The sequence below is a fragment of the Cavia porcellus genome, unplaced genomic scaffold, assembly GCF_034190915.1.
Source record: "Cavia porcellus strain 051 isolate PalLab524CR breed Dunkin Hartley unplaced genomic scaffold, mCavPor4.1 scaffold_8, whole genome shotgun sequence".
In the NCBI taxonomy this organism is placed as follows: Eukaryota; Metazoa; Chordata; class Mammalia; order Rodentia; family Caviidae; genus Cavia; species Cavia porcellus.
The window spans coordinates 47,769,127-47,841,215 of NW_026947491.1; the positions used below are offsets into that span (position 1 = coordinate 47,769,127).

General features: G+C 35.4%; 1 protein-coding gene and 2 pseudogenes across 1 annotated transcript; 1 reads left to right on the forward strand and 2 right to left on the reverse strand.

The window, feature by feature from the left end:
• The first annotated feature begins 18,830 nt into the window (after nucleotides 1-18,830).
• On the forward strand, nucleotides 18,831-21,037 carry LOC100731592 (heat shock protein HSP 90-alpha-like; annotated as a pseudogene).
• A 1,954-nt stretch (nucleotides 21,038-22,991) lies between these two features.
• On the reverse strand, nucleotides 22,992-30,845 carry LOC134477469 (serine/threonine-protein kinase MRCK beta-like; annotated as a pseudogene).
• Nucleotides 30,846-57,687: 26,842 nt separating this feature from the next.
• On the reverse strand, nucleotides 57,688-62,982 carry LOC100731316 (olfactory receptor 6C4-like). Its single transcript, XM_003475993.2, has 2 exons — nucleotides 62,069-62,982; nucleotides 57,688-57,697 (listed from the first exon to the last, which is right to left on the reverse strand). Exons 1-2 carry the CDS (start codon nucleotides 62,980-62,982, stop codon nucleotides 57,688-57,690), a joined length of 924 nt encoding a protein of 307 aa, XP_003476041.2.
• Between the last annotated feature and the right edge of the window lie 9,107 nt (nucleotides 62,983-72,089).

The window sequence follows — 72,089 nt, forward strand, 5'->3', positions numbered from 1 at the left end:
AATTGTTAGAACATAGCAATAAAAATACCACAATATAAATAATACCACAATACCACAATATAAAAATCACAATATAAAATAGCACAATATAATAATACCACAATATAGAACCAACTTAGAAGAAAAAAGTAGCTTTCCCAGCACAAATGATGGGACTTGTTGAAAAAGAAACCAGGAGAGAAATTTAAAAATAAACCAAACTGTGGCATCCATAGATCTTTGGAATATACCTATGAAACATTAACGAAAGATATTTTAGAGGACATAAATTTGGAAAACTATTTAATGTTCACGGATGGGAAGAAACACCATTGATATAACGAATACACTGCCTAATTTACAGATTCAAGGCACTTCCCATCAAAATTGTAATAACTTTCTTCACAGATATAGAAATATGAGTTTTAAAATTCACATAAAAGTAGAAAAGGCTAGAATACCAAAGCAATTCTGAGCAAAATAAGGCTGGGTGAATCAAAGTTGTTGACTTGATAATGTATATCAAAGAAAAGATAAACTGTTCAAAAGCAATGCTGCTGGCAAATTTACATATGTACATACGTACAAGGGTGAAAGCAGGTCCACTTGTTTCACTGCATGCAAAAGTTGGCTCACACTGGATAAAAGTCTACATTTAGAACTTGAAACAAAACCATTAATTCAAATGTAAGCCTGAAACTTAAAGAAGAAAATATTGCAAAAATAGTTTAAAACATTAATATATGCAATGATTTTTTAAACATGAAAATTACTGCTAAAAATTAAAAATACACAAAAAGATTACATCAAGATAAGAAGGTTCTCATAAACAAAGGAAATCATAAAAAAGATAAAGACACACCAAAAGGATAAAAGGAAATGCTTTCAAATGGTACTTCTAAGAAGCAAACAAGCAAAGCAAAAAGAACTCATAAGAATCAATATGAAAGTAACAATTCAATTTTTAAATGACCTAAACAAATAAAAATTCTTCTCAAAATAATTCTTAAAAATAACCAGCCCTGAAAAACTGCCAAATTTCATTGCTCATCAGACAAATGCAAATCAAAATTATGAGATGTCATTCACCGTAGTCACAATGGCTATCAAAAAAAGACAAGAAAATATAATTGCCTGAAAAGATAAGGAGAAATAAAAACTTGTATCCTTTTTCTGGTGGGAATGTACATTAGAACAGCCAATGTGGAAAGCAATATAGACTGCCATTTTTTAAAAAATGAACATACAACTTACTGTACTTTCCAGCAGGTCCACTGCTGGATCTATTTCTCAGGGAGGAAACAGCTCTCTAGCAGAAATATAGCTTTCATTACAGAATTCTTCACAAAAGCTGAAATGTGTACTCAACTGAGATGTTTTTCAGGAAATTAATGATAAATCATAGTGTCATATTCAACCATCAAAAAAGAAATTCTATCATTCGCAATATCACAATTAAAATGTAAAACATTACACTGAATGAAACAAGGTACATGCAGGAAGTAAAAAAACATGTTCTAATTCATTTATAGATAAATCAATACTTTAGAAGGACATAAGTCAATATTGGTCACTAGAACTTAGGAAAATATCAAGGGAGAAAAGAAGAAAGAAATTATAAGAGATTTTAAATACTAGAAAATGTGCTGGGGGAGTGAGAGGAAAGTGTGAATGGCAGAAACAAGACAGACTTAATGTGTGATGCATGCATGATAGAAATATAAAAATACATGTCAGTATTCAGCATCACTGCTAACTATGTGATCATAGAATTATCTTTAACTGTAAAATAGGTAATAATATATGAGAGCATTATAAAAGTGATTACTAGGCACTAATCTAGGTGCTCTACACATGCTCTTGATTAATATTCACCACAGGTATGAGGAAAAGTATATTTTACAGTGAGAATTGAAACACGGGGAGCTTCAGCAGCTTCAAAGATTACTTAGTGTTGAAACTTGGATTTAAACCCTGGTAGAACCTTGTGCTCCCAGGTGCTACACTGTGATGCCTTTTGTAGGTTCATAAGATAGCAATGGCATACAGATTTCCTAAAAGAGAAAGAATCATGACTACTCAGTGCTTGCTGATTAAAGCTTGCTGATAGGGTGGTTGAGACTGTTCTAGGAATGCTTTAAAAATATTTAATGACCAGTGGGTTTAAGGGTGTGTGCTAGCTACTCATATGTGCAAGTTGGCTTCCACTAAATGTTCTTGTGAAGGAGGCTGAGCCAGGGATAGATGGAATGATAATCTTGAATAAATTTGAAAGAAGAAAATTTTCTGAGTGGTGAGGAAGGAAAGAAAAATTAAATTTGAGGCAATATTTGGGGTTAGCAAATGTCAGGAGTGGATGAAATAAGGCTGACAGACCTAGGATCCAGGTCACTAGTAAAGAAAAAATTACCACAAAAGAAAGAGGTCTGCTGCAGCACAGCAGGTGGATTTGGCAAAGTCTTCCCACAGAAAGATAATAAAGTAGAAGGTATGCTCATCACAGGTATGCACAGTTAGAGGTCTTTAAGGTCATTTGAGGAGCTGGATATAACTAGCTTAGCTTGACAGTCTCAACATCCGACGTCACTATCATTCAGGAATAAGATTTTTTTTAAGGAATACTGGTATGCGGTAGAGGATTATTTTCATCCTACAAATATTTGAGCATGGACATCCATTTCCCATATATATTCAATGCTCTTAGACATCCTAATAGAAAAGGAGTATAGGAGAGCATCCGCTAATTTGGAGGGACAGAACTAAAGTGAGTCAAAGCACCTTGGTTTGGGGCTGTGCATATAGATGACATATTGGGTAAAGCTGAAAATGTGCAAGAAATGCGCACACTAAAGCACTTAAACTGTTTCAGTATCTCAGGTAGCCATCACTCAGTGCTTGGTAGTTACTCTCCTTGTCCTGATAAAGACCAGTGTAAATGAAACAATTCGAGGGAAAGAATGTCTACCAGGAAACTCCATTTAATGTCTACCATTATGTAACAGGAAACGCCATTTCCTCTGCTTTAGGAATAGTAGTGGATTGTTTATTAAGTGGAATAAAATAGCAGAAACACTTAAAAAATAAATGAGCTAATATTTAAGGAATGGCTTACTTAGAAAATTTGGTCAGCACAAAAGAAATAAACAAGGTGAGCTGCCAAGAGAGGAACAACTGTAGAAACCTAAAATATTTTTATAGCATAAGGTACAAGTGAAAATGCACACTGTAAAGATGAACAGGGACATTTGGAAGAATGGAAGCTGGACCATCTAGTTAAACTACAGATAATGCAATGGCAAGGAGGACTGCAGGTGGAATGAGAGGAAGAATATTCTCCCATCTATTTGAGCTCTAATCAACTGATAGAACCTTCAGTAAGTCGATTCAAGTCACAAGCACTGGAAGTGGAGGCTTGAGGTGTGGTGATACACACTTGTTATCTCAGCACTCAGGAGACTGAGACAGGAGGCTCACTCTGAATGCAAGTCCCCTAAAGCACACACTGAGACCTTGTCTCAAAAAAAGGCAAAAATGGAGTGTAATGATCCACAAGAGTCAGACCGATAAGAAAAATGATCAGGCAGAAAGAGCAAAATATGATTTATGCAGATAGAACATGACTAGTAGAAATTATTGGAGTTTTTGCATAATTAATTATTTTTTGGCTGGGGATATAGCACATTGGCACATTCTGGCCAATGCAAGGTCCTGTTTTCAATTTCTGGTACCTAAAAAAATCTAAGTGTTTATATATATATATATATATATATATATATATATATATATATGAAGAAATTTCTATTAAAATGTAATAAAATAAACATCTTTCAAGGAAAAACATGTATGTTATATCATTTTATTTATTTCTAATTTACTAAAATTCAAAACTATAGGAAAATAAGAAACATAACACTATATTCTATCTCAAGAAAATTGTGCAAAAATTTATGGAAAAAAGGAAAAATCAGCAAAGAAAGCTAGAGAGGTTTTTTTGCTTACAGACTGATGCCAGAACAGTAATATACATATACATATATTGCATATGTTCTCAATGAAGACATTTTAGAAAAGGTCTAAAATTTAATAATATAAAGAAAAATGTTCCATGTTACATATATTAAGATAGTCTTCCTCCACATGGACTTTAAAACAGTATAAAACATGTGAGAAGAATGAAATACCTCATAAGTCTTGATACGTTAAGCAACATTATTATAACTGATAAAGATTGAAAGAATCTTCATCAAATGTGAGGTTGTGAGTTCAATCCCTGATACCAAACAAATACTAAATCAATTTTAAAAACTCACTGTAATGTAATATATGCAAATTCACAATTAATTCAAAACCTTCAGTTTGAATTTTTATCCTAAATAATAACACACTTTGCCTCAGTCTGGATGAATGGCAAAGGGGAACCAGAAAAGCAGATGAAGAGCTGATGTGTGAGCCTGTATTTGGTGACCATTTGTAGTGCTTGTCAATGTTTGGTTTTTCCTTTTATTAATTAGGGTTCAGGAAGGAAAAGGGAATTGTGAGGGGAAATTTCAAAAAAGGGATTTTCTGTTCAAGACCATTTGAAAGAGCAAAAAAGGTCATCCTGAAATAATAGCTGTCCCTGAGGGTCTAGTTTTGGGGAAAAGAAAGTACAGGTGCATGGCTTCTGAGGATAAATCACAAAGCACATTGATGCTTTTGCTTTGCTCTCTTGAATTGTCTATTCAGAGGAAATAGATGGATTTTTAGAATGCAGTTCAGAATAGTTGCCAGAGGTTTCTGCGTTTACTCAGAAGTGTGATAAATCTATCAGACTTTCAGTACCTGGGAACTTTGTGGTATGTCACCTCACTCCGCACCCCAGTTAGTATTCTTATATCTGAAGAGAAAGCACTTTTTGTTGCAGTTCACAAATCTGAGAGCCAGTATATAGTCAACTGTGAGAAATGTAAAGAAACAAATTGAGACTGAAGGGCAGTTTATAAAGTCCAGTGCTGATTCTAGGACCATCAGTCACACATATGCTCAGACAGAAAAATAATAATAAAAAACACAATGTCTATAATTTCCTCCACTTGCTAATTTTGCTATAGTTCTGCTTCTCATTGTCAATGTGGACTAGGCACAGAAATGCAAAGGAGATGAGATCATGCAGTTTTTAATGTTTGATTGCCATCATCACAAAGCTAAGTAAATACTGAATTTAGTGCTAAACTATAATGTCTAAAATTTAGTGCATTTGCTTTTGTAAAATTTGGTATGATTTTCTTTCTTTACAGTGAAGACTACAGATATGTCTACTTGAACTTATGAAGCATGAAATAATGCAGTGTAATTTCTCTATTGTTTGTAGCTTTTTATTTCCCCTGAAAGTTACTGATGACATGTAAATTGCATTATTTGGGTCTCAAGTGGAACAAAATGTGCATCAGAGTTTTCACACAATAATTGTTGAGAAGGAAAAATTTATACTCTTTATTTATTTGAAATGGTGATGGTGTTTGTAAATAAGCAAATGAAAAAATCCTCAACAGTACACCAATGATAATTTCATTAAAAAAATTGCACAGAACCAGATGAGAAGTAACAATTCCAGTTTTTCTTCCACTGAAACCTTTCCGTATTTCCAAATATTTTAGACAAAAATGTGTGGGTGTTATCACCTTTATAAAATAATCACCATTTTCTCAGATATTAAAAATAACTTTTCATTGAAATGAAGAGAAAAGAATGTTAGCCAAAAAATAAGTGATGACAACAAACTGATGCCTTTGCTGGAAAGATGGAGGTTATATTTCTTTTTCTCAGAGATGGCGACTTTGTTTAAGGCAATAGTATGTTGTTTTCAAAGCTATTCATCTTAAGCTTTCACTTGGGTAAAAGGGTCTAGTTTTGACTTTTATCAGTGTTAGATGTCAAAAGAATAAACCTCTGCTCCTCATCAGATATTTGATAATTGATTTCTATAGTCATCATATTTTGTTCATAGGAAGAAGAAGGAAAAAATGCCTCCACAAGTAATATTTTGTTTAAGGAAACACAAAATACAGCTTTTTTTTATACAATTAAAAACAATTTATAGAAAAGAAGAGTAAAATAGTTTAAAAATTGAAAGAATAGTGACGTTTCCACCTACATATGCATTTTTTAGTGTTTTCTTGGTTCCCAGATTTTTTAATCTTGAATTCTATGACAAAGTTTCTCAGGTTATCTATAATTATCCAGTGAACTATATCTGACTTGATTTTTAAATCAAAATACTTCCCAAACAAGTACCAGAAATGAAAGACAGTTGTATAATCTCTTAATTGTAGTGATTGATAGGAAATGCATTATATGCTATTAATTGATTCATATATATACATATACAATTACTCTTTAGTTTTTAGTTTTCAGAATATCATCTTGTGGTATACACATAAAATTTCACTTTAAAAATTGCATCTTATAGTGCGCAGTGAAAAATATCATGTAAAATAACTACAACATTAATGTTATAATGTGTTCAAATATTTAATCAAGTATTTGACTTATAAGAAAAAATATTAAGGAAATAGTATGTTACACTTTCTTTTAAATTTATACAATATTTTTGTATTCATGTTTCACATAAAAATTCAAAATTCAAAGATGACTAAAATACTCATTGATAAAATAAATTCCTATACATTTATTTAATAATTATTCAATTTTATAGTAATGAAAGGTTAATTCATTTTCTGTGGACAAATGCTGTGTTAATGAAGGCTATAGACATTGAGTCTGAACTCAGGACTGGTATATATTTTCAAAAGAATTAAATTAAGATCAATGATTCTTCTCACATACATAATCCTATTTTGTACTATTTGTATATTTTCCTCTAATCATACAATTTATTTTAATCATTTACTAGCAAGATACTAATTAATTTTTCTTTTTTTAATAGCACATGTTTTCAATGTACTATATAATGAATTCATTTATTCGAGAGATTTGATCCATGTACATATTCCACCTTACTACTTTTTACTTACCCTTCTCTTTCTCCATCCCAAAATGCCTTTCCTATGTCCAAAAAAAGTCTTTTTTTCTATTATCTATCTCTTATTTTGATTTTTACATTATTTATACTTTAGGTTTCTCATATTTTAAACATATGTTTCTGATTTATTTCACTTAACATTATGATCATAAATACAATTTTCTTACAAATGATTCAAATGTATCCTACTTTATGACTAACACTCTACTGTGTAAATTTACCACACAACAAATAATTACTTTTAAATAGATGAAAGAACCTCTGGAAATTGAAGAATTTCACAATTGTGTAATATTAGTGTTTAAAAGGAAAAAGAACTTACTTTTGTCTTTCATTTTAATGATAATATGTGCATACCTAAAATTTATACATTCAACCTTCAGAAAGAGCAAAACGCCTACCAAAATGGTTTATCATTAAATTCATCGTCAGTGAATAGCATAATACTTTTGGCATGTCCTTGTAAATGAGGCAGTATATTAATTCCACTTGTATAATTTTACTTAAAAACAGAGACTTTACAATCTAAACACATTCAGAAATAATGTAGAGTTGGACATTTAAAGTAACACGGGTAACGAAAAAAATCCAGAAATTATATATTCTGCTTTTAAAGATAAAGCTTGCTCTTGTATATTATTATTAATTATTAAAAACATTGATCATATGTGCTTCAGAGGAGGCAAAAAATATGTATTAGAAGCTCACAACAGAAAATTTGCCACATAATTGGCAACTTAGAGTATAACTTGCATTCCACATGAGATTAAATAAAATCTCTATTAAGGAAAAAAGTTTAGAATTTTGTATTTGTGTCTTGAAAATCACAGAGGTTATTTATTCTTTCATTAAATGTAATTTGCAGGAAAATTAAGCAATAACTATTTTGCATTTGCTCTTTACTAAGAAAATTACATGAAGTCCAAAAATAGTTGAAAAATCTGTTAGAAATAGACAAAAAGCCAAGGAATTTCTTGCACAGGTTGTTATTAATAGTTGTTTAGGATAATATGCACATTATGCTAATCAACTATATTATTACATGCTATATTATTTGTGAAATATTAATTACATTTTAAGAAATGTCTAAAATGTCATGCTAAACTAACAAAAAATTCACTTCTAATGTATTAATCAGTACCCATGAATTTTGAATATGGAAGATGAGAAAATAATGAAACTTGATAAGGTTTGATAAAGGAAAAAAATCTATATGACTGGCATGAAATAATCAACATAGAGAAAATAGCCATTTTCACACAATTTTTATATAGATTGAATACAATCCCAATATACGATTCAAAGAATATTCTAAATTAATAAAGCATATAATCTAAAGACTCACGAAGATCATAGTATCCCAAGTGAAAACTATTCAGTCTATTCAATGAAGTTCACCAAAATGCAAAATAGGCTAAAGTAGTTCAAAATTTTGAATATAAGATTCTGTACTTTTGCAGCTAATAACATGCTGTGTTTAAGTTTGGGTAAAGGGTAAAAGGAAACTAGAAAGCTAATGGAAAGATGATACATAAATACTGTATATGAGAAACATTTCCTTTATTCATCAGTATTTATTGTTTTTGTGCCTTGATTAGGAAAAGGAAAATGCTACTGGGAAAATTTCATATACCATATTTTTTTATTCAGATTGGAAAAGGAGAAGGAAGAAAGAAACACAGAGATAATGATTATCCCCTCAGGATTATAGTTTGGGAAAAAGAAAGCTCAAATGCATGACCTCTGAGGGTGCATCACCAAGGGTTTGCTTTGGTCCCTTGGGGGCTCTATTAAATAAGACAAGTTCTCATAACACAGGAGATCAGAGTAGTTGCTAGATGACTTCCTGCTCTTACTTTCAGGGACCTGATGAGCCTGTGGAGACTTTCAACTCCTGGAAACCCACAGTTTCCAGAAAGGATTCCACACAGCTTAGTACTCTTCTGGGGGTCATTTCCTGCTGTGGTTTACACATCTGAGGACAAGGAGAGAGCTAGCTGTGGGAGTGGTGAAGAAATAAACCAAAGGCCAATTGCCTCTATGAACTCGGGTGATGCTTCTAGGGCTCTAAAACAGATGATTCAACAGAAGCAAAACCCCCAAATAATAGAACGTACAAATCCCCTTATTTTCTCCAAGTCTCTCACTTTTCTGTACTGCTTCTTACTATCAGGGTCTATTAGGAACGTGAAAGTAAAGGTTAGGTAATGCAGCATGCAGGGTTTGATCTCCAAGATCACAAATCTAAGTAAATGATGGGATTGGCATTAAAATATAATTACTAAAGTTTACTATAATTAGTGGTATTTTATTTCTTTATATTCATGATTATAGGTATTGATAAGGGGAATGAAACTCTCAGCTTACTAGATGTCCCAGTGTGAGTTCCTGTTCTCTAAAATTGAAGAATGAATTTTAGGAACAATGCAGGTGTTGAGCAAAATATATTTATTGAGAGAAAGAAAGCTGCTGTCTGGGAAAGAGACAGAAGGGTCCCAGAGTGGATTGCCAAAGACTCTGTCTTTTCTAGGGACTTTTATAGAGTAAAACCATGAGGTAAGACAAGTCGAAGATGGGGGAAAATGGGAACTCGCAAGATGGGCATGAGGTGGTACAGAGCTGTGGTCAACCATAAGATTAACTGTTCAGGTAAAATTGATAAAATCAGGAACAAATAGGGAAGCCAGTAACATAGCAAATGGGCATGCTTAAAGCACAGTGACTCTTTCAGTATAGGGCTGAGAGGATGACTCCTGGCTTCCTCATGGTGACAGAGAACTATTTAGAATATCAATCCTTAGGACATGGGTACATTTGCTTTGCCTTTCGTCTTGAGATCTGCCCACAGTGGGAGATGTTTGTCTCCTCCAAGGTTGCAAGTTATCTGTTCTTCTACACTGGCTCCTTTGAGGACCCAGGCCTCTTCTGACTGACTACAATATTTCTCACTCAGCTGCCTGTAACAGTATTTCCACCTAACTCTGGGCCATGAAATAGGGTAGGAAGACATAGTAACAATGAAAGAATTAATAGTATCTACATTATTCTCTACCATATTTTCTCTTGACAATTATTGGTGGTACTCTAATTATATTAACCTGGATCCCAGATAAACAAGGTATGGAGCAAAATCACCCAATACGATTTTATATATGTTGAGAAGGAGATATGTTGCTCCTAAAATTGTTCTTCTGAGAGTTTTATATGTGTAAAGATTCTGATTTTGATTTGGTGTATACTCTTCACTGTACATTGGATAATTGAATTCTTTTCTACCTTTTTGATAGTTAATGATATAGAGGACAAAAGAATGTCTTCTAAGTGCTGTTTATTGTATGGTCCCCTAAGAGCAAATTTGTCCACACAGCTAAAAGCAATTTATTTGATAGAAGAGTAAATAAGTTTATCAATAGTTAAAGATGTCAACATAAGTAGATTCTTAGAAGAGCTATTTCCAAATATATACCACAACAAGGAGTAATGTGGGATTTTTTTTTTGTTGTTGAGTGGAGAAATATTCTTCAGAGACTTAGGGGCTTCAGGGCCTTCTATGGATTTCTGTGAGTTCAAGATCATTGATCAGCTCACCTGTGATTCCTCTCCTATGCTCATGCTCTCCTGTGAAGACATATTATTCCTAGAGTTCTTGAGATTTTTCCAGGTAGCATTTACTCTCATGGGAACCTTAACATTCGTGTTACTTTATGTATACATCATTAAGATGGTTCACAGGGCTGGGCATTTAGCTCAGCAGTATAAACGCCTGCCTTGCAAGCAAGCAGTCATGAGTTCGATACCTGGTACCAATAAAAAAAAAAAAAAAAAAAAAAAAGGTTCTGACAGTCTCCTCTGCTGAGCTAAGGTAAAAGGCCTTTTCCATTGTTCCTTACATGGTTGTTGTCTCCATTTCTTGTGGGAGCTGAACTTTCATGTATGTGAGAACTCCAGCAAAAAAGCAATAACTTTGACCAAGGGATAGCAGTTCAGACTTTCTCCCTTGCCCCAGTGCTAAAGCCTTTCATATATTCCCTTAGAAACCAGGGGGTAAAACAGTCCTTTAAGAATTTGTCCAAGAAGTGCTTGTCAAATAAATTTTAATGATAAGGAAATTCACTATCTGAACTTTAAATGGAACCTTATATGTAATGCAGTATCAACATTGTTCCATTTCTCCATCTACTATCTTATTCTATATCCTTTCCATGAGTGTTGTGTTCTGTTTTCTGTTTTTCTCATTATGATCTCATTTGTTAAAATAACATTTCTGAGTGTATATGACCTCAAGATTTTCTAAGCATGAGTAATTTGATGTCACAAAATGAGGATATTTAACAAGAATCTCAGAGTTTAATTTTTAAACAATTATAAACAAGTTTTCCATTTTAAACTTATCTTTTTATGTTGTAGAATGTGATGGTGAGTGACTTCTGTGCACATTATGTGTAAAACTGAAAATTGGATATAGAGTGATGCATCAAATTTTATTTCAAGTATTCTTCACATTACTCTTTTTATATTTGCTCCACATTTGATCAATTATGTAATAGTTTACTAAGAAATAACTTTTGGTTTTAGTGGTTCTTTTAATCAAAAATTTGTCTTTATTGGGGTCTGGGAATTTAGCTCAGCGGCATAAGTGCCTGCCTTGCAAGCAGGCAGTCATGGGTTTGATCCCTGGTACCGATTAAAAAAAAAAAAAAAGAAAGAAAAGAAATTTGTCTTTATGTATTTATTTTCTGCCCTTAGTGCTTATTGTTCCCTCTCATCCAGTTTTTTTTTTGTTTTATTTGAATTTTCATATTATTTACAAGGATGCTTCTATCAGTGATTTTTTTTATTTCAATTTTTAAAATTTAAACAGTGAAAAAAAATCTAATGAAGACTTTGTTGCACATAGATTTGGCATGTAGTTTCGATATTATCGTTGAATACAAAACATTCTCTTTTTTGTTTGTTTCTTTATTTACAAGAGAATAAGACAAAAGAGGACAGAACAAAGCAGATCAGAATAGAACAATGTAAGATGTAAGCAACACAGTACTTCACCACAAGCCAAATTGATATGAAAAGTAGCTACCATAAAGGATAATTTCTTTGAAATAGTTGAGCATACTTTACATACAATAGTATCAAACATAAAGAAATAGTATAAAACCATTCAAGAGAAGGAAAGTATTATAGGGCATTCAGAACAAAATAACAGAAAACTAAAAATAGCTACTATATTATCTCATTTTCCGTAAAAAAATTTGTTTATACTATCACATACATTAAAATCCAATAAGATACAACATGATAGAAACAATGGAAACAGAAGAACAGAAACACGGTAGGACTTTGAAGCAAGATGATATTAAATCAGCAATGGCTTTCATATGCCGCACCACAGCCACTTACTGGGGAGGCGAGCTGGTTGCTTGGTTTCTCAGTGTCTTAAGTTCCAACATGGCACAGATCTCAGGAGACACTGGTGATTCTCCCCTGGGGCAGTCACAGCCTGTGATACCACAGCCACTTACCAGGGAGGCTAGCTGGTTGCTTGGTTTCCCAGCATCCTAAGTTAGAAGCATTCCTTTTATCCCACAGCCCAGCCAACATTTTTTCATTGGTTGAGTTCTTGACATTAGCTATTCTTTCCAGAGTGAGAAGGAATCTCAGTGTTGTTTTAATTTGCATTTCTTGAATAACCAGTGATGCTGAACATTTCTTCATGTATTTATTTGCCATTTGTGTTTCTTTATCTGAGAAGTGCATGTTTATCTCAGATGCCCATTTTTGGATTGAGTCCTTGAATTTCAAGGGCCTGATGCTGTTACATTCTTCCTACATTCTAGATATAAGTCCTTTGTCTGAGAGATAGTTGGCTAAATTGTTTTTCGCATTCCATGGGTTTTCTTTTCACTCTGCTGGTGATTTGTTTTGAAGTGCAAACACTTTTTTAGTAAGATGAGATCTCAATTCTTTGAAGTATTTCCTGTGTGGTTTAGTTTTGCTCATGAACTCTGCCTACATCTGTGTCTTCAAGCTTTTTACCTAACTTATCCTCCAGTAGATTTAGTGTCTAGTTTAATATTTAGATCTTTGATCCATTTTGACTTTAATTTAATGCATTGTGATAGACACAAGCCTAGTGTTAGTCTTTAGCAAGTAGAAAATCAAGTTCTCCAGCACCATTTTTCAAAGAGGCTTTCTTCCAGTGAACATGTCTGGCCCCTTTGTTGAAGATAAGGTGGCTGAATGTTTTTCTAATTGTGTCTGCATGTTCTAATGTGTTCCACTGATACTCAAGTTTGGATTTTTGACAGTGCCATGCTTATTTGACCACAGCAGATATGTAGTATAATTTCAAGTCAGGGATTTTAATGCCTCCTGCCTTTTCCTTGTTGCTCAGGATTGATTTGCTATTCTAGATGTCTTATGTTTCCAAATGAATTTTAGGAATTTTTCTCTAACTCTGTGAGGTGTGTTAATGGTAGCTTGATTGGTATTGTAGTAAATCTGTATAACAGTATTGGAATTATGGTCATTTTCACTATTTTGGTTCTTCCTATCCAAGACTGAGGCATACCTTTCCATTTTCTGATATTCTCTGAAATCTCCTTTTAAAGAGTATTGTAATTTTCAATGTATAGATATTTTACATCCTTTGTGAGATTGATTTCTAACAATTTCTTTTATTTGGAGGCCACTGTGAAAGGCTTTATTTCTATAATTTCTTTTTCAGTAAGTTAATGTTTATATATAGGAATGTTACTGAGTTTTGAGTGTTTACTTTGTATCAAGCTATGCTGATGAATTTGCTTATTAATTATAGAAGTCTTTTGATGGAGTTTTTGGGGTCTTCTATACAGAATATCATGTCATTTGCAAATAATGATAATTTAACTTCTCCTTTCCTGTCCTTATTTCTTTTATTTCTTTCTCTTGTCTAATTATTCTGGCTAACAATTCCAGAATATATTTAATAGGGGTAGTGGTTAAGGACATCCTTGTTTTGTTCCTGATTTTAGTGGGAAAGCATTCAGTTTTTGTTATTAAAATGATGTTGGCTGTTGGACTGCCATAGAAGGCTTTTATCAGACTGAGGTAGTAACCATCTATTCTGACTTTCTGTAGGATTTTTATCATGAATGAGTGTTGTACTTTATCAAAAGATTTTATGCATCTATTGAGGTGATCCTATGACTTTGGTCTTTGGATGTGTTGATGTGATGTAGTACATTTATTGATTTGTTGCCCTCAGCTGTTGAAGTTATCCAGGTGTGGGAGAGGGGTTGCTGAGGCTCTACTTTGTTGGTGAGGCCATCTGGTAGTGGAGAATGGGTGGCCAATGACTCATAAGCTGCTGAGGTTCTCCAGGTATGGGGGAGGTGCCTGAACATTTTTAAATATATTTATTTGCTGCTTGTATTTCTTCATCTGAGAAGTATGTATTCATCTCAGATGTTCATTTTTACATTGGTTCTTTAAATCTGGGAGGTCTGATTTTCCCATAACTGAAACAAAATATTTGACACCCAAAGTTGAAGGAGGAAAGATTTATTTAGCTCAGAGTTTGTGGAGGTTTCTGTCAGTAATCATCTGGCTCCAAGGCAGGGTGGTATGGCACAGGAGCAACAGTTCAAGGTGGCTGAAGTCAGCCAAAGCAACAGAAAGAGGGAGCAAGCCTCTTTTCTTCCCTTATATGTAAGCAGGCTACTCACCCACACCTTCTCTATGGCCTGTCCTTGTACAGTGTGTTTACAAAGTGAGGTTCCTGGCACTCTACTGAGTCACTTAGTTAAGCTCTAAACTTCTCAGTCCTTAAGTTGACACAGTGTATCAACCATTACAATCCATACCTTGTCAATGTTGCAACAAGTTATACTTCTTTAAATTGTCTCCAGATATAAAGACAAGCTTATTCTTATCATTTTGCAACTTGAATAGCACAGGTTTAACAATCCTTAAGAACCAATATTAAGTCTATTAACACTATATTACCCTAGAGCTGTAACATTTTGTCCCTGGCCCCCAAAGATGCATGCACATTCTTTTACGCAAAAGGCACTTAGTCTCTCTCTAAGAATTGCAAAAGTCCTAACAGTATCAACAATGCTAAAAAAAAGTCTGAGTCCTGAGTCACTGAGATGTAAGGCAAACTTTTAGCTCCAAGTCCCTGTACAAATGAAAAGTTAAACACTTACAACATCCAGTGCCACAAGATAAACATTTTCATTACAAAAGTCACAAACAGGTGGATATAAGGAATGAGACCAAGATCCAAAATCCAGCAGGAAAAACAATAAGTCATGAAGTTTTATATGCAGCATCTATACAAATTGTGGCAAATTGTGAGCTTCAAAGGGCTTCAGTGACTCTACTCCTATGGCACTTCTGGGAGTTCTAACTACAATGGCTTCTTTCTTGAACTGGCTTTGCTCCCTCCTTGTAGCTTTCCTTAAATATCTACATGTCTTAGTTACTTTTTACTCTTTGTTGAGACAAAATACCTGACACCCAAAATGAAGGAAGGAAAGATTTATTTCTTACAATTTTGGAAGTTTTGGTCCATATTCAGCTGGCCTCAAGGCAGAGTGGCATGGTGGCTGCAAATACCAAGCTTGGGCCAGCATAAAGATAGATAAACCTTCTTCCCACCATTACACCATATCCTGGTTCCACTCCTGAGCACGTGAAACATGAACCACCAATCTGAGCACTACACAATGAACCAAATATCTTTATTTCTGTGTTCCTGCTCAGCAATTGAGACCTCAGCTCTATCTTTACAGTCTACAATTTTAGTGGAGCTTATTTTCTAGCCAGCTTCATAATGTTTTAAATAATTCTGCTGGACTCTGCTCTTGATTCACAATGTAAATCTGGCTAAAAGCCACCATCAATGACCATGCCTCTGCTTCAACATTTGAGAGCCTTGAAATTTCTTTTACCAGATAAATCAGTGCATTGCTCTTAATCTCAGTCTTAGCAAAAGTCTTTGGCAAGAGCAAAATGCAGACAAACTTTCTGCCAAGCCATAACACACATTATATGGAGTCCAACAACCAAAGAAGTCCTTCTGTCCAGCAGAAACCTCCTGAGCCTGGTCTTTACCAGCAGACTTGCTAACACCCTTCTGGTCTCCTGAGCTCTAACCAGAACCTCCCCTACAGAACAGCCTAAGTTGTTTCAAAACCACTCTTTCAGGTTACATTTCTGAACTTTTCCAAACTTTTCTCATAATACATTTCCAAAGGCTTTTGAATCAGATGGTTAGGTATATTCCACAGCAATGACCCCACTTCTCGGGTACCAAATTTTATCTTAGTTACTTATTACTCCTTGATGAGACAAAATACCTGACACCCAAAATGAAGGAAGAAAAGATTTATTTCTTACAATTTTGGGGGTTTCAGTCCATTCTCAGCTCATTGCAAAGCAGCTGCAAACATCAAGCTCAAATCAGCAAGAGAGAGCAACACACATACAACTTCTTCCCACCATTACATCATATCCTGGTTCTTCTCCTGAGTGGACAAAACACTCACACCACCAGTCTGAGAACTACACAATGAACCAATCACAGAAGATAGATTTGGTTGCATCTATGATTGTATGGAACTTGGAGTGGGGCCCACAGAATCACAAACCACATCACATTACTGGCTTTTCCAAAATTCTGGTGTCTCCATGGCACATTTGGTTTTATCCTTATAGCTTTACACATGGCCCTCTCATGTCCACACTGCATGGCTTCTTTAGCCTTCTGTCTTAGTTACTTTTTACTTGTTGCTGAGACAAAATACCTGCAGCTCAAAGTTGGGAAAAGAAAGGTTTATTTCTTGCATTTTGGGGAGGTTTCAGTCCATACTCAGTTGGCTCCAAGTCAGGGTGGCATGGCAGGGCCACAGTTCATGGCAGCTGCAAACAACAAGGTAGAAACTGGTAAAAGAGAGAGCAAGACATGCCTTCTTCCTGCTATTACATCACATCCTGGCTCCACCCTTAGGCTGGTGTAGCACTTGCACCCCCAATCCAAGCACTAGGCAATGAACCAATCACAAATGCATAATGTAAATGCATGAGGCCTGGGGACCACCCACACAAACCATGACACCTTCTGAAATCCCTGAACCCCACAACTCTTGCATTCTGTCAGTCCATAACTTTCATGGTTCTTGCTTTTGCGCCAAACTCACATTTTAAATCATCCTTCTGGGCTCTTTGATCTTGATTCTCAACATAAATCTGCCTAAAAGCCCCCAACAATAGCCATGCCAACATCTCAACATTAGACTGTGTTGAAATTTCCTCTGCCATATTAGTTAGTCTGTTGCCCTTAACTTTAGTCTCAGGCAGTCTCTGCACATGAGCAAAATGCAGACAAATGTTTTGCCAAACCATAACAAAATACATCTGGAGCCAGCACTCAATACATTCATAGCCTGTTTTTACCAGCAGGATTTCTATCAGCATTCTGGTCACCTGAGCTTTAGCCTGAATGTTCCATACAGAACAATCTATGGTACTCCACTCGTACTCTTTAAAGTGACACCTCTGAAACTTTCCAAATTATTCCCATAAAGATTTCCAAAGGTTCTTGAATTACATAGTCAAGTTTAATCATGGCAACAACCCTGCTTTTCTGGAAACAAATACTGTCTTGGTTACTTTTCTCTCATTGCTGAGGCAAAACACCCAACTCCAAAAATTAAGGAAAGAAAGGTATATTTAGCTCAGAATTTGTGGAGATTTCAGCCTGTAATCAGCTGGCTCCAAGGCAGAGTAGTATGGCACAGAGGGAACAGTTGATGGCAGTAGAAGACAGAAAAACAAAACAAAACAATAACAACAACAAAAAAAAAAGAGCAAAATTATCCATGCTGATTTTCTCCAGAAAGTCAGCAATATCTTTATGGCATGTTAGTGGATAATTTCACTGAGTTTGCACCCTTTATTTCCCCTGCAGTTCAGGGTGGCTTCTGGCTGTGAGGGCGGAACCAGACCTGTACAGCCTCCAGTAATGAGCACACCTTGTGGACTTGATTTCACCTGGGAGCTGTCTGATGCACCCAGCAGTTGTTTTAAGTTCCAAACTCAATTGGTCCATTCCAAAATGGCTCCTATACAAAGTTGTGCCACTCACCAGCTAATGCAATCTACAGTATGCACTGCCAAGCTGCACTGCTGCACTTCTCTGTTGAAGTGTCTGGGGGTTGTCAGCAGTCAGTACGTGTCTGTAGGTTTGAATTGCTTTTCCCAAGCAGTGAGTCCTGACTCACAGGGAAAGTGCCATCCATCACCTCCTTCTTCTTCACTGAACTTTCTATTTACTCTCTCTGTGGGCTTTAATTCACACTTCAGATCCTTCCATACTTCTTCTCTTCCTTATATTGCTATATTGCGGTGTCTGGACATGAAATCTTAGAGAGGCTCTTTCTCTGCTGCTTACCACTCTGCCATCTTCCTGGAGATATGAATATTGTTTCTTTGTTCTTAATTTTTTTTATTTTAAAGAGATTAAAATTAGACAAAATGAAACAGAATAAAGCTAAATAGAATAAAGCAATGAAAGTGATACAAGCATTCAAAATAAGATAATTGCAAGTCAACAGTGGCTACCATAATGTCTCTTGTTTTCTTCAAAATAGCTGTCCATACCACCAGACATAATAAAATTAAACAAAGTAAAACAAAATAAAACCAAAAGAAGAAATCATATTTTAAAAAGAATAAAACCAACAAAATAAAACAGAATAAAGCCAATCAAAACAAAATGGTGAGAATTGCTTCAGTGTTCAGAAGCTGCTGCATTGTGGGCCATGTATATTGCTTAGTCAAGATTCTGGAGTAGACCCAGACCTAGGATCAACCCATGGAGGAGGAAGAGGTAGAGATCTTTGCCTCCCAAGCAGAGATTGTACAGTTGATGTCACTGGTCATCAACACTTTCTAATTGGACAAAGAGATCTTCCTGAGGGAGCTGATTCCCAATTCATCAGACACCCAGGACAAAATCAGGTATGAAGCCTGACAGACCACAGTTAATTTGACTCAGGTAAGGAGCTGCACATAAATATTACTCCCAACAAGCAATATCACACTCTCACCATCATGGATACTGGTTTCAGAATGACCCAGCCTGACTTGACCAATAAACTCAGCACCATAGCCAAGTTGGGGACCAAGGCCTTCATGGAGGGTTTGCAGGCTGGCACCAACATCTCCATGACTGGATAATTTGCTGTGGGCTTCTACTCTGTGTACTTGGTGGCTAAAAAAGTGACTGTGATCACTAAGCATAATGACAATGAGCAGTATGCCTGGAAATTTTCAGCTGGAGGGTCTTTCACAGTGAGGACTGACACAAGTGAATCTACAGGTTGAGGAACAAAGGTTATATTGCATCTGCAAGAAAACCAAACTGAGTACTTGGAAGAAAGATGAGTAAAAGAGATTGCAAAGAACCATTCTCAGTTTATTGGTTATCCCATTGCTCTTTTTGTGGAGAAGGAATGAGATAAAGAAGTGAATGATGATGACACTGAATAAAAGGAAGATAAAGAGGAAGACAAAGAAAAGAAAAGCAGTCTGATGACGTATCTGAAATAGAAGACAAACCTGAAATTGAAGTTCATCGATCAAGTCAGCCTTGGTTCTGATGAAGAAGTGAAAGAAAAGAAAGATGGTGATAAAAAAAGAAGAAAAAGATTAAGGAGAAGTATATTTATCAAGAAGAACTGAACAAAGTGAAGCCAATTTGGACCTGAAACCCCGATGATATTACTAACTGAGGAGTATGGGGAGTTCTACAAAAGCTTGACCAGTGGTTGGAGGAATCACTTGGCACTGAAGTATTTTTCCATTGAAGGACAGTTGTAATTCAGGACTCTTCCTTTTGTTCCATGGTAAGCTCCTTTTGACCTATTTGAAAACAGTAAGAAGAAGAAGAACATTACATTGTATGTCTACAGAGTTTTCATCATGGATAACTGTGAGAAGCTGATCCCTGAGTACCTGAATTTTATTAGAGGGGCGGTGGAATCCAAGGACCTCCCTCTAAATATTTCCCAGGAAATGTTGAAGCAAAGCAACATCATCAAAAGTCATTAGAAAAAATTTGGTAAAAAAAAATGCTTAGAATTAATTCATTGAACTGGTAGATGATAAGGAGAACTACAAAAAGTTCTATGAGCAGTTTTCTAAGAATATGAAGGTTGGAATACACAAAGACTCTCAGAATTGGAAGAAGCTCTCAGAACTATTATGCTACTACACATCTGCTTCTGGGGATGAGATGGTTTCTCTCAAGGACTAGTGCACCAGGATGAAAGAGAACCAGAAGCACATTTATTACATGACAGATGAAACCAAAGATCAGGTAGCTAACTCAGCCTTTGTGGAACATCTTTGGAATAATGCATTCGAAATGATCTGTGTGATCAAGCCCATCCACGAGTACTGCATCCAGCAGCTGGAGGGGAAAACTTTAGTGTTAGTTACCAAAGAGGGCTTGGAACTTCCAGAAAATTAAGAGGAAAAAAAAGAAACAGAAAGTGAAAAAGACAAAGTTTGAAAACCTCTGCAAACCTCATGAAAGACATTTTGAAAAGGTGATTGTGTCAAACTGATTGGTGACATCCCCATGCTGTATTGTCATGAGTACATATGACTGGAAGGTGAACATGGAGAGAATCATGAAAGCCCAAACCCCAAGAGACAACTCAGCGATGGGGTATATGGCAACCAAGAGGCACCTGGAGATAAACCCTGACCACTCTGTCATTGAAACCTTGAGGCAGATGTCTGAGGTTGACAAGAATGACAAGTCCATGAAGGATCTGATCATCTTGCTGTAAGAAACTGCTCTGCTGTCCTCTGGCTTCAGTTCTGAAAGACCCATAAGCAAGCATGATCGGGATCTACAGGATGATCAATCTGGGGCTAGGTATTGATGAAGATTATCCCACTGCTGATGAAAAGATGCCACACCTTGAAGGAGATGCTGACACATCACACATGGAAGATCTTGACCAAGCTCTGCTGGAAGAATGACTGGGATGCATGCTCAGTACTTTACTTTCATTCCCTCAAATATATATATATATATATATATATATATATATATATATATATTTGAGTATTTATTGTTAACATATCAGACTGTATGGTATGATAACTGTTTAAGGGGAAGATAAGATTCTTTCCTACTTTTAAGTGACACTATGAGACTTGAGGCACTAAAGCAGAAATAGCAATGATTTTTTTTCTAGTTTCACCTTGGCTCATTTTAACTGGTTGAGGTGTTTGTGGTAAGACATAACTTGTTAACTTTATGAAATCTAAAGTATTTAGTTATCAAGCCAGATTCCTCAGTAGATCAAATCTTTTGTCTCTGAAGGGTTGAGATATAGTGATATTTAAGGTAGTATTTGTTACAATAGCTTGAGTTTTCATCTTGTGGATTCACTTTCTTAAAAACTTTTGCCTGTAGTTTCAAATCTGTATGTCCTAAGCTTCTAGATATAAGTACGTGAAACAACGTGATGGCAGAAACTGAATGGGTCTTGTTTTCCAAAGAAAAGTATTGTTTAGAGGAACAAACCAGGTATACTGCATTGCTGTTTGAAAAATAATTCAGAACAAGGCCTGTGAATGGAAATGGAATGCCCAGGTCACATTATGCTTTAAGAGATAACGAATACAAATAAGTTAACAAAAAACAGTGAAGTTGATACAGGATTTCAAAACAAGATATTAGGATATCACAATGGCTACCATAATGTCTCTTGTTATCTTCAAAATTGCTGCCCATACCATCAAACATAATAACATTAAACAAAAAAAATCAGAATAAAACCAATAAAAATCAAACACTGAATAAAACAAACAAAACAGTAAGAACAATATTGGATTTCAAAAACAAGACAGAAGGAAATTCTCCACATTTGCTATATTGCATATTGTTATCCTCTTAAAACGTGCTCAGATTACTGGCTTTAGGCCTGGAAAGTCAATCAAAAAGTACAAGCATTAAGTTGCTTTTGTACCTCAGTTGCTATCTACTCTGCCTGTCCTCTGAATCAGCCAGTTGCTTACCAGTGTTGAGATGTTCTTGTCTTCAAGCCCACCTACCACCTGGCTCAGAAAGAGTTAATTGGCTTCTTGTTACTCCTCCCAGGCTCAACTTTGTTCTGAATTTTGATGTATTTTGGGGACATTCTTTTCTAGTCGTGTCTCTTTGAGTTTCTACATGACTCTTGTAATTGGGTATTCATCCTATTCCTGAGTTTTGGGGAATTTTCTGTTATAATAATATTGAATATATTTTTTAGCCTGTATTTCATTGCCTTCTTTTAGAAGAATGACCCTTAAATTCCTTCTTTTTTCAGGAAAATTATCTTTCTGATTTGATTTTTGAGATATTCTGCTGGTGTTTCAAAACAGCTTCCTGGCCCCTAACCTCCTTGCTTCATTTGAGAGCCTCAAGTTCACTCTCCATCTGCTTGCAGAAGCTCTTACTGTGCTTGTGCAGCCTGCACTTTGAGGTCTTAGCAAAAGCATCCTAAAGCTGAGTTTCCAGCTCTTTCCTGAGCTTCTTCGATTTGCACATGCCCTGCTGCATAGAGTCAACCTTCTGCTTGGTCATTCCCTCTGCCTCTTCCTCCTTCTCCTCTTTGTCACACAAATTCCTTAACACCTTATGCTTTTGGGAGAGGAGCTCTACCATGTGCTCATTTAGCTTCAAATACTCCTGAAGACCCCATTTCCACTGTTGATGAGCATCTTTGAGTTCTTTAGTCCAGGATATCAATTGCTTGTGGAAGTCCTCCTTCTCCTGTCAACCCAGGTGATACTACTTCTCTAGGCCCTTCAAGTTGTGTATGGAGTCTTTGTGTTCCTGGTGCAACATCATGGTACCCTCCAACTGCTATTCAATCTAATTCAAATCTGCTATCTTGTTATTTGAGTGCTCAATTTGTTCATCCAGTTTTTTTATCTCCTTGTCTCAGTTTGAATTGCCCAGGCCTTGTGTTGAGTCATGGATGGACTGAACCATCTGGGTGGACTTCTGTAGCTTATGGCTCAGCTCCAGCTTCTCTTGCTCCATCCTGTGGTTTCTCTTTTCATAGGCCTTGATCTGTAAGCTGTTCTCCAAATCCTGCTGCACACCTTCATCTCTGGTGAGCATGTTCAACTGCATCATACTCTTCAGAGAGCTTCAGTCCAAAAACATCTTTCTGTTGTAAATGTGAAGGCAATTAAAGGCAAATGCAATTCAGAGAAGCCCATGTGAGAGGCATGAGGTAATATTTTCGTATTTCTCAGCATGTCATTATCCACATCAAAGCTGAATGTGTCAGAAGGACCACTCAGTTCTGGAATATAAAATACTTGCAGGTTTCATGTATTTCCCCAATTTAGGCCTTAAAAAATGCATGTTTTTGAAGTTTTGTATTCCATTCTTCCCTAGATGGTGCTCTCTGCTGCATATCAACCTCTGAATGAGGTCTCTGGCTTCTTTTTCTTTTTAATTTTATTTAAAGATAAAAAGAAAGAAAAACAGAAAAAGGGTAAAAACAATACATAATTTAAGAAAAATAAACAGTAAGAAATCACTAGTTGATCAAATATATATTGCCCTCATAGAAATAGTTGTTCAAGTTACAAAATTAAAGCATACAAAGTAGACATTCAAACAGTGAGACTACAAACAGTTCTGTTGAGCAATCCAACAAAAACTTAGTAATATGGTTATCAGTCCTACACACTTAAACATACTTACATCCTTTAGAGTACTTTCTTTTCCTCTCCTTTTTATAACAGCAATTACACATTTTGGGTTTTATTATGTGTACACTATTATTTTTAACACTAGAGACACTGTGATATTTATAAATATGATTCATATTTATTTCACTTCTGAGGATAGTCTCAAGTTGCCTCCATTTGCCTATGAAGGCCCTCAAGATCATCCTTTTTATAGCTGAGTAATACTCCAATGTATAAAAATACTACCTCTTTTTAATCCATTCTGTGGTTGATGGGCATTTTGGTTGTTTCCAAGATTTAGTTATTGCAAATTGTGCTGCTATGAACATGGATGCACATATATCACTGTGAGATGACCTTTTCAATTTTTCTCGGAAAATATCCAGGCGGGGAAAAGCTGGATTGAATGAAACTACCAATCTAGTCTTCTGAGAAATCTCCATAGTGACTTCCACAGGGTCTGCACCAGTTTACTCTACTAAAAACCGTGGAGCATTGTTCCTTTTTCCTTCACTAACATTTGTTATCAGTTGATGTCTTGATGGCAGCTATTCTTTCTGGAGTGAGATGAAATCTCAGTGATGTTTTAATTTGCATTTCTCAAATGACCAGTGATGGTAAACATTTCTTCATGTATTTATTTTCCATTTGTATATCTTCCTCTGAGAAATGTGTTTTCATCTCTGATGCTCATTTTTACAGGAAGTCTTTGAATTTGGGGGGCTTGATTTTTTTTTTAATTCTTTATATGTTATGGGTATAAGTTCTTTGTCTGAAGGGGTTGCTGGCTAAAATTCTTTCCTATTCTATGGGTTTTCTTTTCACTCTGTTGGTGATTTCTTTTGAAATGCAAAGTCTTTTCAATAATATGAGATCCCAGTTGTTGATTCTTTGAAGTGTTTCCTGTGCAATTTGCATTTTGTTCAGGAATTCTTTGCCTATTCCTATGTCTCCAAGACTTCTACCTACATTGTATTCCAGTAGATTTAGTGTTTCTGTTTTAATATTTAGGTCTTTGATCCATTTAGACATCAGTTTAATGCATGGTGATAGGCATGGATCTAGTTTCAGTCTTTGACATGTGATGAGCCAATTTTTCCAACACCATTTGTTAAAGAAACTATCTTTTTTCCATGTTTAGCCCCTGATATCAGGTGCCTCATTGACTTTGTACTTGTTCTTGCATCTTCTAATCTGTGCCATTGATCCTCAGGTCTATTATTTGCAAGTTTTTTTTTTGGGGGGGGGGGGGCTGGCTATCGAATTTTCCAAACAGGCAGGCACACCACTGAGCTAAAACCCCGGCCACTATGCTGATTTTCTCACTGTGAATTTGTAGTATAATTTCAAGTCAGGAACTCTGAGATGCCTCCTGCCTTGCTTTTGTTGCCTAGAAATGCCTTTGCTATTCTAGGTTTATTCTGTTTCAAAAGGAATATTTAAAGTGTTTACTATAGATCCGTAAGGGGTGTTAATGGTATTTTGATTGGGATTGCATTAAAAGTGTATAACAGTTTTGGAGTATGGCCATTTTCATGATGTTGGTTCTTCCTAGCTAGGAGCAAGAAATATTATTCCATTTTCTAATACCCTCTTCAATCTTGCTTTTTGGCATAACATAAATTTCAGCATTCTTTTTACACTCTTAGTTTGATTTCTAAGTATTTCAGTTTTGTAGATGCTATTGTAAAGGAATGGAAATATTGTAAAGGAATGGAAATATTGATATTTCCATAATTTCTCTCTTGGTGAGTTTTTTGTTTGTACAAGAATGCTATTGATTTTTGAACATTGACTTTGTATCCAGCTACACTGCTGAATTTGTTTATTATCTGTAGTAGTCTTTTAGTGGAGCATTTTATCTTCTATATAGAGTATCATTTCATCTGTAAATAGTGATAATTTAACTTTATCCTTTCTTATCTTTATTACATTTTTTCTCTCTCTTGTCTGATTACCCTGGCTAGTGTTTTGAGAACTATCTTGAGTAGAAGTGGTGATAGTGGACATGCTTATCTTATTCCTGATTTTTAAAGTGAAAGCTTTTGATTTTTGTCCATTTAGTATAATATTGGCTATTGGTTTGTCATAGATGGCCACTATGAGATTGAGGTAGACATTGTGTACTCTGAGTTTTTGAAGAGCTTTTGTCATGAACATACGTTGGACTTTATCAAAAGCTTTTTCTGGATCTGGATCTTGTTTTTAGCTCTGTTGATGTGGTGTAATACATTTATTGATTCACATATATTAAGTCACCCCTGCATTCCTGGAATGAATCTCACTTGCTCCTGATGTACAATCTTCTTGGTGATTTGCTGCACTTTATTTGCCAGTATTTTATTGAGAATCTTTGTATCAATGTTCATTAGTGAGATTGGCCTATAGTTCTCCTTTTTGGTTGGGTCTTTCTGTGGTTTTGGTAACAGAGTAATACTTGCTTCCAGGAATGACTTAGGGAGGATTGCTTCATTTTCTATTTCATTGAAGAGTTTAGGGAGTATTGGCATCAAATCTTCTCTAAATTTCTTGCAGAATTCAGCTGTGAGTCCATCAGTATCTGGGCTTTTCTTTATTGGTACATTTTTAACTTCAATAGCTGATATTGGGTTATTCAAAATTGTTATATCTTCTTGTTGAACTTTGGTAGTTCGTATGTTTCTAGAAATCTGCCCATTTCCTCTGTGTTTTCCACTCTATGTGAGTAGAGATTTTTAAAGTAGGTATTCATGATGTTTTGAATTTTCATGGGACCTGTAGCAATTTCACCTTTTCAGTCCTTTATTGTGTGAATTTGGGTTTTTACTTTCTTTTTCTTGATAATGTCAGCTAGCATTTATTTATTCTCTCAAAACAACCAGGTTTTGATTCATTAATTCTTTGTATTGTTCTTTTTAGTTTCAATTGCTTTGCTTTCTGCTCTCATCTTTACAATTTCCTCTCTTCTATGAGAATTTGGTTTAACTTGCTCTTCTTTTTCTAGAAGCTTATAAGAAGCATTAACTAAATTGTTTAATTGTTCTCATTGTTTTCTTGGTATGACAATTTATTGCTATATATTCCCTTTTAACATTGCTTTCATTGCATCCCATGATTACAGTATGTTGTTTCCACATTCTCATTGAATTATAGGTATTGCTTTATTTATTTAATTTCATCTGTAGCACACTGGTTGTTCAGAATGTTGCTATTTAAGTTCCATGTATTTATGCAGGTTTTGAAATTTCTTTTACCACTAATTTCCAACTTCAGTGTACTATGGTCAGATATTATGCATGGGATAATTTCAATACCTTTGCATTTATTTAAGAATGTTTTGTGGGATAATATATAGTCTATTTGGAAGAATATCCCATGCATATCTGAGAACAATATGTATTCTGATGTGGTTAGGTGGAACACTCTGTAAACACCTACTATGTCCAATTGCTCACAGTTATACTTTAGTTCTATTATTTCTTTGCTGAATTTTTCTAGATAATCTCTTGTGACAATGGAATGTTAAAGTCCCCTGCTATAATTTTGTTCTTGTGTATTTGGCTTTTCATGTCTATTAGTATTTGTCTCAGATAGTTGGTGCTCCTGTAGTTAGTGCATACATATTGATAATTGCACCAAAGTTTTCTGCTTGAATTTTTCCACTAATGAGTATGTTTCCACTAATGAGTATATATCATCTCTTTTAATCATTTTAGGTTTGAATTTCACATTGTCTACAGGTAGAACAATTACTCCTTCTTTTTTCTGGTTTCCTATTGCATAGTATCCTATTTTTGACCCTTTGGTTTTTAATCTATGAGTTTCTTTTTGGGTCAGATGTGTTTCTGGTATTCAGCATATTGTAGGATCCTGTTTCTTGATCCATTCTGTAAATCTATTTCTTTTGATAGGTGAATTGAGGCCATTTACATTTATGGGTATCAGTAAAATATACTCGTTCAACTTTGCCATGTTATGTTTCAGTTGTTTGCTTTCTGCTTTTTCCTCTTGTTTAATTGCTTGTCCTACCTGGCGGTCCTTTGTGTTGTTCTGGAGATTGTGGTAATGATTTATCTCTATCTAATATGTCTTTCAATACTATTTCTAGGGTTGGTTTTGTAGACATGAATTTCTTCAGTTGTTCTTTGTCATGGAGGTATCTTGTTTCTGCATTAAATTTGAATGAAAGTTTTTCTGCTTACACCAGTCTGGGTTGAAAATTGTTTTCTTTCAGGGTTGAAATACCTCATTCCAAGCTCATCTTGACATGAGAGTTTGTGCTGAAGAGTCTGCTGTGATTCTAATGGACTTTCCTTGATAAGTGAGTTGTGTGTTTGCTCTAACAACTTTTAGTATTCCGTTTTTATGCTGCATATATGGGATCTTAATTATTATATGTATGGGTGTAGATTTATATTGGTTGTGATTGTTTGGTAATCTATATGCCTCACTTATCTGCTTATCAGATTTTTCCCTGTGTTTGGGAAATATCCTGTTATTACTTTTGTGAATATTTTAGTTATGCCATTTGCAATGATTCGTGCATCTTTACTGATGCCTATTAATCTTATATTGTCTCTTTTGGCATCATCTTGAAGCTGCTGGATTGTCATTTCATGCTGCTTTATTATTTTATAAGTTCTATCCTTTCATTACCACTAATAGGGATCTTGTCTTCAAGGCCCAAAATCCTACCCCCAGTTTTACTTAAGTGGTTTTGCCAGATTTCAGTAGTATTTTTTGTTTGTTTGTTTCTTGGAAGTCTCTTTGAGTTTGTTTCATTAATTCTGCTTGTTTTCTATATTGGTCAATTCAAGGTTTGAATGAGTTTCCCATGCTCCTATATTTATATATTTCTTCTTAATCTGCATTAAGCAACTCCTTTAATAAGGTTGTTATTTGTCTTTACATGAGAGATTACTTTTAATTTGATTTCTTCTATAGCTTCATGGAGGTTTTTTTTTTTTTTTTTTTTAATTTCACTTGCTATCTTTTCAGAGATTTCTGGTGCATTATGCTTGAGTCCTCTATTTGAATGTCTCCTGTACTAGCTCCTGGTGGACTAGATGTTTGAGATTGCATTTTGGTTTTTTGCTTTTCCATTTTCCTCTTTTGAGTTAATATTTGGTCCTTCAACCCCCACTAGTGTCAACTGTTGGGTGTGTATCTTGGAGTCCTATTGTAAGGGACCCTATTGCTGGGTCCCACAATGAAGAGGTGAGCCAGTCACCTGAACTCCTCCTGCAGGGCCTTTTGGGTGAGTCCTATGTTCTTCCTGGATTGAAAAGCCTAGTAGTATTGATGTAGGTCAACTTTTAGTTCCTGCTGTTACTTTATGTTCAGGTTATTCCAGACCACCAAATCTCCTTATCTATAGTGTTTGTGTCAGCTGAGGCCCTACTGTGTTTCTATTGTGTGCCTGTGTGTCTCATAAACCCTTTGATTTTCTCCAAGTTGGTGGAGTCCTTATTGGCACACTCTTCACCCTGCCTGATGTTCTCTGTGTGTAGGAAGGAGTCACCCACACTCTTACCAGACTCACCAAGGTCTTACAGTTAGTTGTAGGGAGCTTTACTACTGGCTTTATTTACCCACTGTACACCTCTATATTAAAGGCATACTCACCACACTGACTGGAACCTGCTGACATGCTCTGTTTGGTGAGGCAGTTACTGAATCTCCCATCAAGCTAGCACAGTTAATCCACTGTAGTCCAATGTTCTGGGAGAATGGGTGGGAGCTGAAGATCAACAGTATTAGGTCCTGAAGATAGTGAGTGTCCCAGAGGGGCCAGCAGGTGTCCTGGGTCTGGGCATAAACTATGAACCCTGAAAGCATGAAGCAGCAGCATAGGTGGTCCTGGGCCCAGGCTTGGGCTGGTGGCATCAGTTCAGGCCTCTGTGGGGCCTGTGGGAAACAGCTTGGTCTGGCCTGTGTGACATACGCAGTGCTGGTCTGAGGGGCGGGCTGGTGGTGTCAGTCCAGGGACCTTCTTGGTCTACAGGAAGCACTGTGCAGTGACATACGTGGTCCTGGTCTGTGCAGAGCGGGGAAGCAGGGAAGGCAATAGTGTCAGTCTGAGCATCCACAAGGTGCTATGTTGTTTTGAAGTCCTATATCACTTTCATGATTTGTTCTTAGTGGGTTCATTCTGTTTTATCCTGTTTGGTCCTCTTCTACTTAGTGCAACTGTAACTTCAACTGGTTTTTGAAGTTGCAGGACAAATGCCAGGAGAAGCACAGGATCATAGAGATTGTAGACTTCTGAGATCTTCTGTTTGGGTTAGAGGTCACTGAGTCTCCCTTCAACTCAACATGGTTAATTCACTGCAGTTCAAAGTTCTAGGAAGAGGGGTGGGAGGCAAAGATCAAGTACTTGGTCTAGGAGATGAGGAGGGTCACAGAGGGCAGCGGCTGTTGGTGTGGCATTCCTCCAGGTTGTTGAGGGTCGCACAGGAAGCCCAGTGTCACAGATGCAAGGTCTGAGGGTAGTGCATGTTCCTCAGAGCTGGCAGGGGTCATGCAAGAAGCATGTGGCAGTGCAGGCCAAGACTCTCTGTGCACGTAATGAAGCTGGTGAATTGAGCCAATGGCCAAAGCATCTAATCAGTGTAGAACCTCACCATGACTTCTGGAAGCTTGTCTTCAAATTTACTGAGCAGGCACAGCAAATCACCCAAATACAGGTGGTTCTCATCCTAGAATGTGTAGTGAAGACCATAAACCACTGGCATGTTGCACTCTTTGTGGAAACACACAATCTCTGCTCTCTTAAGCATCTCTTACTTGTTGAGAATTTTTATTGCATAAACTTGCTCAGTGCTCTTCATTTTGATAACAGCAACCTCTCCAAAACCACCTCTTTCAATTAATTTGATTATTGAAAGTCCTCTCAATGAAGTTACATTTCCTTTACAAGATGTAAAAATAGTTTATCCCACTCAAGGAACCTGGACACATACTTGTGGTGGCACAATGCCAACTGGTTGCACTCAATGTAGAGACATATGATCATATCAAGCAATGTTTCCACACTCCAGGCACTCTCATTGTTCCATGGCTTGTCCAGGAGCAGCTGCACCAGCTTCTTGAGTTGCACCTAGTCCAACATCGTGTGGCTAGGCCCCTGTCTGCCTCATGCCAGCCCCTGATTGCTGCCTGGTCACCAACACCAGCCCTTGGCCACCTGATGACAGTGAGTCCCAGAAGTCTGCATTACATCTTGGTCTAGGATTACATTTTGAGGTCTGTCTCAGCATTGCAGAATCTGGGGTGCTGGGTCCCATGGGTCCATGGGCCATTCTTCTCCCTTCAGTACCACCACCTCCCCTCACTGCCCTCTGCTGTGTGGCCATGACCTTCTCGCCACCCAGAGTGGGGAGAATAGTTAAGTGCTGTGCAAGCCTGGCCTGTGCTGAAGCTCTGACTTCAGCTCAACCTGCTGTGGTCCATAGCCAACCAGAGTGTAGCTATTATGGTGCAGCCACCCACTGTGGGGCCATCCACCACATGCTGACATCATCACACTGCTCTGCCCTTGGCCATTGACTTGCCTGTGAGAGGTCCTTGCGGCTTGCCATAGGACCTGGACTGGGGGCAGGGCATCAAATCAAGGACACTTGCATATTCTAGCTATTCTTTTTCTATTAAATTTTGTTTTTTATTAGCACATGGCAGTAATATAATGATCACATTCCTCATAGGGACATTGATACATGCATATAACACATCTAAGTTCCTTGTCATGACTGTTTGGAGTTCTACATACGTCATGTATTTGTATACCAAATTCTTTATTCATGCTTGGGAAGTTTTCTGCCATTATTTCTGTGAAGAGTTTTTTATGGCATTTTTGCTGTCTCTAGCTTTCCCATTGACTCTGGTTAATCTTCTGTTACTCTTCTGTGCTTCATCTTGTAGCTGATGGATGGGTTTTTCATGTCTCTTGCTATTTTTAAGATATCTTTCTTTCCATGATCACTAGTTGAAATTCTGTCATCAAGATCTGAAATCCTATCCTCTCCATCCAATCTGTTTCATTACTTTTTTTTTTTTGTCTTTTTCCTTTTTATCGGTACCAGGGATCGAACTCACGACTGCCTGCTTGCAAGGCAGGCACTTATGCCGCTGAGCTAAATCCCCAGCTCCTCATTACTTTTAATAGAGGTTTTAATCACTTGGATTTCTGTTTAGAACAGTTTAATGAATTCTATTGCTTTCCTATGTTGTACAATTTTTGTTGCCACCATTTTTCTAAGTTCATCTAAAAGATACAAAATTACTATTTGGCTTAGCTCCCAATTCTTTGGTACTAGGCTGTGATGTTGATTATGATCCCAAAGAATCATAGTGTTATCATACAGGGGATAAAAACTGTTTACAACATTTATGACATCTTGACTAATAAGTACAGTTAGTAATAATAATAGTTTCAAATACAATTTGTCTACTGGCAAACAATGGCAATCCTTAACATGTTATCTGTTTATAGGGACAAACTTTAAGTTTGCATAACAAAGTCAAACACATCACTCACACCTATATGCAGTGTATTTACCCATAGTAGAGAGATCTTACTCTTCTGTTGGGGTTCAGGGGATGTTAAGATGGATAGTGGAAAAGCTAAAGTGATGAATGAGATCAGATATAGTACAGTTAATGATGAATGTCAAAGGATGATCACCCAAATTTTGGGAAGCTGGAGAATGCAAGAGGGAAAGAGTTAAATAGAACACAAAAGAGTACTCAGAAGGGGCAGAGATAATAATTACTCATTTGAAAGTTTAAATTCAAGAAATAGTTGAGGAAAAAAGAGAAAGGATCAATAGAAGAAAATGAAAGATAAAAAACCTAAACAGTAAAAAAAAAAAAAATGAAGAGCTCAAGAACAAAAAAGAAAAAAAGAAGAAATAAAGAAAAAGACTAGAGAAAGAGAGAAGAAAAAGGAAGTCCCAAATACAAAAATAACCACAGGATACAAAATAAAACAAGATGACATCAAACCAGACAGCAAAGGAATAGTCAACCAGACAAACAAGGGAGAGTAAAAGTAGTGGTACGTACAGTTCTGTGATAGTGTCCATGTTAGATTCCAGAAATCAGCTGGGTTTGGAGCTGACCATGGCCTCTGGATGTCAGGTCTGGGACTAGAATTCTGTTCATGGAGTTCTCCAGTGTTCAACTTCTGGTACCCTGCTGTTGCTTCAAACACTTCCACATTGCTGGCCTTATAGTTTACTCAACCCCCAAAAGCATGTATGCTCCCATGCACCTAGGTTCAGATTGTAGTCCTTTGTCTCTGAGTTCTGGTCAGCCTACCCACCAAAGGGATGTGTTCTTACATTATTCTCACAGGCCAAACTGTCCCAGAGGCAATGGAAAATGTGCAATGTGGACTCATACTCTTCTCACAGGCACTGGCATGGATACTGAAGAAAACCCAGGGTACAGACTCAGACTCTGTTTGCATGCCCCACCAATCCAGGAACAATCTACATCTAAGTTTTTCATCATCCCCTGTCCTCCCCTTTTAGAAATCGCTCATCATCTGTTTGTCCCTTTCTTATAAGCAAAAGATTTCTCCCTATTTCATATTATCTTTTATTTTGTTCTTTACTTACATTTTATTTTTCTCATATAAGAGAAACCATGCAATATTTAAGATTTAATGTGCAGTTCATTTCACTTATATTATGGTTTTAAGTGGAATCCATGTCCTAAAACTGATTCAAATTTATCTTTCTTGATGGCATGTTATTACTCCATTGTATACATACCATATTCTCTTTATCCATTCATTTGTAGATGGGCATATAGATCATTTTCAAGATTTAGCTATTATTGTGTTGTTATAAACATAGTTGTGTATATATCACTGTGATATGATGTCTATCTCTTTTGGGAAGATCCCTAGAAGGGGGAATGATTGGGTTCAATCCTGCTTCTATTTTTAGTTTTTTGAGGAATGTCCTCATGGATTTGCATAGTGGTTACATTGTTCATACTTCCATCAACAAAGTAGAAGGTTTCCTTTTTTCCTGAGGCTTTGCTAGCATTTGTCAGCATTTAATTTCTCTGTGATAGCCATTCTTTCTGGGGTAAGATGGAATCTCATTGTTTTAATTGCATTTCTGTAATAGCCAGAGATGCTTAACATTTTTGCATGTATTTAATGGCCATTTGTACCTTCCCTCTGAGAAGTGTCTGTTCGTTTCAGTTGCCCATTTTCTGATAAGCCTTCTATTTTTGTGATCTAAGTTTTAAAAGTTTCTTATGTATTCTAGACATTAGTTCTCTGTCTGAAATAGCTGGCATAATTTTTTCCATAGATTATCTCTTCACTTTTTTTCCCTTTTGCTGTACAGTCTTTTAATTTCTCATTCCTTTTGTTAATTCTTGGTATTAATTCTTGTACATGCAGAGTTCTGTTCAGAAAGTACTTGCCTAGGCCTATGTCTTCAAGTGTTTTACCTATTTTCTATTCAGGCAGCTTAAGTTGTTTTTTTCCCAATCATTTTGATCTTTGTTCCACTTTGATTCAGTTTAGCACATGGTGAGAAATAGGTGACAAGATTCAATCTTCTGTACAAGAATAGGCCATTTTTCTCAGTGCCGCTTGTTAAGGTGCTGTCAATCAGAGTATGTGTTTTTGGCCCTTAGTCAAAGATCATACAGCTGAATGTACCTGAGATTGTCTCTGGATTTGTCTGTTCTGCTTTATTTATTTATTTGTCTTGTTTCTGCTAGGAGCTTGCTCTTTTTATCACTGTAGCTTTGCAACATAATTTGAAATCCAGTATTTTAATGCCTCCTGCTTTGCTATTGTCCAGGATTGCTTTTCATATTCTGGTTCACTTCATTTCCATGTAAATTTTAAGACTATTTTCTCTAGTTTTGTGAGGAATCTTAGTATTTTGATTGAAATTGCATTAAATATGCATATCAGTTTTGGAAGTATGGTCATTATTGTTTTTGCCTATTAAGAACAGAAAATATCTTTATATATCTATTGTCCTGATTGAACTTCTTTTTTTCAGAGTATTTTAAATTTCATTGTAGAGGTCTTTGTTTTGTTATGCTAATTCCCTGTATACAATTTTTCTTGATGTTTTGTAAATGGTTTTGTTTTCTAAATTTACTTTTGATGCATTAATTTTTGGTGTAAAGAAATTTTATTGACCTTTGTGTGTTGATTTTGTATTCTGCTATATATCTAGATTTGGTTATTAATTCTAAGAGTCTTTTGGTATAATATTTTGGTTCTTCTATATAGAGGAACTTTTCATCTGAAAATAATGAAAATTTGACTTCCTTCTTTCTTATATATATTCACTTTATTTTTTCTCTTTCCGATGTCTCTGATTAATATATCAAGAAATGCATTGAACAGCAATGATGATAGCAGACATCCTTGTGTTGTTCCTGATTTTGGAGAAAGCTTTGGTAGGAAGCTTTTTCCATTTAATCTGATGTTGGTTGTAGTTTATCATGAATGACTTTTAGTAGACTGTGATTTATAAATTTACCTCTTTTTTTCTTTCTTTCTTTCTTTCTTTCTTTCTTTCTTTCTTTCTTTCCTTTCTTCTTTCTTTCTCCTTTTCTCTTTCTTTCTTTGAGACAAGGTCTTGCTTTGTGGTTCAGGCTGGCTTCAAACTGACTAGGTATACCAGGCTGGTTTCAGGCTCATGATAATCCTCTTGCTGCAGTCTCCCAAGTGCTGAGACTACAGGCATGCATTACCATGTCAGATTTCTATACTTAATTTATTCAGGGTTTTTATTACAAATGAACATTTCAGTTTTTCATTTTGTCAAAGCCTTTTAACCATCAATTGAAATACCTAAAATAATGGTAACCGAAATAAAGAAGCAAGTATGGGAAGCCTTGAAGAAATTCAAACCAGAAATATTCTCTCAGATGAAAGAAGAATTAATAAAAAAAATGAAGCAGATGCTAAACATAGCTAAAGAAGAGGCACTTAAATAATTAGAGGAACTAAATGGAAGGATAGAATCCCTGGATGAACAGTATAGGAAGCAAACAGAATACATAAAACAGATGCAAAGAGATTTACAGGAAATCAAAAACTCCATTGAAAGTTGTAAAAACTGCCTCAATGAATGTGAAGATAGAATCTCAGACCTCAAAGCAAAGATTGCAACAAGTGAACAGGAAAGAAAAGATCTTTTAAGAATAACAAGAAATCAGAAAATAACAATTCAACACCTACAGGACGACGCAAAGAGAAACAACATAAGATTGATAGGGATAAATGAAAAAGAAAGGGACAACATAAAGGATGTCAAGAGGATATTTAGAGAAGTAATAGCTGAAAATTTCCCAAACATGAAATTGGAAACTGATATCAAGATCAATGAAGCATATAGATCTCCAAGTAGTCACAACCAAAATAAATCTACACCCAGATGCATAATAATGACCATCTCAGAAATTGAACAAAAGAATAGAATATTGAAGACTGTCAGAGAGAAAAGACAGATCACCTATAAAGGAAAACCTATCAGAATTACAGCAGACTTCTCAGCACAAACAATAAAGTCAAGAAGAGCATGGAGTGACGTATTTCAGATCCTAAAAGAAAATGATTTTCAACCTAGGCTGATGTACCCTGCAAAACTGTCCTCCAAATTTGATGGAGAAATACGATACTTCCATGACAAAGATCAGCTGAAAAACTTCATGATCACCAAGCCAACCCTGCAAAGAATACTGAAAGACAGCCTAGATACATTTAGGAAAAAACACTAAACAAAGCAGACAGTTGAACAGAGCAGAAAGATAAACATGCAAAGCCAGAAAGATAATATGTCAACAATAAACCAATTTATAACAGTTCTTACTATTAATGTAAATGGTCTCAATACACCAATTAAAAGAAACAGACTGGCAGAATGGATCAAGAAACAAAACCCAACCATATGCTGTTTACAAGAAACCCACTTAACTCAAAAGGATACTCACAGACTCAAAGTCAAAGGATGGAAACCAACATTCCATGCAACAGGAACCCAAAAAAAAAAAAAAAAAAAAAAGCTAGGGTAGCTATTCTGTTTGCAGACAAAGTCAACTTCAAGCCAATAGTGATTAGAAAGGATAAGGAAGGTCACTATATACTGGTTAGGGGAAAACTCCAAGAGTAAGATATAACTATCTTAAATATATATGCACCAAACTTCAGAGCACCCAGTTATATAAAACAAGTACTAACAGAAATGATAAACCAAATCAGTAGTAATACAATTCTGACAGGAGATCTTAACACACCATTGACACCAATGGACAGATCAACCAAAAAGAAAATCAACAAAAAAATAAAAGAACTGAATTGCACCTATGAACAAATGGACTTAATAGATATATACAGAATATTCCACCCAACAACAACAGAATACACATTCTTTTCAGCAGTACATGGGTCATTCTCTAAAATAGACCATATATTAATTCACAGAACATATTTAAATAAATGCAAAAGGGTTGAAATTATCCCTTTCATGCTATCAGACCATAGCACCATGAAATTAGTAATCAACGATAAAAGATATTGCAAAAATCCCACAAACACATGGAAACTGAATAACACACTCCTGAGTAATCAGTGGGTCACAGAGAAAATTAAAAAAGAAATTAAGCAATACCTACAAACAAACGAAAATACAGATACAACTTACCAGAATATATGGGATGCAATGAAAGCCGTCCTCAGAGGAAAATTTATTGCACTGAGCTCCCACATCAGGAAAACAGAACAAATACAAATAAATAACCTGATGCTACACATCAAAGAGCTAGAAAAAGAAGAGCAAGTCAAGCCCAAAGCCAAAAGAAGAGAGGAAATTATAAAAACCAGAGCAGAAATCAATGCAATAGAGACTAAGAAAACAATCCAAAGAATCAACGAATCAAAAAGTTGGTTCTTTGAAAGAATAAATAAAATCGATAAGCCTCTAGTCAACCTTATGAAGGGAAGAAAGAGCTCAAATCCATGCAATAAGAAATGAAAAAGGTGAAGTCCCTACAGATTCAATAGAAACACAGAAGATCATCAACACCTATTTCAAAAACCTCTACTCTCAAAGGTTTGATAACACAGAAGAAATAGACAGATTCTTAGAAACATATGAAGTACCCAAGCTAGATCAAGAGGATATAAAACTGCTGAATAACGCAATCTCTATCAATGAAATTGAACATGTAATTAATTCCTTACCTACAAAGAAGAGCCCAGGCCCAGATGGATTTACTGCAGAATTCTACAAGAAATACAAACAAGACCTAATATCGTCACTCCTTAAACACTTCAATGAAATTGAAAGGAAGCAATTCTTCCCAAGTCATTCTTGGAAGCAAATATTACTCTAGTACCAAAACCCGGGAAAGACCCAACTGAAAAAGAGAACTACAGACCAATCTCCCTAATGAACACAGATGTAAAAATCATCAATAAAATATTGGCAAATAGGATGCAGCAAATCATCAAGAAGATTATATACCATGACCAAGTGGGATTCATCCCAGGCATGCAGGGATGGTTCAACATACGTAAATCAATAAATGTAATCCACCATATCAATGAAGTCAAAAGTAAGAATCACATGATCATTTCCATAGATACAGAAAAAACTTTTGATAAGGTCCAACATTCATTCATGATAAGAACTTTACGGAAAATTGGAATAGATGGTCTTTACCTCAATATAATAAAGGCTGTCTACGACAAACCAACAGCCAGTATCATACTAAATGGCCAAAAATTGAAAGCCTTTACTTTAAAATCAGGCACAAGACAAGGTTGTCCTTTATCACCTCTCCTTTTAATATAGTACTAGAAGTACTAGCCAGAGCAATTAGACAAGAGAGAGAAATAGAGGGGTAAAGATAGGAAAAGAGGAAGTTAAATTGTCATTATCTGCAGATGACATGATACTCTACACAGAAGACCCCCTAAACTACATTGAAAGACTCTTAGATATAATAAATAAATTCAGTAATGTAGCTGGGTACAAAATCAATACTCAGAAATCAATAGCATTCTTATACACTAACAACAAAATCACAGAGAGAGAAATAAGAAAAGCCACACTCTTCACACTAGAAACTAAAAAAATGAAATATTTAGGAATAATTTTTACAAAAGAAGTGAAATACCTATACAGGGAAAATTATAATACACTGAAGGAAGAAATTGAAGATGATCTCAGAAAATGGAAAGACATCCCATGTTCATGGATAGGAAGAACAAACATTGTGAAAGTGGCCATTCTCCAAAAACTGTTATACAGATTCAATGCAATCCCAATTAAAATACCATCAACATACCTTATAGATCTAGAGAAATCACTCCTAAGGTTCATCTGGAACCAGAAGAGACCTAGAATATCAAAGGCAATTTTAAGCAACAAAGGCAAGTCAGGAGGCATCACAATCCCTGACTTGAAGTTATACTACAAAGCAACAGTATAAAATCAACATGGTACTGGAATCAAAACAGAGCAGAGGATCAATGGAATAGATTAGAAGATACAACCACAACTACAGACACACTCAACTACCTTATCTTCGATAAAGGATTCAAGCAGGTTCACTGGAAGAACAATAGTCTTTTTAATAAATGGTGTTGGAAAAAATGGCTCTACATTTGCCGAAAACTAAAACTCGACCCAAGCCTATCACCATGTACTAAATTAAAATCTAAATGGATTAAAGATCTGAATATTAAAACAGAAACACTAAATCTATTGGAAGACAAATTAGGTAGAAACCTTGAAGACATAGGGGTAGGTAGAGAATTCATGAACAGTACTCAAACTGCACAGGAAATACTTCCCAGAATCAATAACTGGGACTACCTCTTATTAAAAAGTTTCTGTAAGTCAAAAAAAATCTCCAGCATAGTGAAAAGAAAACCCACAAATTGGGAAAAGATCTTAGTGAACTCCCCCTCAGACAAAGGACTTTTGTCTAAAATATATAAAGAATTAAAAAAAATCAGACCCCCAAAATTCAAAGACCCAATCCAAAAATGGGCATCTGAGATGAATACACACTTCTCAGAGGAAGAAATACAAATGGTAAATAAATACATGAAAAAATGTTCATCATCATTGGTTATTAGGGAAATGCAAATTAAAACCACACTGAGATTCCATCTTACTCCTGAAAGGATGGCCAGGATCAAGAAGACCAACAACAACAAGTTCTGGAGAGGCTTTGGGGAAAAAGAAACTCTCCTACACTGTTGGTGGGAGTGTAGACTGGTACAACCTTTGTGGAAGTCAGTCTGGAGATTTCTCAAAAAGCTGGGATTGGTAGTCCCATTTGTTCCAGCTATTCCACTACTAGGTGTCTTCCCAGAAGAACTGAAAGCATCATACCAAAGTGATATATACACACCTATGTTTATAGCAGCACAATTTGTAATTGCCAGATCATGGAAACAACCCAAATGTCCATCAACTGAGGAATGGATAAAAAAGCATTGGTACTTCTATACAATGGAGTACTACTCAGCTATAAAGAAGGATCACATTGAGGTATTTATCAATAAATGGGCGCAGCTTGAAACCATACTCATAAGTGAACTAAACCAAACTCACATCTGTGAACTCCGAATAGTTTCCCTAGTGTAGGAAATGAATCAAATATATAAAAGTACATGATAACCTTGATTCCCCATTATATGGCCTTGAAGCCTTATAAAATTTTCACTCATTAATTGGAATGGCTTTATTCTGGGCTGTTTGATATCATGGCTGGTGATGCAATGAACAGCCACTTTGAAGAAAATAAGACATAATAACAGCTAGTGCCGATTTAATAATGTCTTGTCTTAAAGCTGCACCAAACTATGGTTCTTCTGTCTCTATTGATTTTATCATGTTGTAACTTGCTGGATTTTATCGTATGTGGTGGTATAAACAAAAATTGTTATAGGCAAAGAAATAATATTGAAACCATGGATCATTTTTTTCTGTTAGCTGGTTCTAAATACTCTACAATGCTTTCATCCACTTGAATGGTGTTACACAGTCTTGATATGTTTGATGCTATAGCATATGAAGTTATATTCAAATATTTCAAAGGAAAAGACACTATGGTAACTACTATTAAGTCGGGTTATTTGATGGTGAAGCACTAGGTTGCTGAAAGTGTTATGCTTTAACCTGTATTGTTATGTTGTTATGCCCCCTTTTATCTCATCCTCTCCCTTATTCATTAAAAAATCATTTAATTTTAAAAAATATATATCAACCAATAAAAAATGCTCCTGGTTCTGTAGGGAAAAAGAAACCCTTTACAACTGTTGGTTAGAGAGTAGATTAGTACAAACACTGTGGAAATCAGTGTGGAGATTCCTCAAAACATTAGGATTAGAGGTCCCATTCAACCCAGGTATTCCCCTTCTGTGTATCTTCCCAGAAGGATTGAAAAACATCACACCACAGTGACATATGTGAAACCATAAGGTTTAAAATATACAATAGTCACTGTGAAATGGAAGGAAACTGTTCAATAAAAAGAAGAAACTAAGATAGGGGAAAAGAGAAAGGATAGAAGGGAAAAGAAAAAAAATGCAAGTTAGTTATACCATTAGTGTCACTTAGTTCACTGAATAGGAAAGGTTGTGCTAATATTGATTGAAGAAATTTTTATGCCCATATTTTGTACTTGAGTGACTAAAGATAATGTTGTGTAATTTATCAACAATTGTTACTTTTTCATTATTTTGTTGTGAAAATTTGTTTTACGTTTTCTTCTTAATATTAATAAAGTAATAAAAAACCATCAATTGAGCTGATTATGTGATTTTTGTACTTACTTCTGTTTATGTGATATATTACATTTATCAATTTGAATCTGTCCTCCCATCACTGCATATCTGATGTGGTATATGACTTTTTGATGATTTGCTGCATACTGTTTGTCAGGTTTTCTAAGGATTCTTGCATCTATTTTTATTAGGGATTGGCATATATTTCCATTTTCTGATTGTGTGCTTTTCTGATCTTAGAATTAGAGTAAAGTTAGTTCCAGGAATAACTTTGAAAATACTTACTCTCTTTCAATTTCATTAAAAGAAGTATTGCGGAGTATTGTATTAAATCTTCCTAAAAATTCTTGTAGAAATCAATGGTGAATTTATCAGAATCTGGGTTTTCCTTAGGTTTTTAAAATTACTATTTCAGTATCATTACTTGTTGTTGGATTAATCTTTTTATTTTAAAGATAGTAAAATACAACAAAGCAAGATACAACAAAACCAATTAAGACAATGTAACGAAATTGGTACCGAACTTCAGAGCAGGACACCAGGAAAACAGTACTAGCTACCATAGTATATCTTGTTTTCTTCACAATAGTTGTCCATTCCATCAGATATATAGCAAAATCAAACCAAAACCAAAACACAATAAAACCAATCAGAACAGAATGTTTAATAGAGCAAAAACAATTAATCAGAACAAAGCAAAACAGTGAAAACAGTACTGGCCTTCAAAGACAAGATAGAAGGAAATCCCCCACATTTATTATATTGCATACTGTCATCCTCTGGAGAGATGCTCAGACTTTTGGCCCCAGACCTGTGTAATCAACCAAACAATACAAGCATTTAGTTGCTTTAAGTACCTTAGTTGCTATCAACTCAGGCTGTCCTCTGAGCAGTCTGGTTGCTAAGGTGTGTATGGAGGTGTGTTTGGTCCTCAGCCCGCAATCTGGTAGGTTTGCACCACTTACAGGAAGGCTGGATTGTTCATTTCTTGGTTGGTCCCCAAGGCCCACCATGAAGGATTCTCGGAAGGTACTAGCTTTTCTCTTTCTTGCATGCATGCAGCTTGTTCTACTTACCAGGAAGGCAAGATCACTGATTCTTGGTTGCTCCTCCAAGATCCAGCATGGTGGATTCTCAAGAGATGCTGGCTTTTCCCTTCCATGGCTTAATCTCTTTTAATCTTATTTTAGCTTTTGGTAGTATACGTGTAGCTAAGAATTTATTCATTTCTCCTGAATCTCCAATTTATCAGAGTACAGGTCATTAAAACAGTTACTAATAGCTTTCTTTATCTTGATGATATCTCTTGTCATTTAATATTTTTCATTTCCAATTGCTTTGGTTTGGATCTTGTTGTTACCTTTTGTGGTAATAATGGCTGTGGATTTGTCTATTTTGTTTATTTTTTTAAGGAACCAGAGTTTTGATCCATTGATTCTTTGTATTACTTTTGTCTCCTTTTTACTAATTACTTGTTTGATTTTTATATTCCACCTATACTAGCTTTGAATTTGGATTATTCTTATTTTATAGAATATTGAGGTGCATTGTTAGGCTTAACTCAATTTTATTTGGGCATTCACAGTTATAAATGTCCCTCGGGAATGCTTTTATTGTGTCCCATCAATTATGATATGCTATACTGGCAATACATTTTAATTTTAGGATTTGTCTAATTGCTTTGTGGATTTTTTCTGTGACTGACTAATTATGCGATAGGGTATGATCACAAATAGGGCACTCATATAGTTTCTGTGTTTTCTTTTTCCATTAATTTCTAGTTTCATTGCACTGTGATTTGTTAGCGTGCATGGTATATATAAATTCTTTTACATTTACTTAAGTATGTTGTATGTGTTAGTATGTGGTTTATTTTGGAGAAAATCCTATCTGCTGCTAAGAAGAATTCTTTGGTTGTCAGTGGAACACTATTTAGATATACAATAAATTCACTTGTTCAAAGGGTTGGTTCAATTCTTATATTTCTTTGCTGCTTTTTTGTCTAGTGGAACACAGGGCATTTGTAGTAAACTATGTTTTCAGCTCTTTAAATAACTGAAAAAATTTTAAAGCCAGATTTTTATTAGGTTAATAAGTTCCCCAGTCTGGGTTCAAACTTGTGATTCTCTTGCTTGAGCCCCCAGAAAACTAGGCATTTGAGTGTGCACCACCATTCCCAGTTCCCTTCTTTTCTTTTCTACCCCTACCACTATTTTCCTTTCCATTCTCTACTCCCTTCATTTAGAAGATGTTGCTTGACTAGGATAAAAACAAAGACTAGTTTATAAATATTTAAACATATTTACAAGATAGAGAAATTCTGAACATTACTCTCATGTTCACCTTCACAGAAAGCTTTGACACTTGCTGTAAAAAGAAGAAAGGTGTATTTCAAGTTAATATTGTCCATACTTACAGATGTAGATAGTGTAGATATATAGAAAAGCATGACGTTTTTCTTTCATGTTGAGTTTGAACCCAGGCTCTTCATCCACGCTAAAACTAAGTATGCATTCTACTACTGAGCTATATCTTCTGATCCATGACTATTTAATGATATTACTTAGATTTTAAAATTTTTATTGATTGCCCCTAAGTCTCCTTTTTGGCAATTCAATTTAAGAAGTTTCTTAATATATGTTTGAAGGCAGGTGTGGTAATGCATGCTTGTAATCCCGGCACTTGAGAGACTAAGGCAGGAGGTAGCCTTTGAGGCCATCCTGGGCTACATAGTGACTTCAAAAGTAGCTTGAACTGCGCAGTGAGACCCTGTCTCAAAAACAAACAGCCAAAAACACTTCTATATTTTCTAAAATATAAAATACTCCTCTTTGAGGTAGATTATTCCTATGACAAAAATTCCATTGCAGATGAATTTAAATTCTTTTAAAATTTTTAACATGTGGAGTGTGTGATATTGAAAGAAAAAGATATTCCACTAGAGGGAGGCATATACCCATAGTATCTACTGATTCTATGCCTTGAGATAATGGTCTCTTCCATAGATAAATATGCTAAAAGCTGAGTCTGAGGTCCTTAGTCCTCAGACCAGATGCCTTAGCTCTGGAAAGGCATCACACAAAACCTACACTTACAACACATTAGTTTTGGAATGGAAGATGGGATGAATGTGGTAGCTATTAATGCAGTGTAGGAGTGCTGAGGATGAACCTGTACATTGTTGGTAATATGACATTTGCTTACCTTTGCCTGGCACAGAAATTATCTCTTACAGGGTTTGGGGAAAGGAAATAAAAATTTAGTCAAGGCTCATTCAGGCTGGGAAGGAAGCCGATCAGTACACTGTCCTCTTTCTTGATTTTTATGCTTTCTGAGGAGCACACATCCAAATGGAGCAGCTATGATCATCTTACAGAGCCTATGGTCATCTGAGAATTTTATTATCATGGGCAGTTTATTGCCTTCTGCTAGATGTCTAGCAGGGTGTTCTAGAGAGTTCCTGATAAGGGTGTTCTAGAGAGTTCCTGATAAGAGTGTAGGGTCTTTGGGGTACAGGTGGCTCCTGAACATGTGGGTGACTTTAAAACCTTATTTTAGAGCTAATAATCATGAAGCTTGCCTGCATAGGGCAGGAGAATCACAAAATTTGAGTTCACCCTGGGTTATTTAGAAATATTGCAAGACCCTGTCTCAAAAAAAAGAAGGGGGCCTGGGATGCATTTCACTGAGAAGACTCGTGTTCAATTCCCAGCAACACAGAAATGAAAAAACAACCCGAAAACAATCTCCATATCCCAGATCTCACATTATTTCACACAGAAAAATACATTTAAATTGAGCTAGTTAGGTCAAGACTTTCAAAACCTGCCAATTTCTCTATGTGAATCTCATTTCAGTGATCTAATATCCAGTAAGGAGAATATTGAATGTCTCAGAAGAGTAAAAGATTGTTTTGGGATGCTTCCTATGTAGAATCTATTTCTATGGTGTCTTTCTGTTGCTTATAATCATACATTAGAAGAAAATAGGTTCTCTTCCTTGGTTTGAGCAAAGCAGCTTCAGCTCATCTTCAGAAAACAATCTTTGATCTTAACCTTTGCTTCTTAGGGTAGCTGAAGTTTTCTATGATTCAGTATTCATAGACTTTTAAAAAATTTCTGGGAATATGTCACTGGAATATTTATAAATATGTTAAATTTGTATGGCAATTATAACACTATTAATTCTACTTGTCAAATACAGGATCTTTCCCATTTTTTGTGCATCTTTTTCAATTTCTTTTGTTGATTTCTTACAGGTTTTAATGTATGGTTTTTTTCTCTCCTTAATTTACTTCCAAATATTTTATTATTTTTAAAATTAATTTTATTGGTAAATTTCATTGTTTATTAAAAAGAGAAAAGTCAGCCAAGAAAAACAAAAAGCAAAAGGTGTAAACAACAGCAGATTCAAAACTGTAACAGTACAGGTCTTCAAAACAGAAAGCAAGAAACTTAACAACGGTTGTTATATTGCAGATTGTTCACTTTTTTCGAATATAGAGAAGAATATTAAAGAAAGTCCAAAAACAGAAAAGTGTAGAATAATAGCAAATTAAAAACATCATTGTAGAATCACTAGTTGTTACATTTCTCATTGTCATCTTAAAAAATAGTTGCCAAAGTCACAAAATCAAAGCATAAATAGTGGCTAGATGTGCAAACATTGATAGTACAAATCCTTCTGTTCAATATTCCAACAGAGATTATGGTCATCTGTCTTACACACTATACATAACGTTATACTCTTTAGAGTACTTTCCTTCCCTTTTGATTTCACAGTATGTATTATAATTCTTGGATCCCATTATTCTGTCAGTTTTTATTGTTTCTTACACTAAAAGATAATGTGATATTTATTCATGTGCTTCTTGTTTATTTTGCTAATTAAGATATTTTCAATTTGCCTCCATTTACCTATAAAGGCCTCAAGATCATCCCTTTTTATAACTGATTAGTATTCCACTGTATAAAAGTACTACATTTTTTTCATCCACTCTGCAGTTGATAGGCATTTTGATTGTTTCCAAGATTTAGCTATCACAATTTGTGCTGCTATGAACATGGGTGCACATATATCTCTGTGACATGACCTTTTAAATTTTTCTGGAAAAATACACAGGAGGGGAATAGCTGGGTTGAATGGAATGGCTCTGCCAATCCTAACTTTTTGAGGAATTTCCATACTGATGTCCTAGGGGTTGCACCAGTCTGTACCCCCTCAAAAGTGGAGAAGAGTTCCTTTATCCCATATGCTTGCCAAAATTTGCTATTTGTTGATTTCTTGATGGCAGACATTCTTTCTGGGGTGAGATGAAATGTCAATACTGTTTTAATTTGCATTTCTTGAATGACCAGTGATTGCGAACATTTCTTCTTATATTTATTTTCCATTTGTATATCTTCCTCTGAGAAATGTGTTTTCATCTCTGATGCTCATTTTTACAGGGGTCTTTGAATTGGGGGGGCTTGATGTTTTTCAGTTCTTTTTATGTTATGGATATAAGTCCTTTGTCTGAGGAATTGTTGACTAAAATGTTTTCCAATTCTGTGGGTTTTCTTTTCACTTTGTTGTTGATTTCATTTGAAGTTCAAAAACATTTTAATAATATGAGATCCCAGTGGCATAGTCTCTGAAGTATTTCCCATGCAGTTTGCATTTTATTCATGAATTCCTTCCCTATTCCTACATCTTCAAGGTTTTTATCAACTTTGTCTTTCAGGAGATTTAGTGTTTCTGTTTTAATATTTAGATCCTTGTTCCATTTTTACTTAGCTTAGTGTATGGTGGTAGGGATAGGTCTATTTTCAGTCTTTGGCATGTGGAGAGCTAATTTTTCCAACATCATTTATTAAAGAGGCTATCTTTTTTTTCCAGTGAACATGTTTAGCTGCTTTCTCAAATATAAAGTGGCTGAATGTCTTTGTAGTAGTGTTTGCATCTTCTAATCTGTTCCACTGAACCTCAGATCTATTTCTTTGCCAGTACCATGTTGATTTTAGTACTGTGGCTTTGTAGTTTAGCTTCAAGTTAGGAATTGAGATGCCTCCTGTCTTGCCTTTGTTGCCTAGAATTGCCTTTGCTATTTTATATATCTTCTGTTTCCAGAAGAATTTTAGGAGTATTTTTTCTAGGTCTGTAAGGTATTGTTAATGGTATTTTGATTAGGATTGCATTAAAGCTGTGTAACAGTTTTTGGACTATGGCCATTTTTACATTTTGGCTCTTCCTAACCAAGAGCATGGAATATCCTATTCTTGTATCCTCTTCAATCTCCTTTTTTAACCTAGCATAATTTTCAGCAGATAGATCTTTTACGTTCTAGGTTAGGTTAATTTTTTTAGATGCTATTGTGAAAGGTGATATTTCCATAATTTCTCTTTTGGTGAGTTTTTTGTTTGTGTATAGGAATGCTATTGATTTGTGAGTGTTTACTTTGTATCCAGCTACACTGCTGAATTTGTTTATTGCCTCCTGCAGTCTTTTAATGGAGTTTTTTGGGTCTTCTATATAGAGTATTGTTTCATCTGCAAATAGTGATAATTTAACTTCTTCTTTTCCTATTCTTATTCTTTTTTTTTTCTTTTTCTTTTCTGATTGCTCTGGCTAATATTTCTAGAACTACATTGAATAGGAGTGGTGATAGTGGACATCCTTATCTTGCTCCTGATTTTAGAAAGAAGGCTTTCAGTTTTTGTCCATTTAGTATGATATTGACTGTTCAATTGTCATAAATGGCTTTATGAAGTTGAGGTACATACTATCCATTTTGAGTTTCTGTAGGATTTTTTTTTGTCAATCATGAACAGGAGTTGTACTTTATCAAAAGCATTTTCTGCAACTATTGAGATGGTTATGTGAATTTATTCTTGGCTCTGTTGATGTAATGTATTACATTTATTGATTTGCATATGTTGAACCCTCCCTGCATTCCTGGAATAAGTCCCACTTGATCATGGTGTATTATCTTCTTGATGATTTGCTGCATTCTATTTGCCAGTATTTTAGTGAGAATCTTTGCATCAATGTTCATTAGTGAGATTGGCCTGTAGTTCTCCTTTTTTTGTTGGGTCTTTCTCTGGTTTTAGATTCAGGGTAATACTTGCCTTCAAGAATGACTTAGGGAGTACTGTTTTTATTTCAATTTCATTGAAGAGTTTAAGGAGTGTTGGCATTAAATTTTCTGTAAATTTCTTGTAGAATTCAGCTGTGAATTCATCAGGACCTGGGTTTTTCTTTGTTGGTAAGTTTTTAATCATGTTTTCAATTTCAGTAGCTGATATTGGGTTATTCAAGATTATTATATCTTCTTGATTGAGCTTTGGTAGTTCATATGTTTCTAGGAATCTGCCCATTTACTCTGTGTTTTCCACCCTATGTGAGTAGAATCTTTCAAAGTAGGTGTTGATGATTTTTTGAATTTCCAAGGAATCTGTAGTAATTTCCTTCATTTCAGTCATTATTGCATGGATTTGAGTTTTTTCTTTATTTTTCTTGATAAGGTTGGCTAGAGATTTATCAATTTTGTTTATTGTCTCAAAAAACCAGCTCTTTGATGCATTAATTCTTTGTATTTTTTTTTTGTTTCAATTGCATTAATTTCCACTCTAAGTTTTACAATTTCCTCTCTTCTATGAGCTTTGGGTTTGATTTGATCTTGCATTTCTAGGAGCTTGAAATATAGCATAAGGTTATTTAATTGTGCTAATTCCATTTTCTTGATGTGACTATTTATTGCTATATATTTTCATTTTAGAACTGCTTTCATTGCATCCCATAGGTGTATGTTGTATCTGCATTTTGGTTGTATTGAAGGTATTGTTTTATTTCTTTAATTTCATCTGTAACCCACTAGTTGTTCAGGTTTTTACTTAATTTCCATGTATTCATGCAGGTTTTGCAGGGTTTTCTGCTGTTGATTTCCAATTTTATTTCACTACAATCTGATATTATGCATGGGATAATTTCACTCACTTTACATTTACTTAACAATATGTTTTGAGTTAATATATGGTCTATTTTGAAGAATGTCCCATGTGCAGCTAAGAAAAATGCATATTCTGATGGGGTTGGGTGGAATACTCTGTAAACATCCACCAAGTCCATTCATTCACAGGTGTGATTCACTTCTGTTATTTCTTTGTTGACTTTTTTATAGTTGATCTATCTCTTTGTGACACTGGAGTGTTAAAGTCTCCTAGTACAAATGCATTTTTGTATATTTGGTTTTTCATGTTGATTAGTGTTTGTCTTACATAGTTTGGTGCTCCTGAATTTGGTGCATATATATTTATAATTGTTAGTTCTTCCTCTTCAAGTTTTCCATTTACAAATATGTAGTGGCCTTCTCTGTGTCTTTTAATCATTTTAGGTTTGAAGTTCACTTTGTCTGCAAACAGAGTAGCACTCCTGCTTTATTTTGGGGTCTTGTTGCATGGAATACTGTTTTAGTCTATGAGTTTTAGTATATGAGTTCTTTTTGAGTCAGATATGCTTCTTGTATACAGCATATAGTGGGGTTATGTTTCTTGATACATTCTGTCAACTTGGTTCTTTCAACAGGTGAGTGGAGCCCATTTACATTTATGGATATCACTGGTATGTACTGGCTTGACTTTGCCATGTTATGTTCCTGTTGTTGGTTTCCTGTTTTCCTCCCTTTTTTACTATCTTGTACAGCCTGGTGGTTTCTTTCTGTTGTTGTTCTGAAGATTGTGATCATTTTTATTTCTTTCTAGTATGTCTTTCAATATTCTTTCAATGGTAGGTTTGATAGATATGAATTTCTTCAGTTGTGCTTTGTCATGGAAGTATCTTGTTTCTCCGTTAAATTTGAAAGATAGTTTTTCTGGATACATCACTCTGGGTTGAAATTTGTTTTGTTTTAGGGCTTGGAATATTTCACTCCAAGCTCATCTTAATCTGAATGTTTGTGCTGAGAAGTCTCCTGTGATTCTGATAGGCTTTCCTTGATAAGTGAGTTGTGTCTTTTCTTTGACAGCTTTTGTATTCTCTTTTTATGCTATATGTCTGGAATCTTAATTATTATATGTTTGGGTGTACATCTATGTTGGTTATGGATTTGACATTTTATATGCCTCCCTTATTTATATATTAGATTTCTTCCCCATGTTTGGGAAATTTTCTTATATTACTACTGTGAACAGCTTGGTCATGTTCTTTGTGCTGTCTCCTGCATCTTCACTGATGCATATTAATCCTATATTGATTCTCTTGTCATCATCTTGGAGCTGCTAGATTGTCATTTCATGTTGCTTTGTTGTTTTTAGAAGTTTTATCTTTTCATGGTTGCTATCTGTAACCCTGATCACAAGGTCTGAAATTCTATGCTCAGCTTCATTTAAATGGTTTTGCCTGCTTTCAATAGAATTTTTTTGCTTCTTGTATATCTCTCTGAATTTGTTTCATGGATTCTGCTTATTTTCTACATTATTCATTCAAATTTTGAGTCAACTTACCATATTGCTGGGGTTTTTTAAATCTATTTCTTCCCCAGTATGTTGAGCAAATCCTGTACTAAGGTTGTTATTTCTGTCTTTACATAAGACATAACTTCTAATTTGGCTTCCTCTGTAGCCTCATTGTTTTGTTTCTTTACTTCATTTACTATCTTTTCAGAGATTTCTGGTGTATGGCTTTTACAGTCCTCCATTCCACTGTTGCCTGTTCTTGCACCTGATGGACTAAATGCTTGACATTGCATTTTGGTTTTTCATTTTGTCATATTCACCTTCCAGGCCAATATCTGTTTATTTAATCCCAGTAGTCATAACTGTGAACCATATATGACCCAGGGTTCTGCTGTGTGGTTGATGTCAGCCCAATTGTTGGGTATATATTGATCAGTACCTACCAGGATCCTCTGTCTAGGCAAGGGACTACAGAGTCTCCCATAAAACCAACACTGCCAGTCCACTGCAGTTCAAGGTTCTGGGAGGAAGAGTGGGAGCCAACGTTCACAGCAGTGCTGGGCCTAAGAAATGAGGAGGGTAGCCAAGGGCAGTGCATTGAGCCAGGGTCAGTGTGGTGGTTCTGTAGGTCAGGATATGGGAGGAGCATGCTGGGTCAATGGCATGGCTCAGCAGCCTGAGCCAGGAAAAAGCATGGTGGTTGTCCTCTGTGCAGTGGCAGTGGGAGGGCCCTCATGTGGGCAAGTCTGGCATAGCTTTTTGGGCTGGGGCAGAGCTTGGTATTTTTCCTCCATGTGGCAGGGCAGCTGGTGGTGTCCGGGGATGCTGAGGCACTCAGGCACGCCCAGCAGCATGATCTTGGGCAGAGCTTGGCAGCATCCTCAGTGTGGTGCCTTCCACCATGCAGCAGTGGCAGTGGGAATGCAACAAAGGGTGCTGGCAAGCCCAGCAGCAGACCATGGGTGGAGCTTGGTATTCTGCCTCCCCTAACAGGGCCACCAGTGGTGGATAGGGATGCTGAGGCCCTCAGGCACGCCCAGCAGCAAGAGCCAGGGTGGAGTTTGGAGGGCTCCTCAGCACGATACCTTCCATTGGTCAGTAGCAGCAGTTGGTAAATTTTAGATATACAGAACGATCACATTTATCACAGAGAATTTGTACTTGTATGTAATATATCTGGATTCTTTTTTCCCCCATACCTTCACCACCACTCAATCTCTCTTCCCCCATATTTACAAAAGATTTGTTTCCACTTTTTCCTTCTGTTCCATTTTCTTTTCCTTTCTTTCCTTTTCCCCCCACTCTCATTTGTTCCTTTCCCATTTGATCATTTTCTTCCTATTTCACATTATTTGTTATATATTTTGGCCCTTATTTACCCTTTTGGTGCTCACATCAGAAAAACAATGTGATATTTACATGTCTAGCTAATTTATGTTACTTGAGTGTGATCTCAAACTGCATCAATTTACCTAGAAATGTCTCAAATTTATCCTTTTTTATGGCAGAGTAATACTTGATTGTATAAAAAACTCCATCATCTTTATCCATTCATCCACTGATGAGCATTTGAGTGCCTTCTAAGATCTAACTATTACAAATTGTGCTGCTATAAACATGGGTGTGTATATATCACTATGATATGATGCTTTTAATTCTGTCAGGAAGATACCAATGAGGGAAATACATGAGTGAAATAGAATATCTAGTTTTAGTTTTTTGAGAAACCTCCTCACTGATTAACACAATGGTTGCAAAAATGTATACTCCCACTAATGGTAGAGAAGGGTTTGTTTTTCCCCACAGCTCTGCCAGCATTTGTTATTGCTTGATTTCTTGACCATAATCATTCTTTCTGGGGGGAATATGAAATCTCAGAGTTGTTTTAATTTGCATCTGTCAAATGACCAGTATGTTGAGCTTTTTTTCATGTACTTAACATTTCTATTCCATCTAAGAAGAGTCCATTTCAATGGCAATTTTTGAATTGGGTTTTAAAATTTGGAATTATGATTTTTTTGGGTCTTTATATATGCTAGATATGGTTCTGAGAAACAGTTAGCAAAGATTTTTCCAGTTAGTTATCTCTTTACTCTGTTGATGATTTCTGTTGCTGTGTGAAAGCTTTTTAGTAAGAAGAGACCACAGTAGAGTCTTTCTAATATTTCATGTTTTTAAAGTCTTTGTCTGCATCTATGTCTTGAAAAATTCTATCCATTCTGTCTTCCTGAAGTCTTAGTGTTTCTGATTTAATATTTAGATTTTTGATTCATTTTGGTTTTTTAAAATTTTATTTATAAACAAATAAAACAGTAAAAGGGTACAAGTAATACAGAATTTCAAAAAAATAAACAGTAATAAATCAATAGATTACATATTGTCATCTTAGAAATAGTTGATCAAGTTACAAAATTAAAGCATACAAAGTGGAAATTCAAATGGTGAGACTGCAAACAGTTGTGTTCAATAATCCAACAAAAACTTAGTAATATGGACATCTATCTTTCACACATAAACACACTTGCAGTTGTATCCTTTAGAGCACTTTCTTTTCCTCTCTTTTTTTACAATAACATTTCACATTTTAGGTTTTATTATTCCCACAGTTCTTGTTACATTTTTTAGAAGAGAATAAAACCAAATGTGACAGAACAAAGCAGTCAGTCAAAACCAAAGATGGACATAGTACATGATGTAAAAACAGAATACAAGATAATCAACAATGGTTACCATAATGCCTATTGCTACCTTAAAAAGAATTGCCTATATCATCAGGTATAATAAAATTGAACAAAACAGTACAGAACAAAACCAATAAAACCTAAACATTGGAGACATTACAGGACTTCAAAATAAGATAATAGTCAAACCAGAATGGGCATCATAGTGAATCTTATTGCCAAAATGTAGTTGCCTATACCCTAAAATTTGATACTTTCAAACAGAACAGAATAGAGTAAAATCAGTCAAAAAAAGATGGTGAAAGCAATACAGGCTTCAAATTGATTTAATAGGAAATCAAAAATGTTACTATAATATATCCTGAGATTTTTTTATTTTTTCACTTAATTAAAAAAATAATAATAAATAAATATTTTTTAAAAAGGGGAAGATTGAGATGAAAGGGGACATAACTAGATAACAATGCAGGTCAGAACAGAACAATTTAAGCAACATGGTGTTTCACCACAAGATATCCCGACTTAATAGTAGTTACCACAGTGTCTCTTTCCTTGAAATATTTGAGTATAACTTCGTATACTATAGCATCAAATGTAACAAGACAATGTGAGAACATTCAATAGGATGAAAGTATTATGGGGCATTTAGAACCAGGTAACACAAATGAACAATGATTTCTATATTATCTCTTTGCCTATAAAAATTTTGTTTATACTATCACATATAATAATATCCAATAAGATACAACATGATAAAAGCAATGGAGACAGAAGAACAACCATTTGATGGAACTTCAAAACAAGATGATATTAAATCAGCACTAGCTATTATGATGTCTTTTTTCTTTATATTTTACCGGTACCAGGGATCAAACTCACGCTGTTTTCTTCAAAATAGCTGTTCATATCATCACAGACAGATATATGAAACAGCACAGAATAAAACTGTTCCAATTAATGAGTGAAAACTTTATAAGGCTTCAAGCCATATAATGGGGAATCATGATTACCACATACTTTTATGTATTTGTATCATTTCTTAAACTAGGGAAACTATTCGGGATTCATACATGTGAGTTTGATCTATTTCCCTTATGAGTATGGCCTCAATCTGTGCCAGTTTATTTATAAATATTTCAATGTGATTATCATTTATACCAGAATAGTACTCCATTGTATAAAAATACCACAACTTTGGGGCTGGGGATTTAGCTCAGTGGCATAAGTGCCTGCCTTGCAAGCAGGCAGTCATGAGTTCAACCCCTGGTACTGATAAAAAATACAACAACTTTTATATCCATTCCTCAGTTTATGGTTGTTTCCAAGATCTGGCTATTACAAATTGTGCTGCTATAAACATGGGTACATATATATCACAGTGTATGATGTTTTCAGTTCTTCTGGGAATATGCCTAGAAGTGGAATAGCTGGAACAAATGGGACTTCCGATCCTAGCTTTTTGAGAAATCTCCAGACTGACCTCCACAATGGTTGAACCAGTCTACACTCCCACCAACAGTGCGGGAGAGTTCCTTTTTCTTGATAGCCTCTCCAGCATTTATTGTTGGTAGTTTTCTTGATCCTGGCTATTCTTTCAGGAGTGAGAGGGAATCTCAGTGTGGTTTTAATTTACATTTCTCTAATGAATAATGATGATGAACATTTTTCCATGTATTTATTTACCATTTGTATTTCTTCATCTAAGAAGTGTATATTCATCTGAGACATTCATTTTTGGATTGGATCTTTGAATTTTGGGGTCTTATTTCTTTAATTCTTTATATATTTTAGACAGAAGTCCTTTGTCTGAGGGAGAGTGCACTAAGATTTTTCCCAGTTTGTGGGTTTTCTTTTCACTATAGTGGAGATTTCTTTTGACATTCAGAAACTTTTTAATAAGAAGTGATCCCAGTTATCTGATTCTGGGAAGTATTTCCTGTGCAGTTTGAGTCCTGTTCATAAATTCTCTACCTACCCCTATGTATTCAAGGTTTTTACCCAATTTGTTTTCCAATATATTTAGTGTTTCCGTTTTAATATTCAGATCTTTGATCCGTTTAGATTTTAATTTAGTACATGGTGATAGGCATGGGTCTAGTTTTAGTTTTCCGGAAATGGAGAGCCAGTTTTTCCAACACTATTTATTAAAGAGACTGTCATTCTTCCAGTGAACATGTTTGGCCCCTTTATCAAACATAAGGTGGTTGAGTTTGTTTGTAGTTGTGGTTGTATCTTCTAATCTATTTCACTGAATTTTGGCTCATTTTGAATCCAGTACCATGTTGATTTTACTACAGTTGCTTGGTAGTATAACTTCAAGTCAGGGATAGTGATGCCTCCTGCCTTGTCTTTGCTGCTTAGAACTGTCTTTGTTATTCTAGGTCTCTTCTCACTCCAGATGATTATTAGGAGTGATTTCTCAAAATCTATAAGGTATGTTGATGGTATTTTTATTGGACTTGCATTGAATCTGCATAACAGGTTTGGGAGAATGAACACTGTCACAATATTTATTCTTCCTATCCATGAGCAAGGGATGTCTTTCCATTTTCTGAGATCCTCTTCAATTTCAGTGTATTATAATTTTACATATATAGGTGTTTTCCTTCAAAAGTGAGAGTAATTCCTGTATATTTCTTTTTTTTTCTTTTTTTTTTTTTTTTTTTTTTTTGGTTGTTAGTGTGAAGGGTGTGGCTTCTCTTATTTCTCTGTCAGTGATCTTGTTGTTAGTGTATAGGAATGCTATTGATTTTTGAGTATTGATTTTGTATCTAGCTACATTACTGAATTTTTATATTATATCTAAGAGTCTTTCAATGGAGTTTTACGGGTCTTCTATGTACAGTATTATGTCATCCGCAAACAATGATAATTTAACTTTTTCTTTTCCTATCCTCACCCTTTTTATTTCACTCTCTTGTCTAATTGCTGTGGCTAGCATTTCCATTACTATATTACATTGGAGCAGAGATAAGGAACATCATTATCTAGTGACTGATTTTAAAATTAAAGCCTTCAATTCTTGGCCATTTAGTATGATACTGGCTGTTGGTTTTTCTAGATGGCCTTTAGTATATTGAGGTAAAGACCATACATTTCAATTTTCTGTAAAGTTCTTATCATAAATGAATGTTGGACCTTATCAAAAGTTTTATCTGCATCTAGAGAAATAATTCTTTGACTGAAAGTCAAAGGATGGAAAATAATACTGCATGCAACAGGAACACACACAAAAAAAGTAGGAGTAGCCATTCTGTTTGCAAACAATGTGAACCTTAAACCAATAATGATCAGAATAGATAAAGAAGGTCACTACATACTGGTTAGGGAAAAAGTTCAAGAGGAAGTGATAACTAATTGAAATATATATGTATCACATTCCAGAACATGGAGTTATATAAAACAAGTATTAATGGAAATGAAAAAAAAACAAATTATCAGTAACATAGTTATAACAAGAAACCTTAACACACCATTGACACCAAGGAACAGATCAACCAGACAGAAAATCAACAAAGAAATAACAGAACTGAATCAAACTTGTGAACAAATGCAGTTGATAGACATATACACTTTGTCTAGCATTTTTACTAAACTTAGTAGTTCTAACAATTTGTGGTGGACCTTAACATTTTTTAAATGTAAGATTATGCCCTAATATAATTCTTAATATTAACAGAACCTGTTTTAAATAATTGTAAATTACACAGTGCTTTATAATACTGTAGTAACTTGGTTAATGAACACTTCTGTTAGTGAACAAATCAAAGTGCAAACAGAAGCATTTGGCAAACTTTGTTTTCTGTTTTTGAATTGAGTATCAAGTTACAATCTTCCCTACTCTGAAAAAGTCATGGCTTTCTCTAGCTGAGATCTCAGTCACAGAGACTAACTTCCACTTGCTGTGAAGACTTTTTCTGTGCTTTTTAGTACATGCAGTACTATGCAGTACCACTAATATCCAGCATGGGTTGAAAGAAAGTGCAGAGCAGTAACAAAGGTAACAAGAAAGTGCAGAGTAATGAGTTAAGTAGGATTACCATTCTCACATCACAGTGCACTGTACTGTACTTTGTTAAATATATTTGAGGTTAAAAAATACATACAATGGTGCTAGAGATTTGGCTCAGTGGCATAGCACTTGCCTGGCAAGTACAAGATTGTGAGTTCAATTTCTGGTACCAACACAACAAGAGCAACAACAACAACAAAACAAAACAAAATCAGTAAGCCAACCAAACAAAAAACAAAACACACACACACACACACACAATATGGCTGAGAACAGATTAACTTTATTTACATTGAATCTTATGGGAAAATTTTATTTGTTTAGTGACCAATTAGGCTCATTAACAGAACTGTGAAAAGAATTAAGTTTGTGAAACAAGGTACCACTGTATGTTTCCTATCTGGCCTTATGCAATTCTTATTAATATATATTGTAGTTCAGTTTAATGAACTTTGTAATATGATATAATATTTTGTTTTAGATATTTAATTTCTTTGAAGTATCTAAAGGGTAATGTCCTTGTCAACTGTAGTCCACTCTCCTGTATTGTGTGCTTTTTTTCTTGCTTTTGGTCCAGACATGCTCTGCAGAGCCTTTTTTTTTTTCCTCCTTTTTTTTATTAAACACAAAACATTGCCTCTGCTTGTGCTTTTAACCAATTCTTCATTCAGGACGGAAAGAATTTACAAACCACCTATAGATGGAGACTCTGGCACCCTAAAGGCTGGTAATAGAAGTGAAGGAAGGTTTTGTAACCTTTGTCCAAGTGGTTGCAACTGTTGTGTCAGAGACTTTCTCTGTGGTGCCTAAACTAGCTGTGATGGAAAGGGAGAGAATCAAAGCAATGATGTATTTACCTTTCTAAAAGTGTGGCCAACAATGACAGCTAGTAAATTGAAGGCATCAGAAAACATTTCTTGGGCATGCTATCATGAGGAAGTTATAAGTTGTAAGAGTAAAGAAAGATAGAAAAATGTCTGCAATATGTATTGTGCATTTTGAGTCTTATTTACTCTTTCAGCTTTTTTACATGAGGGAGACAATAAGGTATTTACACATGCAAGTCCAATGTATTACACTGGTTAATATGTTGCACACTGTTATCTTCAAAGTAGTTATTCTGATTATAAGATTTAGGCATATGAAGAAAATAAACAATTAAAGCACAAACTGTTCTTTTAAATGAACAGAGATTAGTAGTATAGTTCCCTTCTTTCTTTTCTGCTTTCTCCTATCACAGTTGTGCACAGTTGAGCACTTTGTTTCCCCTTCATTTTCTTTTATTTTGAAGTTCTATATTATGGTTTTTATTCTTTTTTTGTTTTTAAATTAAGAAAGATAAAAAAACCGTGAAGTAACATGGATTTGGAATCAGAGGAACATGAAGAACATACTTTTGTTGAGAGCTGTACCATGTGGGATACTTCACAACTAGGGGAGATCCTGTGGGGATTCTCATATCAACCATGTTTGAAACCTTGTGCAAATGTGGTGCAAGAAGCTACCTTAAAGGAAGTGGAGTTCTACTGATTCCTATTGAAGTTGTAGGTTTTGGGAGAAAGAGAGAGAGACAGATAGAGGAAGAGAGAGAGAGAGAGAGAGAGAGAGAGAGAGAGAGAGACAGAGAGAGACAGAGAGACAGAGAGAGACAGAGAGAAAGAGAGGAAATAAGGGAAGCTGTGGCTGCTAAGAGAAAATACTTTGAAGAAATAGACTTGAGGACTTTGGAATGAAACTGTGGTGCACCAAAAGGGAAGATATTTCATTGCAAGAAGTTCTAGAAGAGACTTCTTTGCCAACCATAAGCTCATCAGTGCCTGAACTTCCAGGGACAGTCATTGTGCTGGAGTCCATCCCAGAAGTGGCTGAAGCACAAAAGAACTGAGCTCATCATGATGGCTCACTAATTCAAAGGAGAAAGAAAATTCTCTTTGAGTCAGGATAGAGAATAGCCTGACAAGGAAATCTGAAATCATGGCATTTCCAAGCAGAATAATTGTTCAGGTTATAACATAATATGACCCAAGAGAAAATATAAGCTCTTTCCTCATATTCTCTCATACTATTTTTTCACATCAGTGAGACAAGTAGATAAAGAAGAAAGCCCCAAAACCAAAAAGCTCACCTTCTAGTAAGTTCTGCTCATGTATTCCTGCTGCCTGCTAGTAGAGTTATGTCCTTTAAGAAAGTAAGAACTGAAAGGTACAAAAAGTTCACGGGACTTCTTCAGCTCCCATACAAATATGCCCAAAAGGCAATGCTCAGAATTCTTGACCTTGGCACTTCCAGGTCCTGCAGTTTTACTGTAGAAGCCCTCAGTGATTCCTAAAATAAGAAGAGGCTTGCCATCAGTTCATCAGTTTTTGCCCGTCATGAAATGGATACACGCTCTTAAATGAGAAAATAAAAAGCACTTTTCTTCTCTAATATACCAATGCATTTATTTCTCTAGGCAAAAAAGATGATTAAAAATAAGATATTGTCTTTATATTCATTTTCACTTTTACCATTTTCTCTGGTGTCATGTGTCTTGTTTCTTCTACTGAAGGCTTTCCTTTACAATTTCTTATAGCATAGATTTGTAGTGAGCATACTCTCTCAGTTTTTGTTTGCTTTGAAAGTCTTTATTTTGCCTTGATTTTGAAAGATGTTTCTCTGGTTCTAGAATTATCAATCAATTCCATGTCTTCCCTCAAGCAGAATAATTCCTTCCCGTAATTTTAAAATTGCTAATCTACTGTGTTCTGGCTTATATAGTTTCTTTTGAGAAATCTGTTGAGATGCTTGTATTTGTTCCTTTGTAAATTCTTTTTCTCTCTTCAAATGACTTTAACATGTTATCTGTATTCTTAGCTGTCATCATCTTTACTATATGATAGGTCTGAGTGTGTGTGTGTGTGTGTGTGTGTGTGTGTGTGTGTGTGTGTGATGTTTTTCCTCCTACCTTGTTTTGAGTTTTATGAGTTCTTTGGACCTGCCATTTGTTGTTCAGCTAAATTATTTCAAATATCTCTTTTCCTCTCATGCTTGCTCTCTTTTTATGGGCCTTGCATAGTGTTTATTTTTGAGTGTTTGGTGTCTCATTAGTCTGGAATGGTTCTGCTTTTTCTAACTTCTCTTTTTAAATGTGCACTTAATTTGGATAATTTCGGATTACCCATCTTATTATACATTAATTCTTTTTCAGTTGTGTCCAGTAAACTTATGACTCTATTGCAGAAATTTTAAATTTCTGTTGCTGAGTATTCTACTTCTAGCATTCCAATATATTTTTTAAAAGACACTTTGTCTTTCTATGGGTTTTCTTGAACTTTCATGGGTATTATCAAGGATATTATTATGAGCAAGGATATTATTATGGGCATACTAGTTACAATTGTTTTATAGTTCCTGTCTGATAATTCCAGTATTTGTGTCATATCCAAGCTAGTTATATTTATTGTCTTTCGTTTTGCCAATTGGCTACCACTACTGTGTTTTGTGAATCTTGCAGTTTTTAAAATTTGATGTAGAACACCAAGTGTAGAAAAATATTTAGGACTCAGATAAACAGAATATACATCCTAAAATAGGGATATATTTCACTTTGTATTCAGTGAATTAAGATTTCATCTAGTTGAGTTTAATTTAGTTTTTGATTATTCTATCATTAATTTCATTGATTCAAAGTCTTAAAAACCCTTTAACGGTCTATTGGTACTAGCTTGTGTGTGGTGTGGTGTCTCAACAGTTAAAGATTTCACTGTTGTTTAAAAGGACAATATCTTAATGTAGGAGAATGTAGTGGCAAATATAATGAAGTTGGCCTTTGCAAAATATATCAGAATGAATGCTTACAAAGATAATATGATTGAATAGTTACTTATAAAGTGAAGTAATGACATAAACAGGGAGAATAAGAGTTTGAAGATATGTAACAGGCAGTTAAAATCCAGTTGTGAGAGCCAGAGAACCTATAAGTATTATAAAAAGATTTATCTCTTGTAATGGAAAACAGTGTTGGATCTGCAGATATGACTACTATCTGGAAGATGTATCAGATGTATTTACTTCACAAGGCACTAGATCAAGGGTAGTGAACTTACACATTATTGTTTTTCTTTTAAGACAAAAGACATTAATGAATGCATTAATTGTCTAAAACCTCAGTATTCTGGTTTAATTATACTGCTGACACTTTGTGGTAAATAAATGGGTTTTGGTTTGCAATTTGGGTATTTGGTCTCTAAAAGGTTCATCATCACTGCACTAGATGCTTCTCTTAGGAGCTGTTTTCAACTCCTTGCCAGGAAATTTGAAATACCTTTTTGATATGTGCACATATTCAGTTTATATTAAATGTCACCTGAACAAAATATCACAAGCATCTTTCAAGGTTTTTGTTCCTTTTGAGGTCACTAACATGAATACAGATGCAACATTTTCCTAGTCATTTCCTTGAAGGCTTGTTTTACTTGTTTGTTCCTTAGAGTATAAATGAATGGATTCAGTAAAGGGGCAACTGAGGTATTGAGCACAGCTACTCCCTTATTGAAAGCAACTTCTTCTTTAGCTGAAGGCTTTATGTACATGAAGATGCAGCTTCCATAAGAGAGGGAGATGACAATCATGTGAGAAGAACATGTAGAAAAGGCCCTCTTCCTTTTCTGAGCAGAAGGAATCTTCAGAATAGTTTTGATTATGCTTGTGTAGGAAAGAATAACCAGCACTAGTGTGGTCACTAAGATTAAAACTGCTAAGATAAAATCAAACAGTTCCAGTAGACTTGTGTCTGAACAAGATATTTCCATTAGGGGTCCATAGTCACAATAATAATTATTTAGCACATTGGATGCACAGAACTTTAGCTGAGTTGTTGGGATGATTGGAAACAAGATGATCAAGAATCCACATAGCCAAGACCAGAGCACCAGCTGTATACAAGCCTTGTGGTTCATGATGGTTGCATAATACAATGGTTTGCATATTGCCACATAGCGGTCATAGGACATAGCAGTCAGAAGGTAAAACTCAGTGGCCCCAAAGAAGATGGCAAAGAAATACTGAGTGAAGCATCCAGCAAAGCTGATAGTTTTATTCCCAGTTAAAATGCTGAACAGCATTCTAGGAGTAAAAGTGGACGTAAAAAAAATTTCCAAGAAGGAGAAATTACGAAGGAAGAAATACATGGGAGTCTGGAGGTGAGAGTCCAGTAATGTGAGGACAATGATGGTCAGATTACCTAAAATACTTAACAAGTACGTGAAGAAGAGAAAAAGGAAAATGACAGTTTGAAGTTCTGGGATATCTGTTAGTCCCAATAGGATGAATTCAGTTAAAGTTTGATTTTTCATTGCTGAATTCTTATGCCTGTGAAGCTGTGAAAGAGAAACATACATCATGAGAATGGGAGAGTGGCATTCCAGAATACTGGGTAGAGGATGTAGATTTCCCTTCAAATCTCCTTTCTTTATGGTAAAGTCTTCTGTCCAATCTGACCCAAACAGAATGTCTGTTGGTCTCAGTCTGATTCTTCACAAAATATGTTTGTAAATTCTCTACTAGGAAGGAGACTTTTGCTTCCGGTGCCCTCTTCTCAGAACAGTACAATGACAATTTGACTTTAACAATTTCAAAATTTATTCCTTTATTCTCTGTTTGTATTCTTCTTTGTATCCATTAAACCTTTCTATGATTGTAGTAAGAACCTCTTTTCTAATCCTAATGACTTTGTGATTTGCTTTCCAGTAGCCCTCTTAACATATTGGATATCTGCTCCATAGTTTTTTCTTTGCCCAGTAACAATATCTAACTTCTTTTCTTTGTCCAATAACAACCCTCTGCCTGTGCAGAAATAAATCACTGTTTTCATTCAGTGTTTTTAGGCTTTGTGCCAGGAATCAGACCTTGGGAAAGTTTCAAAATACTGTGTTCTATTGTTTGTACTAGGCAAGTATTCTGCCAGTGAGCTATATCTTCAACTTTATTCATCTTATAGTTTGATACAGGGTTTAACTAAGTTGTCCAGGTTGGCCCTAAACTTGGAATCTTCTTGGGTAGCTGAGATTACCAGCATGAGTAAGTATGCTTGGCCCTTTCTGTAATTTTATCTACTGGGAGAGAAATAACGGATGGTTTTCTTAGTTAATCTCTCTCATTGGTGAGACAAAATACCTGACACCCAAAGTTGCGGGATAAAGATTTATTTAATTCACTGTTTACAAAAGTTTTAGTCCATAAACCATTGACTCCGAAACACAGTGGCATGTGGCAGAGAGGTAACTGTTCATGGCAGTGGAAGATGGCAAAAGCAACAAACAAAGAGGGAGGGAGGGATAGGGAGAGAGAGAGAGAGAGAGAGAGAGAGAGAGAGAGAGAAAGAGAGAGAGAGAGAGAGAGAGACAGACAGAGAGACAGACAGAGAGAGACAGAGAGAGAGATAGAGAAAGAGAAAGAGAGAGAGAGAGCTCTTTCTGTCTCTTAAATTGTGTGCAGGCTCCCATCCTATGGTGGGTATAACACAGGCTTAATCTAAGCATTAGACCATGAATCATTCACAAGCTTTAGATTCAGCCTCCTTTGAAAAGCCAACCCCCCATGAGTGCATGAGGCTTTGGGGGGACATCCAGGCACAATCTATAACTATATCCAAGAATTCTTAAAGTGATTTTTTAAGTAGCTCTAAAAATATGGTGAGACACATTATCTGAACTTGGATGTTTACGCTTCTCTAGGCTGCAGGACAAAGATATTACTGTGTTATAGGAAATTATGGGAGGATTCAGCTTATAGGGTTTCTTAATGAAAAGTACTTTCAGGAATCAAGGATCCTTTTGGCCATTTATCTTGTGTTCGTGTTTCTGAGAATCCTTGAAACTAAGGAGGCTCAAAGTCCTTTTTAAGATATGTGTTTTCCTGGAGAAAATTCTCAAACAGGTTCATTCATACCTTTCTACCATCATAATCACTAGGGTTGAAGGCCCAAGGCCATGTCACCCAATATCTGGGAGGCTCAGGCTTCTCAAGCCCTTCTCATTCCCTAACCTTTGTTTTTGGAGAATTTCTCTGTTTCACCATTCAAAATTTCACATTATTATTTTATGGAACTACCAGCACAAGTATATGTATATAATTATTCAAAGATGTTAACTTTATCATTGCCTATAAAAATGAAGCACTTGAAGTAATTTAAAAAATCCAAATGTATAGTCAACTAAATAAATTAAGAGGCTTTCTTTTGTGGAATAAAATTGGAAGTTTATATGTACTCACTTGGGCATGATGATAATCTTTTGCTAGACGTAGAGAGCTTGAAGTCTATTATCTATAGTGTAATTTTATCTATGTGTTTTTTCACAAATATCTGGAAGAAAATCAAATGGTCAGGGATAGTTATTTATGGAATTTAACTCTGCAAAGGGAATAAGAGTATCCTTTTTATTTGATGGCTGTTTGGTCACTTAAAAATTTACAAGCAATCCTAAATGATCTTTTAGGATCCAAAATGTTCCACAAAGAATATTAGAAATTCACATTAGATAGAGCTATTAGTACATCTTCATGAAAAGGTAATAATGGTGAACTGTGGATATACTCACTTTTTGATACAGGAAAAGTGATCAGAGTGTTCACTTCTGGATACTGTGAAGGGTGAGTCAGAAATGAGAAGTCAGATATGGATGAAGAGATTTAAAAAAGATGTAAGATACTCTTTTTAAAAACTAATCAATGAGTAAAGGAACATTGTACTACTTAAAATATGATCTCCATTTTGTCTGCAAGTTGGTCAGAGTTTATTGCAGTTTTATATCCATTTCAGTGACACACCTTGTATCTAGTTTATTCTGTAGAGAAATTGAAGAGTAAATTATTGCCATGGGACCTAGGTGCAAAAAAAAAAATGGAAATGGGTCTCTTTAAAAATATATTGGCAATTAGTTTTTAACTGGTGGCTAGGGAACATATTCCAAATAGACCCATGAGAAAGCTGCCATGGAACGACAGTAGCAGGATAAAGTCCTTGTGCAACTGACACGGTAACAATAGTACAACAACAACAACAACAATGACAACAACAACGACATCATTTTCTTGAACAGTTCACTTGAACTGAGCAGTTTTCACCAGTTTTCATTCATTTTGTTATTTTACGCTTATACACTTGAGGTAGTTATTTTTAAACTCTTAGCTCACCTGGGTGTTAAGTGTGTGACTTGAGTAAATTATCTGTGGCTTGCTTTCCTCCTATGTTATAATGGGGGCAATAACAGTACCTACGTGCACTAAGTGTGTCCGATGTGTAGAGTACTGAGAACAGTGACCGAGAAGTGTCTAGCTAGTATTTTTTGATAAATGTTTGGATGACTTTTTTAAAGGTGTAATGTGCTTCAGAGACCTTTTGTAAAGTCAGTAATTACCTGCACTCCTAGGGATTTCAGGCTTGTGAAAATGTTAGTAATGTTATGTAAAGCTCCTTTCTTATACAGACTAACAATGCTATTTGGTCATATTTTTTTCTTGGAAAATTTTATTTTTATTATTATAATTATTACCACATATTAGTTATACAAATTCATTAGATCAACTCTGGTATTTGCATAAAGGCTTACATTGTGCACTGATAATATTCATCAGCTTTTTTCTACCCTCCCCTCATTCCTCTTTTTTTTTTTTTCTGGCTCATTCCCAGTACCTGGGTTCCTTAAATTTAGGGTTCCCAAAGCAGTGTGGCCAGGCATGGGGCAGTGGCTCACCAATGCTCCCCTGGTGGCAGCGGGGCCTCAAGGCATGACTTCTCCAGTCTTGTGCTGGGCTCACAGGATCTCTCTGGGCTGTTGGTGTGGGGCCTCAGGGGATGGATTCTCCCTATTAAGTCCATTTCTTCATGGATGTGGTTCAGTTCTAATATTTTATTGCTGATATTTTGTCTACTTTATCTATCTCTGTGAGAGTGGATATTGAGGTTTCCCATTAGAATTGCATTATTGCTTATTTGATATTTCATGTCTACCAATAACTATGTTATACGGTTGAATGCCGCTATGTTAGGTGCATATGTATTTATGATTGTTATGGCATTTGTGCTCTCTAGCTTTCTCATCAAGCCCAGTCTATCTTGTGTTATTCTTCTTTACTTCATCTTGTAATTGTTAGATTGATTTCTCATTGTCTCTTGCTAACTTGAAGATATTTTTTCATGATCACTAGTTGCAATTCTGTCTTCAGAATCTGAAATTCTATCCTTCCCTTTGTTCAATCTGTGGCATATATTTTGAATGGAGGATTTAATCTCTTGGATCTCTTTTTTTTCTGTCTCATGGATTGCATTTCCTTCCTAGGTTGGGCATTTTTTGTTTCCATTTTTTCCTAAGCTCATCTATTCTTTTATTTCTGTCTTCTCTAACATCTTTTTGAAATGTAGCCCTTTCTGATTTTTTTTTCATTTCTGTTATTATTATCTCAGAAAGTTCCAGTGTTTGACTTTCAAATTCATCCATCTTGTTGAGTTTCGGCTTGTCTTAGGTGGGCTGGGAGTCTAGAGCCATACTCTATCTCTGCATAATGCCACTTTCCATATTCTCCATTATTTTGTCTTCTGTATGTGCCAATCTCCCATGATATACAGCACTACCACTATCAGGAGGACTCTTTCAAGGATGAAAGTGGGTGTCCTTTCCTGAGGGATGTCCTCCAGATGTAGCTGGTTCTTTGTAGCTATTCCAAGGACCTACCTTCTTCTGGTGTTTCTGTGATAATGTCCATGTTACACTCCAGAGATGTGCTGGGTCTAGAGCCAATCTTGGCCTCTGGACCTGGGGCCTGGGACTGGTCTTCTATTGGTGGAGTTTTCCAGTGTGCAGCTGCTGTCTCCTCACTGCTGCTTTAGATGCTTCCACATTACTGACCTCACTGATTACTTTGCCCTCCAAATTGTGTGTGTGTCTGTGTGCTAGGCTTTTGTTCTGGGTCTTGGGTTCTTATTAGTCTTACCCTCTTCCAGATGGCCCTGCTCTCTGGGGAGGGTAGTTGAGGAGGCTAGGAGTACAAACTCACTGTCTTCCTGCTGTCCAGGATATATTGAAGGGGTCTGGAGCATGAACTCACTGTCTTCTAGACAGTTCTTCCATAAAGGATATCTCTCATTATATTTTGACTTGCAGTTAACTATATTGAGCATTTTCATATATTTATTGAAATTTTATATTTCTTTGGAGGAATGTTGCCTATTTTAAAATTGGGTTTTTGTTGTTACTAAGCATTTTGAGTACTTTTATAGATTTACATTAACCATCTGACAGATGAATAACTGGGATAACTTTTCTCCCATTTTTCCATCTATTTATTTCTCTTACTGTACAGACACTGTTAAGTTTAATGTATTCTTGATTTTGTGTTTATTGCCTGTACTTCTGAAGTCCTAACTAAAAAAATCATTGCCTGTGCCAATATTTTTCTGTATCTTCTGTAGGCATTCCTTTTGTAGTTTCAGGTCTTACATTAAGCTCTTTATTCATTTTGAGTTAATTTTTTTATATAGCATATGAGAAAAGAGTTTCACTTTTTTAATTTATTGTGAATGGAGTGTTTTTCTGATTTCTTTGTGGGTGTACATTAACACTATTGATTTTATATACTGCTATTTTGCTGAATTTATTAGTTGTAGGTCTCTTTTAGTGGAACTTTTTGGGTTTTTCATGTAAAGGATCATGTCATCTGTGATAAAAATATTTGACTTCTTACTTTTCTATTCTAATCTATTTTATTTTTTTGGTCTGCCTAATTGTTCTAAAGTTATGGGTACCACATTGCACAGGAATGGTGAGAGTGGACACTTTCGTTCTGTTTTTGGTTTTAGTTGAAATGTTTTCAGTTTTTCCAATTTTGGTATAACATTGGTAGGAGGTTTGTTGTTGGATGACTTTTACCATTTTAAGTTAAGGCTCTTTATATGAATTTGTCAACATATTTTTGCTCACGATTGGAGATAGGATTTTGTCAACTCCTTTTTCTGCATAAATGTGAGATAATTGTGTAATTTTTTACCCTTACATTTTGTTTATGTGGTGTACTACATTGATTGATTTATATATATTGGACAATTACTGGGTCCCAGAGATGAAATCAACTTGGTTGTGATATACGATTCTCTTAATGCTTTATTGCATTCTGTTTGTAAGTATCTTGTTGGGATTTTGGTATCTATCTTCATTAAGGAAATTGGTCTGTTATTTTCTTTTTTTGGTTAAGTCCTTGTCTGGTTTTGTTTGGAGGGCAATGCTAGCTTGCAGGAATCAGTTTGGCAGTATTCTTTCTCTTTCCAATTTATGGAAAATTTTGAGAATTATTGGCATTTTTTTAGGGATATTGCCATTAATTCTGTCATAAAGTTCTGGTAAAATGTACCAGTGAATCCATTAACACATGGACATTTCTTAGTTTTGGGGAATCTTTATTACTGCCTAGATTTTTTTGTGTTATATAAAATACATTTTTGGTTCAGTTTTTATAATTCAAATATGTCTGGGAATCTACTGACTCATATGGATTCTCTAATTTCCTGAAACATAAATAGACCTGAGGATCTATGGAACAGGTTAGAAGATGCAAGCACTACTACAAAGACACTCAGCCACCTGGTATCTGACAAAAGGGTTAAACATGTTCACTGGAAGAAAGATAGCCTCTTTAATAATTGGTGTTGGAAAAATTGGCTCTCCATATCCTGAAGACTGAAACTAGGTCCATGCATATCACTGTGCACAAAACTACAGCCAAAATGGATCAAAGACATAATGAAACTTTGTATTTTTTGAGAATGTCCTTCTCATATTGTTCTCTTAAGCAGAGTCTCTCAACACTCCAAGTTTCTGTGGTCCTGAAAGTAGGGAAGATTCCCTTTTACTCCTCATTGTCTTTTTCGGTTCTTTGGCCTCTGATTCCTTTCTGTGAGGAGGAAGTGAGAGGATCACAAGTTCAACCCCATCTTGGGTAAAGAATAACCTGTCTCAAAAATAAGTCAAAGGAAACTAGAGATTAACTCAGTGCAGAGGTCTGAGACTCACTTCTCATTAATACAAAAAATCAATTTCTTTCATAAATATGTGATTGAATCATATCATTGCTTGTTCAATTACTCTAAAGTTCTTCTTATCTCACCAGAGAATTTAGCTTTTGTGTTTCTATCTTTCCCTGTTCCATCTACCCCTATTGTCTTTCTTAGTGACCTGGATAACTACATAGATGACACAAACATTGTCCCCTTATCTCTTAACATCCTCACTTCTAGACACTTTTTCAATCTCCCACTCCCCATCATACTCTAGAACTTGTCATTTACAATAACTACTCTTCCTTCAAAATTGCAATTCTGCACATCTTGCTATGACTGCAACATTCATTCTGTCTTTCCAATAATCACTTCCAGTCCTTTTCTCAAAACTTCCCCAACCCAAAAGGAGTCAATCTGATACTCCCACCTTTTACTTTCCAACATCTCCTTGCCCCTCCTTACTTGTCTTGATAGGCCACTATCAATTATGCTGAGTTTATCACTGTGCCTTTGTAGTAAGTTTCAAGTCAGGAATTGAGAAGTCTCCTGCTTTGCCTTTGTTACCCAGAATACCTTTGCTATTCTATGTTTCTTCTGTTTACAAATGAATTTTAGGAGTGTTTTCTCTAGATCTGTGAGGTATTTTAATGGTATTTTGATTGGGATTGTGTTAAATTTGTATAAAAATTTTGAAAGTGTGGCTATTTTCACAGTGTTGGTTCTTCCTAGCCAAAAGCAAGGAATATCCTTCAATTTCTAATATCCTCTTCAATCTCTTTTTTAGGGTAGCATAATTTTCATCATATAGGTCTTTTACATTTTTAGGTAGGCATAAGGTTTTATCATTTTTGAAAGCACGAGTGAACCTCAAACATATTAAGTGAAATATGTCAAGCACAGAATTTTTAAAAAACACATAATTTCACTTGTGTCAGGAATTTTTCTGTAAATAATTCCTTTTTACTTTATCTTTTAAGTATATTGAAGGAAAAGCAGTTGCATAATTTCAATGTGAACTTATATGCCCAGCATATAAATTGCATTGTAAGGAAGGGGGGTTGCACTGAAAATGGACAGTGTTGCTATTGCTGCTATATAAGGATAACATGGCCTGGGAAATTGGCCCACAGTGTTCTATGAAGTCAAAATGCCAAATTCAGACGTTAATGACTCAACCCCAACACACTCAGCCACCTTATCTTTGATAAAAGAGCCAAACATGTCCACTGGAAGAAATTTAGGCTCTTAGATAAATGGTGCTTGATTCCCACATGTTGAAGACTAAAACTAGACCTATGTCTATCACCATGCACTAAAGTAAAGACAAAATAAATCAAACATTTAAAAAAATAGAAACACTAAATTTACTGAAAGAAAATAGGTAGAAATCTTGAAGATGTAGGTATAGGCAGATACTTCATGAGCAAAATCCAGACTGCAGAGTATCAACACATGGGATCTCACTTCATTAAAAAGCTTTAGCACAACAAAATAAATCATCAACCCCATGAAAAGACACCTCACATAGTGGGGGGAAATTATATCCAGTTGTCCCTCAAAGGACTTAAATATAGAACATTTAAAGAATTGAAAATATTAAACTCCCAAAATTCAAAGACCCAGTCCAAAATTATGAGCGCACGCTCTCAGATGAATTTGTTTATAAAAAGTGATCTAAAGAAGCTGAGTATGAGGTAGTGAGTACAAGAGCCTGGAGACTGTAGGCAAAGTGAGGATAGGGAGTATCTGTGCAATAGACACAATGTTACAGTTAGCACTTGACAGGAAGAGCAAGTTCTGATATTCTGTGACACAGCAGGGTGAATATAGTTCATGGCAATGCAGCAGCATCTCAAAATAAGTACAGAAAAAAATATAAATAAGGTTACCACATAGAAAGGACGAAAGTTTAAAGAGATAAATACACCAGTTTCCCTAAATTGATCATTACCCAATGTATACATAAATCAAAACTCATCTATATTTATAAGTATTGTGTCAAGGTAAAACTAAATTAATTTCCAAATTAAAAATGGATTAATTACTGGGTTATATTTGGTTTGACTATGCTTTAATTTCTAAGCATATGACTACCTTTTAAAAGAAGAAATAACTAATTGTAATGAATATCAGTGTATGACCCAAATAATCATATGGTAGTATATAAGTATTTGAGGAGATTGACACTAAATTAAATGCTGATATATTGGGTTGTCTAGTGATGAAATACTGTGTTGCTTAAATTGTTTTGTCTGATCTGCATTGTTATGTATTTAATTGTGGTTAGAGAAATGACAGAACTCAGGAGATACTAAAGTCAAGCACTATATACTGTGTTCTTAGAGGCATCCCATATTGCTTTGATTTTTTATGCACTTTATCCGATATCTTGGCCTTGTATTCATCTTACTG

What these genes read in the sequence shown, in the direction of transcription:
- LOC100731316 (XM_003475993.2), bottom strand. Translation starts at nt 62,982, where the DNA reads ATGAAAAATCAAACTTTAACTGAATTCATCCTATTGGGACTAACAGAT.